General features: G+C 42.1%; 2 protein-coding genes across 5 annotated transcripts; one reads left to right on the forward strand and one right to left on the reverse strand.

Annotated features, from left to right (window-relative positions):
• Positions 1-39,522: 39,522 nt before the first annotated feature.
• On the forward strand, positions 39,523-57,989 carry fxr1 (FMR1 autosomal homolog 1). Of its 3 annotated transcripts, none has more exons than XM_071345392.1 (17): positions 39,523-39,660; positions 41,847-41,899; positions 42,020-42,113; positions 42,212-42,283; positions 42,456-42,604; positions 42,715-42,808; positions 49,362-49,478; positions 49,617-49,787; positions 54,123-54,201; positions 54,300-54,409; positions 54,521-54,613; positions 54,710-54,914; positions 55,123-55,314; positions 55,473-55,673; positions 55,899-55,976; positions 56,435-56,520; positions 57,044-57,989. In XM_071345392.1, exons 1-17 carry the CDS (start codon positions 39,592-39,594, stop codon positions 57,212-57,214), a joined length of 2,034 nt encoding a protein of 677 aa, XP_071201493.1. In that variant the 5' UTR covers positions 39,523-39,591; the 3' UTR covers positions 57,215-57,989. The 3 variants fall into 3 exon arrangements, with proteins under 3 accessions (XP_071201493.1, XP_071201494.1, XP_071201495.1); XM_071345393.1 differs by having other exon boundaries at positions 54,527-54,613; XM_071345394.1 differs by lacking the exon at positions 55,899-55,976 and having other exon boundaries at positions 54,527-54,613.
• Positions 57,990-58,032: 43 nt separating this feature from the next.
• On the reverse strand, positions 58,033-59,990 carry dnajc19 (DnaJ (Hsp40) homolog, subfamily C, member 19). 2 transcript variants are annotated; one of them, XM_071345395.1, is made up of 6 exons: positions 59,767-59,990; positions 59,241-59,292; positions 59,073-59,146; positions 58,443-58,522; positions 58,298-58,368; positions 58,033-58,160 (listed from the first exon to the last, which is right to left on the reverse strand). In XM_071345395.1, exons 1-6 carry the CDS (start codon positions 59,767-59,769, stop codon positions 58,090-58,092), a joined length of 351 nt encoding a protein of 116 aa, XP_071201496.1. In that variant the 5' UTR covers positions 59,770-59,990; the 3' UTR covers positions 58,033-58,089. The 2 variants fall into 2 exon arrangements, with proteins under 2 accessions (XP_071201496.1, XP_071201497.1); XM_071345396.1 differs by having other exon boundaries at positions 59,245-59,292; positions 59,767-59,918.
• Positions 59,991-72,089: the final 12,099 nt, after the last annotated feature.

The following is a 72,089-nucleotide window of genomic DNA, read 5'->3' on the forward strand; positions in this document are numbered from 1 at the left end:
ATCCCTGTTTCGTTCCGTTTAATAAATGGTTTTCAAAGAATCGGCTAAATGAATACACCCCTGATCACGTGTAAACAGTTCACTTTCATAGAAGCCAAGTTGTATTCCTTCATTTGTGGACTTCCTTCGTTTGTGGACTTTTCCAAGCTAAACCATATCATAACCGCCACACACAGCCTACAATTTTGTCACCATATTAGCTAAAGTAACGTCATAGTCAACATAGCTAATAGAACTAACGCGTTAGTAAACCCGCTACAATCATGCAGTAACGTTATAGTGTATAGTCAGTCAGCAGTTTAGCAGTTACACCGGCAGGCCCCGGTGGCAATAAATTAGTCAAACCAAACGCTTACCTTGACTTGGAAGAGTACCACTGTTGTGTTGGATATAGTCAGCTAGCTAACATAGCATTCCTCTGTTTGAGCAGGGTGTTTGAGTAGGCTAAACTAGCTAGCTGCATTTGCTAGCTAAGTAAGTGAAACTGAAAGGGGGAAAAAATTACTCTCTCTCTTGCTTTTCCTTCATTTTTGAATCAATTAATTGGTTAAAAACTGTTCAACTATTGTCTTTCTCTCTCTTTGAGTCAACTACTCAGCACATTTTATGCACTGCAGTGCTAGCTAGCTGTGGCTTATGCTTTCAGTACTAGATTAATTCTCTGATCCTTTGATTGGGTGGACAACATGTCAGTTCATGCTGCAAAAGCTCTGACAGGTTGGAGGACGTCCTTCGGGAGTTGTTATAATTACTGTGTAAGTCTATGAAAGGGGGTGAGAACCATGAGCCTCCTAGGTTTTGTATTGAAGTCAATGTACCCAGAGGAGGACGGAAGCTAGCTGTCCTCCGGCAACACCATGGTGCTACCCTACAGAGTGCTGCTGAGGCTACTGTAAATCTTCATTGCAAAACAGTGTTTTAATCAATTATTTGGTGACATGCAAATATATTTAGTATAGTGTTATCTAAAAAGGATGATTTAAAAAATGTTTTCCAATTTTTATTTTTATGAAATTCACTAAGGAGGATGATCCTCCCCTTCCTCTTCTGAGGAGCCTCCACTGGTGGGCGTATAACGCAAACGTCGAGCAACCGAACGGTTGCGTTTTTCCGAATCTCATCACGGACAACTTTAACATTCTACCTAATTAGCGACTTTGCAACTACTTACTACTTTTTAGCTACTTTGCAACTACTTAGCATATTAGCTAACCCTAACCTTAACCCTTTAAACTAACTCCTAACCTTAACACTGGCCTAGCTAACGTTAGCCACAACAAATTTGAAATTCGTAACATATCATACGTTTTGCAAATTCGTAATGTGTCATACGAAATGGTTGATGGACATCCACAAATTAATACATACAATACGAAACAATCTCATACTAAATGGAGTGCATGGCACTAGATTGACGAGAGCAGCATTTTCTGATTTAAGCTGACCAAGACCACCAACAACAACAACACATAAAACCTCACATAATTATGCCCAAAACAATGACAATTTCTCTCAACCAGTGGCATATGAGCTTTTTAGTTGAGCACTGATGCCGCCCTTCGGTAAGAAGTGCCCACTTTGTCAAAGGCTGGTGCGCAAAATATTTTGCGTGTCCATTCCCAGCACACCTCTCCAGGGTGCTGTTGGAGAGACGCATCTCTGCAGTGCTCCACCAACGTTGCGTAAAAACCCCCAACATAAATCATGTCGCAGATATAGGATATGGTGGAAAGAGTATGTGGCCTTTTCTGTAGCCTACAGGCTGGAAATAAACGGTATGACAATGTAATGAGACTGACACTTTTTACATCATGCAGGTTTCTCCGATCAAATAGCATAACCTAAATAGCACTCATTAAAATACAAAATGATCCGTCATGTTAACAAACAACATATCCTAAAAATATATGGAATGGACAATAACAATATGGAATGGACAATAACAACTGTTGTCCAGGAGTTTCACCCCACTGTCATGATCAGTGGTTTCAAGTTTGTATCCTACATTTTTGGCAGGCTGATCATAGTGAAAAAGAAAATACTTCTGCATTTCCTACTGTGTAAACACATTGCAAATAGGCTTGCGATAACTCCTGGTAAAGTTGGCTAGCTGATATGCAGAGCTTAAATAGCCACATTGATTATTCACAGGAATCAGGACTATTAAAGCCAATGCAATGGCCCTTTTTTTTTCACAAACGGTGGGCCTACCACATGTATGTGCATTCATAAAATGTCATTGCAGGCCGACGTGGTAGGCTACACCCCAGTAAGCACGAGCCAACGTCTTTTATTTGTGTTTTACAAACGGTAGGCTTACCACATAAATGGGCATTCATAACATTTTATTTCAGACAACACTGTAGGCTACACCTCAGTAAGCATGGACTGATGCCGACGTCTTTTGTTGGTGCAGTTCCGGACCGGCCTTAATTTTTGATCCGTTCCGGAACTGTGTTTGGTTCAGATCTTGTCCGGTCTGGACCAGCCTTGATTTGGGCCAAACATAGACGTCTATAAATGACTTATTTTCAACTTTCATTCAGAGCCTGATTTCAACATCCGTAAAAAAAAAAAACTAAATTCAAAGTCTGTAAAATATGTATTTTCATTATCCGGAAATAAGTATTTTTAACTTTCATTCAGAACCAAAAAGAACCAGATAAAAAAATAATAATCTACGTCTGGAAAATACGTATTTTCTCCGTAATCTTGCTTATTGCTTATTCTAGTTTTGCAGAGGGCGGCATTTTCTGGTCTTGCTTATGGCGGCAGAACGGCAAGGACTGGCCCTGATGGAGTGTCTTGAATTTCCGTTCAGAATAATACGAAACGCTCTGAGACCAGTTTGTAGTGTATGCATGACAATGAACTCTTGTTCATCTCCCCACAGAAACTCACAAAGACCTTTTCGTTGCATCACGTTAGTGAACACATTCATAGGCTCTCTGCTAATGTAGTGCCACGGTCCATGGCGGTAATGCATTTCCCCCACCGCTCTCCAAATGTGTACTGTTTGCACAGCCGAAGAGTAAAGGCCCGTCTTGTCTTGCATCAACTGACAAAAACGATCAAAGGTTTTTGGGCTAATTAGTTTGATAGACAGTCAGCTGACATTTCTTCATTGGGCTTGGGCATGCTTATATTTTGCATTTATTCATTGTTCCTCTCAGGTCATTTGATTTACTAAGCATTTTTCTCTGTTTCCCTTGGGAATAAACAGGTTAAGCCTTTTTGTCTGAAGGACCTTAAGTCCTTGGATGAGTCTAAGGCCTTTTCTCATTTGGGTAAAAGTCCGCCCTTAAGAAAAAAGTGCCGTATAACTCCATTACACTGCAGTTAGAGTGCAATATAACTGCAGTATGCTGCAAATACTGCGTCCAAAAAATAATTTTTGTCCTACTAGAGTGCAGTATAACTGAAGTTCAACTGCAGTTATTCTGCAATTACTTCATTCAAAATACCACAGTCGACTGCAATCTTTTTTTGTAAGGGCGTTCTCCACCCTCTCTAAGCTGTGACAAGGAAACTAATAAGTGGTCGAGGAGATGTCAATTCATTAGTAGGCAAACGGAAGAGTGTCCACCCCTCCTCGTTAACTATCCTCGATGAAAGGTGGCTATGTGTATCCTACCTGAGTCCTTCGCCGAAGAGTTTTGTTAAACACTTAATTTCACGGGGTCCTTATTACAGTGTAATTACATGAGTAATTATGCTGTAATATGTATTGAAATTCATTGTAAAAATACATAGTTATATATAACAACATGTAACTGGTGGCAGTCTGTAATTGCAGAAGTATGACAATGAATGCTTTTTACCATGTGTGTTACAAATGTTTCCAATAGCATCCCAAACGTACTTTTGGTCATGTAGTGTATGTGGACACCTGCTTGTCGACGATCTCATTCTAAAATCATGGGCATTACTATGGAGTTGGTCCCCCCTTTGTTGCTGTAACAGCCTCCACTCTTTGGGGAAGGCTTTCCACTAGATGTTGGAACGTTGCTTCAGGGACTTGCTTCCATTCAGCCACAAGAACATTAGTGAGGTCGGGCACTGATGTTGTGCGATTAGGCCTGGCTCACAGATTATCTGGTCTGATGAAACCACAATTGAACTCTTTGGCCTGAATGCCAAGCGTCACAACTGGAGGAAACCTGGCACCATCCCTATGGTGAAGACACGAGGCTGTATTGGCTGCCAAAGGTGGTTCAACAAATTACTGAGTAAAGGGTCTGAATACTTTTGTAAATATTAAAAAATATATATATACATTTGCAAAATTTGAAAAACCTATTTTTGCTGTATCATTATGGGGTATTGTGTGTAGATTGATGAGGAATTTTTTAAAATAAATTTTAGAATAAGGCTGTAACGCAACAAAATGTGGAAAAGTGAAGGGGTCTGAATACTTTCTGAATGCACTGTATGGTGTAGCATTAAGATTTCCCTTCAATGGAACTAAGGGGCCTAGCCTGAACCATGAAAAATAGCCCCAGACCGCTATATTCCTCCTCCACTGTCACGACTTCCGCCGAAGTCGGCCCTTTTCCTTGTTCGGGTGGTGTTCGGCGGTCGACGTCACCGGCTTTCTAGTCACCATCGATCAATTTTTCAGTTTCGTTTTGTTTTGTCTGTATTAATCACACCTGGTTCCAATTCCCCTATCATGTTCCCTATTTAACCCTCTGGCTTTCATTTCTGTTTTGTCCGTGATTGTTTGTGCGTTAGTGGTTGTGGTTTATACATTGTGTTTGTGATTATTTCCATTTGTGGAATTTTTGCCATTAATCGTGAGTAAAACACTGTGGTTTCGCTCAACACCTGTGTCCTGCGCTTGACTCCGATAATTCTCCGCACACAACCTTGACAGAATCACGGACCATCTTCAAATGGAGTCAGCAGGCGCAGCCAGCCCTTCTCTACCAGTAGAGGAGCAGGTTCAACAGCACGCGACCATGTTGCATAGTTTAGGGACAGCCATGGATCGCGTGCTGCAAACTATGGACAGATGGGAGAGAGGAGGTCTCCCAGTAAATCAGACCCCAGCACCGACACCCGCACCTCTTACCTACACCACCGTCCATCCCTCCACCGGTCGGACCCAGTGGGATTCGGCTCTCGCTCCCAGGAGCGTATGATGGAACAGCAGCCGGGTGCCAGGGGTTCCTCCTACAGCTGGAGCTCTACCTGGCATCTGTTCATCCGTCCCCTTCGGGATACGAGAGGGTGGGCGCCCTCATCTCCTGTCTGACTGGTAAAGCCCTGGAGTGGGCCAACGCCATCTGGGGAAGAGAGGGTTCTACCCTGGATAATTATGATGACTTCTCTCGCCGCTTCCGGGCAGTTTTTGATCATCCACCTGAAGGGAGAGCGGCGGGAGAGCGATTGTTCCATCTAAGACAGGGGATGAGGAGCGCACAAGATTTTGCCCTGGACTTCCGTACTCTGGCCGCTGGTGCGGGATGGAATGAGCGGGCCCTGATCGATCATTACAGGTGTAGTCTACGAGAGGACGTTCGTAGGGAGCTAGCCTGCAGGGACACCACTCTCAACCTGGACCAGCTGGTGGATTTATCTATCCGGCTGGATAACCTGTTGGCCTCCCGCGGGCGTCTAGATCGGGGTCCGCCCATTCCATTACCCAGCTCCTTGGATCCAACCCCTATGGAGTTGGGAGGGGCTGCTAGGAGGGAGACCGGAGGGGGATCCACTCCATGTACCAACTGTGGACGCAGAGGGCACACTGCTGTCCGGTGCTGGGGTGTTTCTCCTGGAAGTCGAGGTAGCAGGCGGAGCACTGGTGGGTCGTCTCAGGTGAGTAGGCACATAACTCACCCAGAGCCTTCTGTTGCACACATGTGGTTACCTATAGAATTTCCTGAGTTTTCCTCACATCCCCAGCATAAGGCGCTAGTAGATTCAGGCGCAGCTGGGAATTTTATTGACCGCTCATAGCTTAGGGATCCCTATTATTCCTGTTGATGTTCCCTTCCCTTCCCCTATCTATGCCTTAGATAGTCGTCCTTTGGGGTCGGGGCTGGTTGGGGAGGTCACAGCGCCCATCGCTATGAGAACGCAGGGGGATCACGAGGAGAGAATTAGTCTCTTCTTGATCGACTCTCCTGCGTTTCCTGTTGTGTTGGGTCTTCCCTGGTTGGCCTCTCATGATCCGATTATTTCGTGGCAACAGAGGGCTCTCAAGGGATGGTCCTGTCAGTGTTCAGGGAGGTGTGTAGGTGTTTCCTTAGGTGCCACTACGGTGGAAAGTCCAAACCAGGTTTCCACCATGCACATTCCTCCCGAATATGCCGATTTGGCACTCGCCTTCTGTAAGAAGAGGGCGACTCAATTACCACCCCATCGACCGGGGGATTGTGCGATAGATCTCTTGGTAGACGCTACACTTCCCAGGAGTCACGTATATCCTCTGTCACAGGAGGAGACGGTGGCTATGGAGACATATGTCACCGAATCTCTGGGACAGGGATATATTCGGCCTTCCATCTCACCTGTCTCCTCGAGTTTCTTTTTTGTGAAGAAGAAGGATGGAGGTTTGCGCCCGTGTATTGATTATCGCGGATTGAATAAGATCACGGTAAAATACAGTTACCCGCTACCACTTATAGCCAGTATGACCGAGTCATTACACGGGGCGCGCTTCTTCACAAAATTGGACCTCAGGAGCGCGTACAACCTGGTGCGTATCAAGGGGGGAGATGAGTGGAAGACAGCATTTAGCACCACTTCTGGGCATTATGAGTACCTCGTCATGCCGTATGGGTTAATGAATGCTCCATCAGTCTTCCAATCCTTTGTGGATGAGATCTTCAGGGACCTGCACGGGCAGGGTGTAGTGGTGTATATAGATGACATTCTAATATACTCCGCTACACGTGCCGAGCATGTGTCCCTAGTGCGCAGGGTGCTTGGTCGACTGTTGGAGCATGACCTGTACGTCAAGGCTGAGAAATGTCTGTTCTTCCAACAGTCCATCTCCTTCCTAGGGTACCGCTTTTCAGCGTCAGGGGTAGAGATGGAGAATGACCGCATTTCAGCCGTGCGTAATTGGCCGACTCCAACCACGGTAAAGGAAGTGCAGCGGTTTTTAGGGTTTGCCAACTACTACCGGAGATTTATCCGGGGTTTTGGTCAGGTAGCGGCTCCCATTACCTCACTGCTGAAGGGAGGACCGGTGCGACTGCAGTGGACAGCTGGGGCGGACAGGGCGTTTGGTCACCTGAAGGCTCTGTTTACCTCAGCTCCCGTGCTGGCTCATCCTGATCCTTCCTTAGCATTCATAGTTGAGGTGGACGCGTCCGAGGCAGGGATAGGGGCTGTGCTGTCTCAGCGCTCGGGTACGCCACTAAAACTCCGCCCCTGTGCATTCTTTTCGAAGAAGCTCAGCCCGGCGGAGCGAAACTATGATGTGGGGGACCGGGAGTTGCTGGCTGTTGTCATGGCCCTGAAAGCGTGGAGACATTGGCTTGAGGGGGCTAGACACCCTTTTCTCATTTGGACTGACCACCGCAATCTGGAGTACATCCGGGCGGCGAGGAGAATGAACCCTCGCCAGGCAAGGTGGGCCATGTTTTTTACCCGTTTTGATTTCACCCTTTCCTACAAACCAGGGTCCCAGAACGTTAAGGCAGACGCACTGTCCCGGCTGTATGATACTGAGGAGCGGTCCACAGATCCCTCTCCCATAATTCCAGCCTCTCGCCTGGTGGCACCGGTGGTATGGGAGGTGGACGCGGACATCGAACGGGCGTCACGTTCAGAGCCCATTCCACCTGACTGTCCAGCTGGGCGTATGTACGTTCCGTTTGATGTCCGCGATCGTTTGATCTGTTGGGCTCATACATCACCCTCCTCTGGTCATCCTGGTATCGGTCGGACGGTGCGCTGCCTTGCTGGGAAGTACTGGTGGCCCACTTTAGCTAAGGATGTGCGGGTTTATGTTTCCTCCTGTTCGGTATGTGCACAGTGCAAGGCACCTAGACATCTGCCCAGAGGGAAATTACAACCCCTTCCCGTTCCACAGCGACCGTGGTCACACCTATCGGTCGATTTTGTTACGGATCTTCCCCCGTCGCAGGGTAACACCACGATCCTGGTCGTTGTGGATCGGTTTTCTAAGTCCTGCCGTCTCCTTCCTTTGCCCGGTCTCCCTACGGCTCTACAAACTGCGGAGGCTCTGTTCACCCACGTATTCCGGCACTGCGGGGTGCCTGAGGATATAGTTTCTGATCTGGGTCCCCAATTTACGTCTAGAGTCTGGAGGGCGTTTATGGAACGCCTGGGGATCTCGGTCAGCCTTACCTCAGGTTTCCACCCCGAGAGCAACGGGCAGGTGGAAAGAGTCAACCAGGATGTGGGTAGGTTTCTGAGGTCCTATTGCCAGGACCGGCCAGGGGAGTGGGCGGTTTACATCCCCTGGGCGGAGATGGCCCAAAACTCCCTCCGCGACTCCTCTACCAACCTATCACCGTTTCAGTGTGTGCTAGGTTACCAGCCGGTCCTGGCACCATGGCATCAGAGCCAGATTGAGGCTCCTGCGGTGGATGAATGGTTTCGGCACTCAGAGGAGACTTGGAACGCTGCCCATGTGCGGTTACAACGGGCCATCAGAAGACAAAAGGCGAGTGCCGACCGCCACCGCAGTGAGGCCCCGGTGTATGCACCGGGGGATCGGGTCTGGCTCTCGACCCGAAACCTACCCCTTCACCTGCCCTGCCGGAAGCTGGGTCCGCGGTTTGTGGGGCCATTTAAAGTCCTGAGGAGACTGAACGAGGTTTGTTATAGGTTACAACTCCCCCCTGATTACCGTATTAATCCCTCGTTCCATGTGTCTCTCCTCAGGCGGTGGTGGCTCAGGCGGTGGTGGCTGGTCCGCTCCAGCAGTCTGAGGTGCGGGAGGTCCCTCCGCCCCCTCTTGACATCAAGGGGGTCCCGGCGTATATCGTAAGGGCTATCATGGATTCTAGACGTCGGGCGAGGGGCCTTCAATACCTCGTGGAGTGGGAGGGGTACGGTCCGGAGGAGAGATGCTGGGTACCGGTGGAGGACATTCTAGATCCATCCATGTTACAAGAGTTTCACCGTCTCCACCCGGATCGCCCTGCACCTCGCCCTCCGGGTCGTCCCCGAGGCCGGTGTCGTCGCGCTGCTGGAGCCGCGCGTCAAGGGGAGGGTACTGTCACGACTTCCGCCGAAGTCGGCCCTTCTCCTTGTTCGGGTGGTGTTCGGCGGTCGACGTCACCGGCTTTCTAGTCACCATCGATCCATTTTTCAGTTTCGTTTTGTTTTGTCTGTATTAATCACACCTGGTTCCAATTCCCCTATCATGTTCCCTATTTAACCCTCTGGCTTTCATTTCTGTTTTGTCCGTGATTGTTTGTGCGTTAGTGGTTGTGGTTTATACATTGTGTTTGTGATTATTTCCATTTGTGGAATTTTTGCCATTAATCGTGAGTAAAACACTGTGGTTTCGCTCAACACCTGTGTCCTGCGCTTGACTCCGATAATTCTCCGCACACAACCTTGACATCCACCAATCTTTACAGTTGGCATTATGCATTCGGGCAGGTAGTGTTCTCTTGGCATCTGCAAAACCCAGATTCATCCGTCGAACTGCCAGATGGTGAAGCGTGATTCATCACTCCAGAGAACGCGTTTCCATTGCTCCAGAGTCCAATAGCGGTGAGCTTTACATTGCGCATGGCGGCCGATGCTTGGCATTGCATAGTGGCCTTAGGCTTGTGTGCGGCTCCTCGGCCATGGAAACCCATTTCATGAGGCTTCCGACAAACAGTTATGCTGCTGACGTTGTTTCCAGAGGCATTTTGGAACTCGGTAGTGAGCGTTGCCACCAAGGATAGACTTTGTTTACACGTTATGCGCTTCAGCACTCGGTGGTCCCATTCTGTGAGCTTGTGTGGCCTACCACTTCGTGGCTGAGCCGTTGTTGCTCCTAGACGTTTCGACTTCAATAACAGCTTGGAAAGGTGGCATCCTATGACGGTGCCACTTGAAAGTGACTGAGCTCTTCATTCTACTACCAATGTTTATTTATGGAGATTGCATGACTGTGTGCTCGATTTTATACACCTGACAGCAGCGGGTGTGGCTGAAATTGCCAAATCCACTAATTTAAAGGGGTGTCCACATACCTTTGTATATACTGTATATACACAGTGCATTCTGAAAAAAAATCCACATTTTGTTACATTACAGCCATATTCTAAAATTGATTAAATCGTTATTTTACTGGGGTGTATGCATGGCTGGAGAGGCCTACAAGCCACTGTGTCTCGCACCCACTGTGAAATTTGGTGGCGGATCGGTGATGATCTAGGGGGGCTTCAGCAAGGCTGGAATCGGGCAGATTTGTCTTTGTGAAGGACGCATGAATCAAGCCACATACAAGGTTGTCCTGGAAGAAAACTTGCTTCCTTCTGCTCTGACAATGTTCCCCAACTCTGAGTATTGGTTTTTCCAGCGGGACAATGCTCCATGCCACACAGCCAGGTCAATCAATGTGTGGATGGAGGACCACCAGATCAAGACCCTGTCATGGCCAGCCCAATCTCCAGACCTGAACCCCATTGAAAACCTCTGGAATGTGATCAAGAGGAAGATGGATGGTCACAAGCCATCAAACAAAGCCGAGCTGCTTGAATTTTTGCGCCAGGAGTGGCATAAAGTCACCCAACATCAATGTGAAAGACTCGTGGAGAGCATGCCAAGACGCAGGAAAGCTGTGATTAAAAATCAGGGTTATTCCACCAAATATTGATTTCTGAACTCTTCCTTATTTAAAACATTAGTATTGTGTTGTTTAAAAATGAAAATGAACTTTTTTATTTTCTTGCGTTATTGACCAGTTGTCATTTTCTGCAAATAAATGCTCTAAATTACTATTTTTATTTGGAATTTGGGAGAAAGGTTGTCAGTAGTTTATAGAATAAAACAAAAATTCAAATTTTACCCAAACACATACCTATAAATAGTAAAACCAGAGAAACTGATAGTTTTTCTGTGTACTACTGTGCACAGCAAAAGTGAACAGTGAAGAGGCGACTCCGGGATGCTGGCCTTCTAGGCAGAGTTGCAAAGAAAAAGACATATTTCAGACTGGCCAATAAAAAGAAAAGATTAAGATGGGCAAAAGAACACAGACACTGGCCAGCATCCTGGAATCACCTTGTCACTGTTGACTATTTTTCCAACTGAATTGAAAATAAGAACAATCCTAAATTTATTTTTGATACTGTCGCAAAGTTAACTAAAAAGCAGCATTCCTCAAGAGAGGATGGCTTTCACTTCAGTGATAAATTCATGAACTTCTTTGAGGAAAAGATCATGATCATTAGAAGGCAAATTATGGACTCCTCTTTAAATCTGGGTATTCATCCAAAGCTCAGTTGTGCTGAGTCTGCACAACTCTGATAGGACCTAGGATCAAGGGAGACACTCAACCCTGCTGGTCATCTATGAACATTTGAACATCTTGGCCATGTTCTGTTATAATCTCCACCCAGCACAGCCAGAAGAGGACTGGCCACACCTCATAGCCTGGTTCCTCTCTAGGTTTCTTCCTAGGTTCTGGCCTTTCTAGGGAGTTTTTCCTAGCCACTGTGCTTCTACACCTGCATTGCTTGCTGTATGGGGTTTTAGGCTGGGTTTCTGTACAGCACTTTGTGACATCAGCTGATGTAAGAAGGGCTTTATAAATACATTTGATTGATTGACGTTGAGACTAGTGTTTTGCGGTACAATTTAATGAGCTGCCAGTTGAGGACTTATGAGGCGTCTGTATGTCAAACTAGTCACTAATGTACTTGTCCTCTTGCTCAGTTGTGCACCGGGGCCTCCCACTCGTCTTTCTACTCTGGTTAGAGCCAGTTTGTGCTGTTCTGTGAAGGGAGTAGTACACAGAGTTGTACGATATCTTCAGTTTCTTGGCAATTTCTTGCATGGAATAACCTTAATTTCTCAGAACAAGAATAGACTGACGAGTTTCAGAAGAAAGTTCTTTGTTTCTTGCCATTTTGAGCCTGTAATTGAACCCACAAATGCTGATGCTCCAGATACTCAACTAGTCTAAAGAAGGCCAGTTTATTGCTTCTTTAATCAGAACAACAGTTTTCAGCTGTGCTAACATAATTGAAAAAGTTTTTTTTAATGATCAATTAGCCTTTTAAAATTATAAACTTGGATTAGCTAACACAGTGTGCCATTGGAACACAGTAGTGATGGTTGCTGATAATGGGCCTCTGTACGCCTATGTAGATATTGCATAAAAAATCAGCCGTTTCCAGCTACAATAGTTATTTACAACATTAACAATGTATTGTGTTTCTGATCAAGTTGATGTTATTTTAATGGACAGAAAATGTGCTTTTCTTTCAAAAACAAGGACATTTCTAAGTGACCCCAAACTTTTGAACGGTAGTGTATATATATATATTTTTTTTTTATTAACCTATCCACCACCCCCCTTCTTCGGAGGACAGATATCTTCTTCTTTTTTTCAGCTTTTCTGCTACATATACATACATTATATACATTATACATATACATTATAAATATACATTATACATATACATTTTACATACACATTTTACAGAGCGCAGATATTGGTAATGTGATCAGTCTGCCATTTTGAATATATTTGTGAAAACATGGCTTAGGTTTTTGAGCTGAAATGAGAAAATCAACTCCCGTTTTGGAGTGAAATGTTGGCCATTCACGTCTCCAATGTTTCCGCACTGCAGTATTTGATCACGATACGTTAACACATACATACTGTGCTAAATAACTGATGAAAATATCCACACTGGGGTGTAGGCTAATCAATTAACCCATGCTAATCGAAACCATGCTAAATCAATGGGACAAACAAGCTAATTCGCTAGCTAGCCATGTATATTTTACATTTCATTTTTCGTTTGGTTATTTTATACTAGCTGGCTAGCTGAATGAATATCATTTACACTTTCTAGCTTAGAATTGTGAAGTAAAAAGTTTGCTAAATCTAATTATGTCTGCATTGACTTGACTGGCAGTAGGTTGAGTGAATGCCCAGGGCAGGGGCAACACCTCATTGTTGCTTGTTTGCTGATAATTTCCAGTACAACAATCAACAGGCAACAACATGTATTTTATTTATTTAACTAGGCAAGTCAGTTAAGAACAAATTCTTATTTACAATGACGGTCTACCCCGGCCAAACCTGGACGACGCTGGGCCAAATGTTCGCCGCCCTATGGAACTCCCAATCACGGTCGGATGTGATACAGTCTGGATTCGAACTAGGACTGTAGTGACACCTCTTGCACTGAGATGCAGTGCCTTAGACCGCCACTCAGGAGCCCAACGTGCTGGAAGTGATGATTAAATAAATAGGGAAATTGAGTTTTAAGTTACTGTATTATGCCCTATTATTCATGTCCATGTTACTCATTGCTGATCATTGCTTCAGTGTCTCATACCCCACTCCGTTGCCAGCAACATTGCTCGGCAATATTGCCTGACAAATTGCTAGTGTATCATCAGCTTAACCCTTTTCCTAACCTTAATCTAATTGTCCTAACCTGCTATGTTATGTTAATTCTCTTAACCTGCTGCGTAAATTCTCCTAACCTGCTTCGAAGTCACTTCTGACACTGGCGTCATTAAGTCAAACCATGACGTGTGAGTGGAGAAGGAGTCTCATTCTATGCAAGCACATTTTCGTCCATGTTCCCTCTCCTCACTGCCTCTCCTCGATTACCTTTGACCTTTTTCAAAAGAAGGTTAGAGAGGGTGGAGGAGAGAAATCGCAGGAGTTCAGCAAATCCAATTAAGAAAAGGCCTCAGTGATGACACTAGGCTCTGGCTTAAGGGCAGACCTGACTGCTTTTGATGAAACTGCAGATTTTTTGCATTTGAGAATCATTCATTCCTTTTCTTTGACTCATAGATGGAAAAACCAGTGGTCCTTTTCAAAACGGAACTTCCATTTCTATGAAGTCATTTTTTCATGGGGCAATCAGACAGTTGAACATGCAGAGATGACACGTTTTAAATTAATGTCCAAAAAAAGTATTTCAGTTTAAAATAAAAGTATTACATTGAATTCCTAGAGCATGACAATATGGATGAGGTTGAAAATGAAAAGTAAATGGAAGTGCCTTTAAGTTCTTCGATAATTATGAATTGAAAGCTTTTTAACCCCAGCATATCTACCTCCAGGCAGTTGTTCAATCAAACCCGCACTCCAACAGGCCTTCACAGTTTAGGCCTTTAACTGTAACCAAAGGAAATGTACAGCTCGTACCACCCAATGTTAACTTGACTACAGAGGAGTTTTTCTAAAATAATCATATTTCAATGCAATGCTTGTAAAGCACTCTGAATCTGACCCCATTCCAACACTTATTATTTTTCTAACAAGTTATTATTATCCTCTGCAGAGCTACAAGCGTTCCAGGTTCCATTTCAGATTGATATCTTTCAACCATTGAGCTTTTGCTATTGTCTCTTGCAACAACAGAGGACACGTTGTACAGCAAAAATAAGTTTGAGTCCAGCGACAAATACATTCTAATACACACATTGAAGAAGTCTGAAAATTCCATTACACTTGTGATCGTAAAACGATTTAGGTCAATTTAGTAAACACAGGGTCACAGCTCCTACAACAAAATAGAAATGCAGAGATGAGGGGAGGATTTTCAGGAGAGCGGAATTTCAGAGAGAAATGCTGACTGTGTTAGCTACAGCCCTGCCTTGGCTAAATCCAGTGGAGATAGGAAGACTTTCTAATTTGCTTTCCCTCTATTTTAATAATGGCTGTGCATAAGTAATTTATGAAAGGCCAACCAGGCACTGGGCAACAGAAAATTAAACTAATTTTATCTGAAAGCAGGTGGATGTCTATGTATTATTAACATGTATAGAATTTGCAGTGCATTATGCTATTTCTCCAAGTGATGGAACGTATCCAATAATGTATGAGGGGTTTTTGCTTATGCTCAAATGAAATTCATAGATAAAAGTACTAGCCTTTTGCAATTTTCTGCAAACGTAAACTAATTCTGGGAAACTTCTTATTACAGGTAGCGGTTAGTGGTTAGAGCGTTGGACTAGTAATCGAAAGGTTGTAAGATCGAATCCCTGAGCTGACAAGGTAAAAATCTTTCGTTCTGCCCCTGAACAAGGCATTTAACCCACTGTTCCTAGGCCGTCATTGTAAATAAGAATTTGTTCTTAACTGACTTGCCTAGTTAAATAAAAATGTATTTTTTTTAAACAACAGAGCCAAATTTGGTTTGCATTAAAGTCGGATATATGTCACATTAGGATAATTTCTCACACATTTCATGAGATGCTTTGCTTTCTGTTTAATCATTAGTCCTGCCCCTCCCCCCACTTAATTTCTCTAATTACAGACATAAAACAATTTCTATTCATTTGTCCTATGGTATAGCTTGAATATTTCATATTAAAAGATAACACTGTGTAGAAAAACCAACCCAAGCAATAAGTTATCTTACATGTACAGTGTCTTCAGAAAGTATTCACACCCCTTTACTTTTTCCACATTTTGTTGTTATAGCCAGAATTTAAAATGTACTGAATTTAGATTATGTGTCACTGATCTACATACAATACCTCATAATGACAGGGGAATTTTGTTTGTAGAATTTTTTTAAAATTAACAGCTGAAATGTCTTGAGTCAATAAGTATTCAACCCATTTGTTATGGCAAGCCTAAATAAGGTCAGGAGTAAAACTTTACTTTACAAATCACATAAGTTTCTTGGACTCGTTCCGTGTTTATTAATAGTGGTTAACATGATTTTTGAATAACTACCCCATCTCTGTACCACACATATACAATTATCTGTAAGGTCCCTCAATAGAGTAGTGAATGTCAAGCACAGATTCAACCACAAAGACCAGGGAGGTTTTTCAATATCTAGCAAAGAGGGAAACGAAAGGTAGATCTGTAAAAAAAAAAAAAGCAGACGCTGAATATACTTTTGAGCATGGTGAAGTTATTAATTACACTTTGGATGGTGTATCAATACACCCAGTCACTACAAAGATACAGGCGTCCTTCCTAACTCAGTTGCCGGAGAGGAAGGAAACTGCTCAGTGATTTCACCATGAGGCCAATGGTGATTTTCAAACAGTTACAGAGTTTAATGGTTGTGATATGAGAACGGAGGATGGATCAACAACATTGTATTTACTCCTCAAAGACTAACCTAAATGACGGCAGAGTGAAAAGATGGAAGCCTGAACAGATTAAAATATTCCAAAACATGCATCCTGTTTGCAACAACTCACTTACTGCAAAAAATGTGGCAAAGAAATGAACTTTTGGTCCTGAATACAAAGCATTATGTTTGGGGCAGCTATAAACATACAGCTATAAACATGCAAAATCCTAGAGTCTGCTTCAGTCTGCTTTCCAACCGACACTGAGAGAAGAAATCTCCTTTCAGCCGGACAATAACCTAGAACACAAGGCCAAATCTACACTGGAGTTGCTTACCAAGACCACATTGAATGTTCCTGAGTGGCATAGTTACAGTTTTGACTTAAATCTATGGCAAGACTTGAAAATGGCTGTCTAGCAATGATCAACAATCAACTTGACAGAGCTTGAATAGATTTTGTTAAGAATAAAAGCTCTTAGAGACCCAAAAAGAAACAGCTGTAATCGTCGCCCAAGGGTGCTTCTACAAAGTATTGACTCGGGTGTGAATAGTTATGTGAATGAGATATTTCTGTATTTCATTTTCAAGAAATGTGCAAAAATGTTTAGAAACATGTTTTCACTTTGTCATTATTGGGTGTTGTGTGTAGTTAGGTCAGAAAATATCAATTTAATACATTTTTAATTCAGGCTGTAACACAACAAAATGTGGAATAAGTCAAGGGGTATGAATACTTTCTGAAGGCTTTGTATTTCATTTTAACACAGTTCAGAGATTGGATTAGTTATTAACTGTCGCAAAGAGAAATGACATGAAGGTCAGTCAATATGGAAAATTGAAGAACTTTGAAAGTTTCTCAAGTGTAGTCGCAAAAACCATCAAGCGCTATGATGAAACTGGCTCTCATGAAGACCACCACAGGAAAGGAAGACCTAGAGTTACCTCTGCTGCAGAGAATAAGTTCAATAGTGTTACCAGCCTCAGAAATTGCAGGCCAAATAAATGCTTCACAGAGTACAAGTAACAGACACATCTCAACATCAACTGTTCAGAGGAGACTGTGTAAATCAGGCCTTCATGGTCAAATTGCTGCAAAGAATCCACTACTAAAGGACAACAATAAGAGGAAGAGACTTGCTTGTGCCAAGAAACACAAGCAATGGACATTAGACCGGTGGAAATGTGAGATTTTTGGTTCCAAACACTGTGAGACGCGGTGTGGGTGAACGGATGATCTCCGCATGTGTATTTCCCACCATAAAGCATGGAGGAGGAGGTGTTATGGTGTGGGGGTGCTTTGCTGGTGACACTTTCTGTGATTTATTTAGAATTCAAGGCACATTTAACCAGCATGGCTACCACAGCATTTTGCAGCGATACGCCATCCAATCTGGTTTGGGCTTAGTGAGACTATCATTTATTTTTCAACAGGACAATGACGCAACACACCTCCAGGCTGTGTAAGGGCTATTTTACCAAGGAGAGTGATGGAGTGCTACATCAGATGACCTGGCCTCCACAATCCCCTGACCTCAACCACATTTAGATGGTTTGGGATGAGTCGGACCGCAGAGTGAAGGAAAAGCTTCAACAAGTGCTCAGCATATGTGGGAACTCCTTCAAGGCTGTTAGAAAAGCATTCCAGGTGAAGCTGGTTGAGAGAATGCCAAGAGTGTGCACATTTGAAGAATCTCAAATATAAAATATATTTGGTTTGTTTAACACTTTTTTGGTTACTAAATGATTCCATATGTGTAATTTCATAGTTTGATGTCTTCACTATTATTCTGCAATGTAGAAATTAGTAAAAATAAAGAAAAGCCCTTGAATTAGTTGGTGTTCTAAAACTTTTGACTTGTAGTGTAATATAAACACAGTCTTGGTGCTCCACAACACCAGAGTAATATTACAGTTGTTGCTTACTGAATCTTTTGTTATGACTGCTTGCGCAAAACAATGCACTGAATAATGCTGCTATTTACTCATTATAAATCAAAGTGCAACCATTACTCAGTCACTCTACCATCCAACCACTTCTAATAATAATAATAATAATAATATTTAGCAGATGTTTTTATCCAAAGCAACTTATAGTCATGCGTGCATACACTTTTGTGTTCTGTCTGCAGTCTTAGAGGACATGGTAAGGTTACAGAAGATCATATGATGTGATCTCCTATTCACACCAGTCATTATTCAGATACTAAACCATTATGTTTTTTTCTGTTTGCCCCAGCAAACAGCATACCTAACCTTACCCATAAATATATTTTACATGCATTGTTTAGTCATGTGTTTCAGACTGTCTGCACTGATCCTTGGTAAGGTACTTATGAAACCATTGGTGTTTAAGTATGTTATTTTCTGGCTGGGCACCTCCACTATAGATTCTGGGGTTTCAAAGAGACCTTTGTCCCAGCAAATGGAATGCTAATCCCAATATGATATGTACTGTATGTGTCAACAAAGGAATCCTATAAAGCTGGTAACCCTTTCAAAGAATGACCTTGGTATTTTCTGATAGTATAACATATTCATTTCCTCGTGTCTAAAGTTGCCTCGAGAGACATAACTTGAATATTTTTCAAAGCTTGAATACTTTCCTGGTATGCAGCCACACAGTAGTAGTGATGTTAACACTGCTCTATAGGTATAAGGTATAAAAGAGGAACTTCCTTTATTGTTACAGTTGATTAATTCATTTCACTATGTGAAGAAAATGGTATGAAGAATATTTCTATGTTCTTGGAGAGTTTTTTTTGACCCAAACCATTTTCTTATATTAATAGTTAAGTGTCCATCTGTCACTTGGTCATGATTGTGGAACAGTTTTTTTGGGGGAGGGGGAGAAAAAGCAATAATATAGAATGTATTTGAACCCTGGCCCAAAGTAGATTATAAACATTTATTATGGCTTGTTATCATAATATTCTGTGCAGCATATTGCAAACTTCTGTCAGACAGTTTTAAACATGCTGTTGAAGATCATAGTTAATTCTGCTGATTTATGGTAATGCAGCGGCCATATCACCTACTGCATCAGAAATACTAACAAGCTTAGTATAAGCTTTGGCTGAAATGTTATGAGGTTTGAATTTCTGGAACGACTACGGGCTGTGGAGCAAAATCTCACTTCAGCAGAAATAGAACGATTCCTGTGCTTAAAAATTAGTGCTACTGCATATATTTTTTGCAAGGAAAGGAGGTCTGGTCTTGTGAAAACGCATTGCATGTAGAAATGATGGGGAGCAAACATTTTTCAGAGGAGTAATCAGTTGAGAACTTACTAAATGTATTGTGAAATACTAGGTTCATACTATAAGTAAAAGCTAAAGTTGAGATCATTATTGACTCATCTCTGATTGCAAGATGTTTAACTTTACAAATGCACACCTGTTAATTTGATGTATACTCTGTACTTTAAGTCTCACAAAAATCAGGCATATCTGACATAAGCATGTTATGCTTACATCCTCATCATTTTTCTATGATGCATTACAGGCCGAGGAGGTGTGCTTCTCTTGAACATAATAAATCCTGTTTGTGTCCCTGGGTTGCTCTGGGGTCTTACATTAATCTGACAATCCTTGCCCCAATGGCATTTTCTTCATTTAGAAGAGCAAGCTAATGTGTAACATTTAAGACCACGGAGTGAGAGATGGTCTGAATTGGACAAACAGTAAAGGTGTGCAGCCTTCACTATTGAACAGCTTTTATGTTATAAATGTGTCATTTTTAGGAGTAGAGACTAGAGAGTTGAAGTAGTGGAACACCAACTGATATCCCAGCTCCAAATGTCAGCTGACAACAAATCAGTGCAACTACATGCTCTTCTCAATAAATAATTGGCAGGTTTTTATAGAATAACAACAGAAATACAGCAGCTATAACCATTCTGTATTGGGTTCCCATTTCATCCCCCAAATCCCCCCCCCCCCCCCCCCCCTCATTGAATAAGAATTCCGTCCCTCACAGATTTGGCACTTGTGGCAGGTAACTAGAAAAATGAATTTATGTAAACGCTGTGTTATCAAAATTATACATTTGGAGCTGTTAGCATGGCCTACAAAAAGAGACAAAAAGATGAGGACAGTCTCATCTCATTAAAGAAGCAGAAATAGTGGAATTAGCCTGAATCTAATTACAGGCCACACTATCTAATGTAAAAACATGCCTGTTTTTTCATTCTCATTCATTTTGACTAGTAATTCGTTTTGGCCCCAAAAATGCCATTGAAATAATCATTGAAAGGCAGATGTGATTTGCAGTGCAATTTAATCTTGCTTTAATGAAGAACTAATGGACGCATTGCAAATTACTTTTTTTGCTGTTGAACAGGGAGAAAATCTATTTCCTGCTTTTGAAAAGATCAAGAGTATCTTTGATAATGGCGAGAGCGGCCTAGGCAGCTCTCCTGCATCGAGCCAACAAGCTCTTTTACTCGACTCACAATTCAATAGAAGGGAGGCCACAATTAGCAACAAAGCAGTGAAAATGCATCACTACAGCATAATTGCTCTCCATGGCTAAACCCTCGAGCTACCAACGCCTTGTTAGAGCCAGGGCTAAAGTGTCAGCGTGGAACAATGAACCATGATAAATTACCCTCCCCAAAAAATATGTACTACTAATTTTCAATTATACCTATAATGCATCAAAGATTGGAAGAACATTGGACATGCATTGAGAACAAACAGTAATAGATGTTAAGCCCTCTCTGTTTCTCTCACCTCCTGTTGATGTTTATGTAACAGGAGAGGAACATCTCAAGAGAGAAATAAAAATGCTCATTTTGATCGATAAATGAGAGACTGATGATTTTATATTTATCTCATGGCTGGTGAATTAAGGTTGGTGCCAAAATGATGTCTCTTTGAGTTTATGTTGAATGTCTGAGTGGTTATTAATGACCCAAAAATCCTATTAAGATAGGTCACTAATTTATCAGTTGAAAACAAATCTTATCTTTCATAGCATTACCAATTTTTCTTTAGCCAGATATGGTTTTATACAATGTGGTTTCAAGGAAAGTAGCATGCAGCTATATAAACCACTTATAAGAGAGCACTGTTTCAAACAACCATTACTGGAAGATTATATTTTACTAAATATTTTGACCAAATGAGAGTGATTCAAGCAAAAGGGATGTCAAAACTATGAATGGTCAGACATGGGGAACACACTTGTATCTCTATGTGCATGCATTTTACTAAAATGTGAGAGAGGTTAAAAGCCTAATGGAAGTTGGCTTAACTCCTGGAGACAGCCCTGCTGTATATCTGATTACTGGGCCAGTAATTTTTTTTCTTAAATACGGAAAGATTTTATAGGATGAATGAAATTTGGCTGTCATATTGCAATGATGGTACCACCGGAGATTATGTATTTCGTAATCATTCATCATTTCCACTAGTGTTCAGGCTTAGCATAATGGAATTCGTAAACTGGTTTAAATCTGAAAGTGAGGACAGACTATCAGCTGGGCCCTAAATGGTTATATGGTAATAGCTCTTGAGCCCAGTGGAATATTTTCACAAGCATATGTCTTATTGATTAGATTTTTTTTCTTCTTATTGGGACAGTGTCACAGGGACATATGTGCACCAACATAAATACTGAATATGATAAGTCATAATTCATGTCTGTAATACTTATTTTGTTGGAAAGTTACATGTCTTTATACTATTATGTTTTTCTCACTACATTTTATTGTGGAAACAGAGGACTCAGAATAACTTGAAAAACAAGGTTGTTTTCACAAATAGGATACTCATTTAGGGTTGTTTGCAAATTCTGCAATAATTACAGTGCCTATTCACACCCCTTGACCTTTTCCACATTGTTTTGTTACAGCCTGAATTTAAGATGGATTAAATTGAGATGATCGTGTCATTGGCCTACACACAATACCCCATAATGTCACAGTGGAATTATGTTTTCCAATTGTTTACAAATTAATTAAAAATGAAAAGCTGAATGAAAGTCAATAAGTATCCAACCCCTTTGTCATGGCAAGCCTATATAAGTTCAGGAGTAAAAATGTGCTTAACAAGTCATATAATAAGTTGCATGGATGCATCTGTATGCAATAATAGTGTTTAACATTTTTGAATGACTACTTCATCTCTGTACCCCACACATACTGTAAGGTCCCTCAGTCAAGCAGTGAATTTCAAACACAAGATTCAACAAAGACCAGTGAGGTTTTCAATGTCTCGCAAAGGGCACCTACTGGTAGATGGGTAAAAAAATAAGATATATTTTTATTTTTCTAAAAGACATTGAATATCCTTTTGAGCATGGGGAAGTTATTAATTACACTTTGGATGGTGTATCATTACACCCAGTCACTACAAAGTTACAGGCTTCCTTCCTAACTCAGTTGCCGGACAGGAAGGAAAACACTCTGGGATTTCTAAATGAGGCCAATGGTGACTTTAAAACAGTTACAGAGTTTAATGGCTGTGATAGGAGAAAACTGAGGATGGATCAACAACATTGTAGTTACTCCACTACTAACCTAATTGAGAGTGAAAAGAAGTAAGCCTGTAGGAAAACCTGGTTCAGTCTGCTTTCCACCAGACACTGGGAGATGAATTCACCTTTCAGCAGGACAATAACCTAAAACACAACTCCAAATCTACATTGGAGTTGCTTTCCAAGAAGACAGTGAATGTTGAGTGGCTGAGTTACAGTTTTCTATGGCAAGACCTGAAAATGGTTGTGTAGCAATGATCAACAACCAATTTGACAGAGCTTGAAGAATTTGAAAATAATAATGGGCAAATGTTGCACAATCCAGATGTGGAAAGCTCTTGGAAAAAAGGTGCTTCTACAAAGTATTGACTCGGGGTGTTACTACTTATGCAACGGAGATATTTCTGTATTTCATTTTCAATAAATTAGCACATGTTTTCACTTTGTCGTTATGGGGTATTATGTGTAGATGGGTGAGAAACCCCCCCAGATTTAATCCATTTTAAATTTAGGTTGCAACACCGTAACACAACAAAATGTGGAAAAGTCAAGGGGTATGAATACTTTCTGAAGGCACTGCAATTAAAACATGTCTGGCTATAACTGTAAATATCAAATCAAGTGTTTATGTATCACTCAATATTTTCTACAGAATTTATTTTCAGAAAAATGCAGTATGCATTCTCCTGTATTATTTATTTCAGAAACAGTCTGTGTACAATTAGAATCCATTACAATACTGTCTGTGTGGAAGGACAATGATGTTCCTGGCAGGTATATGGGAGCAGACTGGTAATAAAAAATATTTTATATCGGCCACTAGATGTCACAAAATAGTTTAAAATAAAAGGATCAGATTCAATACATCCACACTGTGAAACATTCACGATGGAAAAGCACATTGTTTATGCACTGGGAGGGAAACACTTTCATTCAAATAAAGTAAAATAGGCCTATTTGCACAGCAAATTTTGGGTGTTTGCATGCTTCAGTTTACTCCACAGATTGATTCACAACAGTCCCAGCCACGACATTGGCCCCAAGCCACATTTATATTTATCTATTTTTTATTGAACGTTTATTTAGCTAGGCAAGTCAGTTCTTATTTACAATGACGGCTTACCAAAAGGCATAAGGTCTCCTGCGGGGACGGGATTAAAAATATAAAACATATATATAGGACAAAATACACATCACGACAAGGGAGACACCACAAGACTACATAAAGGGACTTAAGACAACAAAATAGCATGGCAGCAACATATGACAACACAGCATGGTAGCAACACAACAGGGCAGCAGCACAACATGGTAGCAGCACAAAACATAGTACAAACATTATTGGGCACAGACAACAGCACAAAGGGCAAGAGGGTAGAGACAACAATACATCACGCGAAGCAGCCACAAATGTCAGTAAGAGTGTCTGTGATTGAGATAAAACTGTCCAGTTTGAGTGTTTTTTGCAGCTCGTTCCAGTTGCTAGCTGCAGCGAACTGAAAAGAGGAGCGACCCAGGGATGTGTGTGCTTTGGGGACCTTTAACAGAATGTGACTAGCAGAACGGGTGTCGTATGTGGAGAATAAGGGCTGCAGTAGGTATCTCAGATAGGGGGAAGTGAGGCCTAAGAGGGTTTTATAAATAAGCATCAACCAGTGGGTCTTGTGACAGGTATACAGAGATGGCCAGTTTACAGAGGAGTATAGAGTGCAGTGATGTGTCCTATAAGGAGCATTGGTGGGAAATCTGATGGCCGAATGGTAAAGCACATCTAGACGCTCAAGAGCACCCTTACCTGATGATCTATGAAATATGACTCCGTAATCTAGCATGGATAGGATGGTCATCTGAATCAGGCTTAGTTTGGCAGCTGGGGTTAAAGAGGAACGATTACGGTAGAAGAAACAAAGTCTAGATTTAATCTTAGCATGCAGCTTTGATATGTGCTGAGAGATGGACAGTGTACTGTCTAGCCATACTCCCAAGTACTTGTATGAGGTGACTACCTCAAGCTCTAAACCCTCAGATGTTGTAATCACACCGGTGGGGAGAGGGGCATTCTTCTTACCAAACCCCATTTTGGAGGTGTTCAGAACAAGGTTAACGGCAGAGAAAATTTGTTGGACACTAAGAAAGCTTTGTTGTAGAGAGTTTAACACAAAATCCGGGGAGGGGCCAGCTGAGTTTAAAACTGTATCATCTGCATATAAATGGATGAGAGAGCTTCCTACTGCCTGAGTTATGTTGTTTGTGTAAATTGAGAAGAGCGTGGGGCCTAGGATTAAGCCTTGGGGTACTCCCTTGGTGACAGGCAGTGGCTGAGACAGCAGATGTTCTGACTTTATACACTGCAATGGTGCTGGCTAAAGCTAAAACGGGCGAGTGTAGAGTGTATAGAGATATTGTTATCCACGTTGGCACCAACGATGTTAGGATGAAACAGTCAGAGGTCACCAAGCGTAACATAGCTTCAGCGTGTAAATCAGCTAGAAAGATGTGTCTGCATCGAGTAATTGTCTCTGGCCCCCTCCCAGTTAGGGGGAGTGATGAGCTCTACAGCAGAGTCTCACAACTCAATCGCTGGTTGAAAACTGTTTTCTGCCCCTCCCAAAATATATAATTTGTAGATAATTGGCCCTCTTTCTGGGACTCACCCACAAACAGGACCAAGCCTGGCCTGCTGAGGAGTGACGGACTCCATCCTAGTTGGAGGGGTGCTCTCATCTTATCTACCAACATAGACAGGGCTCTAACTCCTCTAGCTCCACAATGAAATAGGGTGCAGGCCAGGCAGCAGGCTGTTAGCCAGCCTGCCAGCTTAGTGGAGTCTGCCACTAGCATAGTCAGTGTAGTCAGCTCAGCTATCCCCATTGAGACTGTGTCTGTGCCTCGACCTAGGTTGGGCAAAACTAAACATGGCGGTGTTCGCCTTAGTAATCTCACTAGGATAAAGACCTCCTCCATTCCTGCCATTATTGAAAAAGATCGTGATACCTCACATCTCAAAATAGGGCTACTTAATGTTAGATCCCTCACTTCAAAGGCAGTTATAGTCAATGAACTAATCACTGATCATAATCTTGATGTGATTGGCCTGACTGAAACATGGCTTAAGCCTGATGAATTTACTGTGTTAAATGAGGCCTCACCTCCTGGTTACACTAGTGACCATATCCCCCGTGCATCCCGCAAAGGCGGAGGTGTTGCTAACATTTACGATAGCAAATTTCAATTTACAAAAAAAAAATGAGGTTTTCGTCTTTTGAGCTTCTAGTCATGAACTCTATGCAGCCTACTCAATTCCTTTTTTATAGCTACTGTTTACAGGCCTCCTGGGCCATATACAGCGTTCCTCACTGAGTTCCCTGAATTCCTATCGGACCTTGTAGTCATAGCAGATAATATTCAAATTTTTGGTGATTTTAATATTCACATGGAAAAGTCCACAGACCCACTCCAAAAGGCTTTCGGAGCCATCACCGACTCAGTGGGTTTTGTCCAACATGTCTCTGGACCTACTCACTGCCACACTCATACTCTGGACCTAGTTTTGTCCCATGGAATAAATGTTGTAGATCTTAATGTTTTTCCTCATAATCCTGGACTATCGGACCACCATTTTATTACGTTTGCAATCGCAACAAATAATCTGCTCAGACCCCAACCAAGGAGCATCAAATGTCGTGCTATAAATTCTCAGACAACACAAAGATTCCTTGATGCCCTTCCAGACTCCTTCTGCCTACCCAAGGACGTCAGAGGACAAAAATCATTTAACCACCTAACTGAGGAACTCAATTTAACCTTGCGCAATACCCTAGATGCAGTTGCACCCCTAAAAACTAAAAACATTTGTCATAAGAAACTAGCTCCCTGGTATACAGAAAATACCCAAGCTCTGAAGCAAGCTTCCTGAAAATTGGAACGTAAATGGCGCCACACCAAACTGGAAGTCTTCCGACTAGCTTGGAAAGACAGTACCGTGCAGTATCGAAGAGCCCTCACTGCTGCTCGATCATCCTATTTTTCCAACTTAATTGAGGAAAATAAAAGAACAATCCAAAATTTATTTTTGATACTGTTGCAAAGCTAACTAAAAATCAGCATTCCCCAAGTGAGGATGGCTTTCACTTCAGCAGTAATAAATTCATGAACTTCTTTGAGGAAAAGATCATGATCATTAGAAAGCAAATTACGGACTCCTCTTTAAATCTGCGTATTCCTCCAAAGCTCAGCTGTCCTGTGTCTGCACAACTCTCCCAGGACCTAGGATCAAGAGAGACACTTAAGTGTTTTAGTACTATATCTCTTGACACAATGATGAAAATAACCTTGACCTCTAAACCTTCAAGCTTCATACTGGACCCTATTCCAACTAAACTACTTAAAGAGCTGCTTCATGTGCTTGGCCCTCCTATGTTGAACATAATGAACGGCTCTCTATCCACCGGATGTGTACCAAACTCACTAAAAGTGGCAGTAATAAAGCCTCTCTTGAAAAAGCCAAACCTTGACCTAGAATATATAAAAAACTATCGGCCTATATCGAATCTTCCATTCCTCTCAAAAATTGTAGAAAAAGCTGTTGCGCAGCAAATCACTGACTTCCTGAAGACAAACAATGTATACGAAATGCTTCAGTCTGGTTTTAGACCCCATCATAGCACTGAGACTGCACTTGTGAAGGTGGTAAATTACCTTTTAATGGCGTCAGACCGAGGCTCTGCATCTGTCCTCGTGCTACTAGACCTTAGTGCTGCCTTTGATACCATCGATCACCACATTCTTTTGGAGAGATTGGAAACCCAAATTGGTCTACACGGACAAGTTCTGGCCTGGTTTAGATCTTATCTGTCGGAAAGATATCAGTTTGTCTCTGTGAATGGTTTGTCCTCTGACAAATCAACTGTACATTTCGGTGTTCCTCAAGGTTCCGTTTTAGGACCACTATTGTTTTCACTATATATTTTACCTCTTGGGGATGTCATTCGAAAACATAATGTTAACTGCTATGCAGATGACACACAGCTGTACATTTCAATGAAACATGGTGAAGCCCCAAAATTGCTTGTGTCAGTGATGCTTGTTCTAGGTCCCAAGAAACAAAGAGATCTTTCTGTTAAATCTGACAATTAATCTTGATGGTTGTAACGTCGTCTCAAATAAAACTGTGAAGGACCTCGGCGTTACTCTGGACCCTGATCTCTCTTTTGACGAACATATCAAGACTGTTTCAAGGATAACTTTTTTCCATCTACGTAACATTGCAAAAATCAGACATTTTCTGTCCAAAAATGATGCAGAAAAATGTATCCATGCTTTTGTACTTCTAGGTTAGACTACTGCAATGCTCTACTTTCCGGCTACCCGGATAAAGCACCAAATAAACTTCAGTTAGTGCTAAATACGGCTGCTAGAATCCTGACTAGAACCTAAAAATTTGATCATATTACTCCAGTGCTACACTGGCTTCCTGTTAAGGCAAGGGCTGATTTCAAGGTTTTACTGTTAACCTACAAAGCGTTACATGGACTTGCTCCTACCTATCTTTCCAAGTTGGTCCTGCCGTACATACCTACACGTACGCTATGGTCACAAGACGCAGGCCTCCTAATTGTCCCTAGAATTTCTAAGCAAACAGCTGGAGGTAGGGCTTTCTCCTATAGAGCTGCATTTTTATGGAATGGTCTGCCTACCCATGTGAGAGACGCAGACTCAGTCTCAACCTTTAAGTCTTTATTGAAGACTCATCTCTTCAGTAGGTCCTATGATTGAGTGTAGTCTGGCCCAGGAGTGTGAAGGTGAACGGAAAGGCACTGGAGCAACGAACCGCCCTTGCTGTCTCTGCCTGGCTGGTTCCCCTCTCTCCACTGGGATTCTCTGCCTCTAACCCTATTACAGGGGCTGAGTCACTGGCTTACTGGTGCTCTTTCATGCCGTCCCTAGGAGGGGTGTGTCACTTGAGTGGGTTGAGTCACTGACGTGATCTTCCTGTCTGGGTTGGCGCCCCCCCTTGGGTTGTGCCGTGGCGGAGATCTTTGTGGGCTATACTCGGCCTTGTCTCAGGATGGTAAGTTGATGGTTGAAGATATCCCTCTAGTGGTGTGGGGGCTGTGCCTTGGCAAAGTGGGTGGGGTTATATCCTTCCTGTTTGGCCTTGTCCGGGGGTATCATCGGATGGGTCCACAGTGTCTCCTGACCTCTCCTGTCTCAGCCTCTAATATTTATGCTGCATTAGTTTATGTGTCGGGGGGCTAGGGTCAGTTTGTTATATCTGGAGTACTTCTCCTGTCTTATCCGGTGTCCTGTGTGAATTTAACTATGCTCTCTCTAATTCTCTATTTCTCTCTTTTTTCTCTCTCTCTCGGAGGACCTGAGCCCTAGGACCATGTCTCAGGACGACCTGACATGATGACTCCTTGCTGTCCCCAGTCCACCTGGCCGTGCTGCTGCTCCAGTTTCAACTGTTCTCCCTGCGGCTATGGAACCCTGACCTGTTCACCGGACGTGCTAGTGTGACAGGTTAAAGGAAATACTAATAGCCTGTTATACATTAAAAAGTATTAGTAAATTCATAGTATGTGAGGATCTTAAAACATCTAAGGTTAAGAAGATCATGCATTCAGTATTAGTTGATAGATTGATAACATTTATATAATTCTGTTAAAATCCGTCAAGCATACAAAGGGTACGAATTGTGAGAGGAATGTGTAAACGTTATGTTGATTCCTTTATGTTGTCGTGGATAAAAGTGTTAATCTGTGATCTACTAAATGCTCTTAATCTATGAGCCTGAGATCGATTGCTCTGGTCTCCACTCAAGTTCACGGAGAATTCGCGGTCTTTTTCTCATTGCACTAAACGTTCAATGAGTAAACATTCCGTATCACTATCGTGATTCTTTCTCCCCTTTTTCAGGGGTGTAACATTTTTGGAGGCTCCGCTGAGATTGCTGCTCAGATGTCCAGTTTTCACATCCTGGTTGCTGAATTCCGAGCCAGCTAAATCCCCACATAATAACTCAGGCAGGCTGCAGTGAGGAAAGTGTTGCTGTTCGAGGAGAGCTGGAAGTTGGTGGTTAAGTACGTGTCAACTGAGGCCATTGATCGACCATCAGAGACAGTAAGGACCATCTAATTCAGAGTCAACTCCTGCACAGTAAAAGTTCCTCCTGTTCTGTCAAGATGACAACCGCCTTGGAAGAACTACAGGAAGAGGTAGTAGGAGAATTGCGCACCCTGACTAAAGACAAGTTACTAGAGATATCTGATTTCCTTGACATATCAGGCGAACAGAGAAGAGATGTTCAAGACAAATCCCGCATATCACTGATGACTCACATTATGATGTTCCTTGAAAGAGAGGAAATTGCAGAGTTAGAAGATGGCGGCATGTCAGAATTGTTGCTACTTAAAGACAAAATGACAGATATGATCAGTGGCATAGATAACAAAACATGGCAAACTGACCATGATATTGAAACAGCCGGAATACATCACAGAATAGAAGAACTGAGAACTGTAACCCCACAACAAAGGGTGGGAACTGAGCAGATTACTGCAGCCAAAGCCAGTGATTCCCTGCGTCAGCCCCAACCCCATGCCAATCTTCATGGGAGCGTGCCGCTCTCACCCAATGCACAGCCCAGCTCATACTGGCGCAAAGAGTTTAAAATTTCTGGTCAGATAGGTGAACCGGGCCAGAAAGATAAACTGATTTTTTCCAGCCTTGCCCATCAGATCGAGAATGGACTTAACAGAGGCTATCCTGAGGTAGAAATAGTAGATGCAGTAGTCAGGGCTATTTCTCCAGGCTCACAGCTACGCAGTTACTTGGAAGGTAAACCCCAGCTAACTCTTACCACACTTAGATGTATCCTGCGTTCCCACTTCCAAGAGAAGAGTGCAACAGAGCTTTACAAACAGCTAGCTTCAGAAGCACAGCATAGCAAAGAGACCCCTCAAAGCTTCCTGATGCGCGTCTTAGATTTGAGGCAAAAAGTACTGTTTGCATCCCAGGAGTCAGAATCGGGGCTTAAGTATGACCCTGCTCTAGTCCAGCGCATGTGTTTACACACAGTCCTTACAGGTCTCCAGAGTGACAGTATCAGGATAGACATGCAGCCTCTCCTGCTAGATAGCGAAACATCAGATGAGGTTTTGCTAGAGAAGCTTAACATTGCTTGTGCTAATGAGATAGAAAGACGAAACAAAAAGCGGTTTCATACCCCACAGCCTGCTACAACTGTAAGTGTAGTCCAGTTTGAAGATACGCCATCCACAAAGTGTCCTGTGAAGGAAGCCGACGTTAAGATACCCGCAGAACTGTTAACAGAGTTAGCTGAACTTAAGACAGGTGTAGCTTCTCTAAAAGGTCTCAGTGCAGAGATTGCTCAGATTAAGGAGACATTACAGCAGCCTATGTTTCGGTCACCGCCTTGTGCCTATGCCCCACCTCCAGTTAGGAGGCCAGATTGGGGCCCCCAGCCACCTGTTTCCCAGCAGCAGTATTACAGCAACTACAGTCAGTCCCAAGCACCTGACCCTGTGCAGCATCAATATGCACCTAACCGGTATGCCAACCGCTCTGCTCAAGCTCCAAGGAGGTGTTTTGTCTGCCAGCAGGCCAGAACAGATGCACGCTGCACCCACTGCTTCCGATGTGGGAGTGGAGAACATTTTCAAGCTGGATGTAAAATCCGGGGAGTCAGACCATCAAGGGAGGCCCATTTAAACGGGGAAAGGTTACCGCTGAGGGACGAGTGTTAACCGTAGCTACCAAAAAGTCCCAGAAATGTGCAAATTGTGCCAGAGAAGATTCATTTGAGAACCTGAAACAATGTTCATCATGTAAAGAGACACTGTACTGTTCCAAAGTATGTCAAAACCAACATTGGATTAAACATAAGGAAAAATGCACTCACCTGAAAATTAACTCTACCAGTGAAAGGTTTTCCTGCACAGAGGAAAATGCCCACTCCTTACCATCCCTAGCTCAAGGTCGCTACCCCCGTACGGTCACCTCGCTAGTCGGCAGACAGTGCCTTATTGAGTGTCACCTGAATCGCCACCACCTCCAAGCTCTATGGGACACAGGCTCTCAGGTATCGGTCATTGATGAACGATGGAAAGAGGAATCTCTCCCAAACGCAAGGCTGAGAGATGTTTCAGAAATCCTGGACTCACCTGCTGATCTAAGGTTGACTGCAGCAAATGGGACTGAAATGCCGTACCTGGGATGGATTGAAACAACATTTCGGCTAGCCTCTGAAACTGACGAAACAAAGGAACTGATCATCCCAGTGCTGGTAATGAAAGGCTGTCACCTATCTCATCCCATCATAGGTTTCAATGTTATCGAGCACATCCTGACAATGACCGAAAAGACTAAACGATACAGTACAGTAAAAACAGCTTTCCCAAGCCTCAAAAGAAACAAGGTGAGTGCTTTTATACAGGCTGTTAGCGCAGAACAGACAGATGAATACGCAGTGAAAACCAAGAAAGAGAAGGTTGCTATCCCAAAACACAGTAGCATTCAGATTGAGTGCCGTGTAGCTTCCCAGCCTTTCAAAGAGGACATGACAATGCTTTTCCAGCCAGACCTGAACCCGCAGTGGCCAGACGACCTTGAGTTCTTTGACACACTAGTCAGAGTCAGGAAAGGTGCTTTTCCAGTTATCAGGCTTGATGTCTCTAACCCTACTGACCACGACATTGCCCTGCTAGGACGCACAATAATCGGTACAGTACAAACCATTATGACTGTGTTACCTGCCCAAGTCTTTGAAAAAACTGTCACCCCAGCCACAGTGAATCACACCAGCGTTCGAACCCCATGTACTGCTACTGAACAGTGGGATCCACCAGTAGGCTTAACTCACCTAACCGAAGAGCAGAGAGAGGTTGTTAGGCAAATGCTTAGAGAAGAGTGTCACTCCTTCTCCAGATCAGACAATGACATTGGCTGCATTGAACGATTGAAAATGACTATTTCTCTAAAGGACTCTGAACCAGTCAAGCGCACATACATGTCAGTGCCCAGGCCACTGTATCAGGAGATGAAGGGTTACCTTTATGACCTCATAGCCCAGGGCTGGGTTAGGAAGTCAAACTCTTCATATTCTTCACCTGTCGTGTGTGTTCGTAAGAAGGATGGGACCCTCCGATTGTGTATAGATTACAGAGACCTGAACAGAAAGACACATCCCGACCGCCAGCCCATCCCTCGGGTCCAAGACATCATGGACAGTTTAGGTGGTAATTCCTGGTTCTCCCTCTTAGATCAGGGAAAAGCTTATCACCAGGGGTTCATCTCTGAAGAAAGCAGACCACTGACAGCATTTGTGACCCCGTGGGGACTCTATGAGTGGATACGGATGCCATTCGGCCTCATGAACGCTCCTGCAGCTTTTCAGCGGTGTATGGAGGAGTGTTTGGAAGGGCTCCGGGATGACATCTGCATTCCTTATCTGGACGACACGCTTGTTTTCAGTAAAACTTTCGACAGCCATGTGAATGATGTGCGAAAAGTTTTGCAGCGTCTCAGAGAGTATGGCATTAAACTCAAACCAAGTAAGTGTGATCTCTTTAAACCCCAGGTCCGTTATTTGGGCAGAGTAGTGTCTGCAGAGGGCAGCCGAGTTGACCCAGCCGATTTTGAAGCAGTAAGAGCATTGAAAGAAATCAGACCAGGGACTGTGGGCCAGCTCAGACAAATGCTGGGTTTACTCACTTACTACAGACAGTACATCAAAGACTTTTCTAGGAGGGCCAGCTGCCTGTATGACCTCCTGAAAGCAGATTCAGAGAAATTACCTGACCACCCACGGAAAAGAAAAACAAAGAAAATAAGTCATGTGGTGCCCTCAAACAAGCCAATCCTGTGGACTGACCAGCATCAACAGGCACTTGAACAGCTGATTGAGTGTTTGCTTCACCCACCAGTCTTAGGTTTCCCTGATTTCACTCAGCCATTTGTTGTACACACTGATGCGTCACACCAAGGCTTGGGAGCAGTTCTTTACCAAAAGCAAGATGGGAAGCTTAGGGTCATTGCTTATGGCTCTCGAACCTTAACAGCAGCTGAGAAGAACTATCACTACCACTCGGGCAAGCTAGAATTTCTAGCTCTAAAATGGGCAATCACTGATAAGTTCCATGATTATTTGTACTATGCTCCGTCCTTCACTGTATACAGCGATAACAACCCGCTCAGCTACATTCTGTCTACTGCGAAACTGAACGCAACCACTTCCAGGTGGGTTTCAGAATTGGCTGATTTCCACTTTACAATAAAGTACAGGCCAGGCAGAGAGAACGGTGATGCAGATGCGTTGTCAAGGATGCCACTGGATGTAGAGTCACTGATGAGAGAATGTTCTGAGGAGCTTCCACCAGACACCATTGCCGCCACGATACAAGCAGTTGAGGTACAGAAAGAGGCTGTTGTACCTTGGTCACTTTCAGCTGCAGCTATGTCAGTGTCAGCTGAAGGTGAGACAACCACTGCAACAACCAGCTCGATCCCAAAAGATGGGATAAGAGAAGCACAAGAATCTGATCCGGTCATCCGTACTGTGCTCAATTTCAAACTGTCGGGTTTCAAACCGCCAGTTAAAGAGCAAAAGGAATTCAGTCCAAAGACAAAATGCCTATTCAGAGAATGGGACAAATTGACAATAGACAGTGATGGCATTCTGTACAGAATCACTACAGCCCGCAAGCAGTTAGTTCTACCAGAGCAGTACAAAGGTAAAGTGATGGAAGAGTTGCACAATAACATGGGACACCAAGGTACTGACCGCACTGTATCACTAGTACGTGACCGCTTCTTCTGGCCATATATGCAATCTGACATCGAGCACTATGTGACTAAAACTTGTAGCTGTGTCAAGCAGAAAAAGCCAGCTCATGAAACAAGAGCTCCTCTGACAAACATTGTGACAACACAGCCATTTGAACTGGTATGTATAGACTTCCTTCATCTCGACAGATGCAAAGGGGGATATGAGTACATCCTCGTGATTGTTGATCATTTTACACGTTTCACTCAAGCCTACGCCACCACATCAAAGTCAGGTAAAACTGCTGCAAATCTCATCTTCAATGACTTTGCCCTGAAGTTTGGGTTCCCGTCCCGCATCCACCATGACCAAGGGGGAGAATTTGAAAATCAGTTGTTCCATCAGTTAAAGAAACTCAGTGGCATGGCGGGGTCCAGAACAACACCCTACCACCCGATGGGGAACGGTCAAGTGGAACGCATGAACAGAACATTGTTGCAAATGTTAAAGACACTAACTGAGACACAAAAGTCAAATTGGAAGGAGTCTCTGAACAAACTGGTTTATGCCTATAACTGCACCCGTTGCGAAGTGACTGGCTATTCACCATTTTATCTTCTGTTTGGGAGATCACCCAGGCTTCCAGTTGATATGCTCTTTGGATTGTGCACAGAGGCAGGTTCCAGTAACCATCGAGACTACGTGGAGAACTGGAAACGAGGGATGGAAGAAGCATACGCCATTGCAAATGAAAATGCTCAGAAAGCTGCTGAAAGAAGTAAGAAGTACTATGACACTAAAGTTAGGAGTTCAGTGCTACAGCCTGGTGAGCGAGTTCTGATTAAAAACCTGACACCAAGAGGAGGACCAGGCAAACTCCGTAACTATTGGGAAGATACAATTCACACAGTAGTGAGACAAATGGGTTCAGACCTGCCGATTTATGAATTGAGACCAGAAAAGGGTAGGGGACGCTCCAGGGTCCTGCACAGAAACCTGCTCATGTCCTGTGACCACTTACCTTTTGAGACGCAACCAGAAATGACCAAAGATGACAAAAGTCAGAAAAAAAGGAGACATCAGCCTGCATCACATCCTCTAGATTCTGATGAAGACAGCGGGGATGAATATGACCTTCATGAGCCGCTACAGGTTCCCACATCTCCTACAGTACCTGAGGAGAGGAATGCTGAACCAGCGAGAGGGTGGGAACACAGGCCCCCACCAGTGAAACAGACAGTTGCGGTGCCAGTCCCTGATACGCTACCAGCACAGCCTCTTGTTGAAAAGCGGCTGGAGGAGACAACAACAGTTCAAGACCTGCCTGCTGAGGAGATGAACTTGCCTGCTGAAAATGTGCGTGATGATCGTCCACCAAGTGCCTTTCCTTCATTAACTGATGCTGCTGAACCTGAGGAACCAGCCTACCAGCTGCCACAAAGAGAGAGACACCCTCCAAGTCGTATCACCTATGATCAGCTTGGTATCCCTTCCTGCTACAGTATCCAGCCACAGCCACAGTTGTTCCCTGTCTACTCTGCACCAGGACTGGTTCCATGGCTGCCATTACTACAGCAATGTTACTTTCAGCCACCTTACATGTATGGGCTTCAGCAAACATGAGGCTACAGAGTTGACATGTTTGACCATGGACTACTGACTGATTTCACAGACTGTCACGAGACAATTTGCAGACTATGCATTTAGATCATTAAAATTGATGGACTGTTGATCAATAGTATGAGAAAGGACTGTTTATGTTATACAGCTGGTCAACAGATATGGACTGTGAATAACTTGTTAGTTATATTTGAACTGTGACCCTTGACCTCTGCTCAAGTACTACCTTACAGAAGAGGATTTTCTAGGTCCAGTGCATACAGACTGTTGAAGAAGACAATGTTGGTAATGTTGGGACAACATTTATTTTGTCGGGGAGAGTGTGACAGGTTAAAGGAAATACTAATAGCCTGTTATACATTAAAAAGTATTAGTAAATTCATAGTATGTGAGGATCTTAAAACATCTAAGGTTAAGAAGATCATGCATTCAGTATTAGTTGATAGATTGATAACATTTATATAATTCTGTTAAAATCCGTCAAGCATACAAAGGGTACGAATTGTGAGAGGAATGTGTAAACGTTATGTTGATTCCTTTATGTTGTCGTGGATAAAAGTGTTAATCTGTGATCTACTAAATGCTCTTAATCTATGAGCCTGAGATCGATTGCTCTGGTCTCCACTCAAGTTCACGGAGAATTCGCGGTCTTTTTCTCATTGCACTAAACGTTCAATGAGTAAACATTCCGTATCACTATCGTGATTCTTTCTCCCCTTTTTCAGGGGTGTAACACTACCTGTCCCAGACCTGCTGTTTTCAACTCTCTAGAGACCGCAGGAGCGGTAGAGATACTCTTAATGATCGGCTATGAAAAGCCAACTGACATTTACTCCTGAGGTGCTGCACCCTCGACAACTACTGTGATTATTATTATTTGACCATGCTGGTCATTTATGAACATTTGAACATCTTGGCCATGTTCTGTTATAATCTCCACCCGGCACAGCCAGAGAGGACTGCCCCCCCCCTCATAGCCTGGTTCCTCTCTAGGTTTCTTCCTAGGTTTTGGCCTTTCTAGGGAGTTTTTCCTAGCCACCGTGCTTCTACACCGGCATTGCTTGCTGTTTGGGGTTTTAGGCTGGGTTTCTGTACAGCACTTTGAGATATCAGCTGATGTACGAAGGGCTATATAAATAAATTTGATTTGAAATTTGATTTGCACTCTTTGAGAGAGGTAATTAGAAAACCAGCCAAAGACCCCTCAAAGAATTGTCTACCGTATCAAAGGCTTTTGCCAAGTCAATAAAAATAGCAGCACAACATTGCTTAGAATCAAAGGCAATAGAGACATCATTTAGGACCTTTAAAGTTGCAGTGACACATCCATAACCTGAGCGGAACCAGATTGCATACCAGAGAGAATACTATAGACATCAAGAAAGCCGGTCAGTTGATTACTGACAAGTTTTTCCAACACTATTGATAAACAGGGCAAAATAGAAATTTGCCTATAACAGTTAGGACCAGCTTGAAAGCTTGACCAGCTTTCTAGGGAGTTTTTCCTAGCCACCGTGCTTCTACACCTGCATTGCTTGCTGTTTGGGGTTTTAGGCTGGGTGTCTGTACAGCACTTCGAGATATTAGCTGATGTACGAAGGGCTATATAAAATAAACTTGATTTGATTTGATTTGATCAACCCCTTTAAAGGACGCACCGTGGCTGCCTTCCAAGCAATGGGAACCTCCCCAGAGAGGAGAGACAGGTTAAAAATGTCAGAGATCGGCTTGGCGATGATAGCGGCAGCAACCTTAAAGTAGAAAGGGTCTAAACCATCAGACCCAGATGGTTTTTTGGGGTCAAGTTTAAGGAGCTCCTTTAGCACTTCGGACTCAGTGACTGCCTGCGGGGAGAAACTTTGTAGCGCGGTAGGGGGAAAAGAGGGAGGAGCATCGGGGCTAGTCTCTTTAGGAGGGGTGGGAGATGAGGAAATGTTGGATGGGCAAGGAGGCATGGCTGAGTCAAATAGGAATCCTAACTTAATGAAGTGGTGACTAAAGAGCTCAGCCATGTGCTCCTTGTCAGTAACAACCACATAATCAACATTAAGGAACATGGGCAGCTGTGAGAAGGAGGGTTTCTTCTCCAGGTCTTTAATCGTTTTCCAGAACTTCTTGGGGTTAGACCCACAGAGAGAGAGAACTACCTCTTAAAGTAACTAACTTTGCCTTCCGGATAGCCTGAGTGCACTTATTTTTCATTTGCCTGAACGAGAGCCAGTTAGCCTGAGTATGCGTGTGCCGAGCCTTTCGCCAAATGGAATTCTTGAGGTGGAGTAACTTTGCCAGATCACGGTTGAACCAGGGGCTGAACCTGTTTTTAATTCTCATTTTCTTTATGGGGGAGTGTTTGTTTACAATACCACTGAAAATATCAAAAAATAAGGTCCAAGCGTCTTCGACAGAGGGGATCAAGCTGATTCTATACCAATTTACAGAGGCCAGTTCATGAAGGAAGGCTTGCTCATTAAAGTATTTTAGCAAGCGTGACAAATCAGGACAGGTCGTTTCACTGAGCAGCCATTGCGAACACAGGCTGTTAAACAGTGATCACTAAGGTCATTACAGAAAACACCAGATTGATACCTATCAGGACTGTTTGTGAGGCTAACATCAAGGAGAGTAGCCTTTTCTGGGTGTTTGGAGTCATACCTTGTGTGATTGGTAATAATCTGAGTGAGATTTAGGGAGTCCCATTGCTTTAGGACTTGGTCAGGTGGTTTATGCATGTCCCAATTTAGGTCACGTAGCAGGACAAATACAGATTTAGTGTAAGGGGCCAGGAGAGAGCTTAGGGCATTTAGGGTGCTGATTGGGGACGATAACAACCAGCAACAGTCAACAAAGAGCTATTTGAAAGTTTAATGCTTAAAACCAGCAAATCGATTTTCTTGTCACCCATCTACGCACAATACCCCATAATGACAAAGTGAAAAGATGTTTTTAGAAATGTTGGCAAATTTGTTGAAAATGTAATAAATAAATAGACTGTATCTCATTTACATGCGTATTCACACCCCTGAGTCAATACATGTTAGAATCACCCTGGGCAGCTATTACAGCTGTGAGTCATTCTGGGTAAATCTCTAAGAGCTTTGCACACCTGTATTGTACAATATTTGCACATTATTCTTTGAAAAATTCTTCAAGCTCTGTCAAGTTGCTTGTTGATATTTGCCATATTTCTAAAATGCACTCGCTCAGGTGATTTACAGTGTGCAAAAATCAATGATAGGCCTTTTTGATTTCCCCATTTTACAATGTAGCCAACCTAAATCATAGATTATATGTTGTGCAACACTGTGAAGTGTCACATTATTTACCCCATGTTTTCATTTAGCTAACTAAATCTGTTAAATGTAGGCCTATGTTATGGACAGCAATGTTGTATTCCTGGAGTATGGATTATGTGCACATTGAATTTGGCCTATCAATTTGCAAGTGCACTTCTAGACCTGTACCATTTGTAAACTTCTAGAACTCCTCCCCGGCATGCATTGCATGCCCAACATGGATGAACTGACGGTGGAGGTCCGTGGCTCCAACGGAGCATATTATAAGGTAAATCAATTCTTAACATTCATGTAAACTGACCATAATCATGTTTTATAAAACATGACTCACACATCTGTTCCCCAACTATTGTCAACAAACGTAAGCTAGCTACATACACGAAGCTAGATATGTGTTTTCAACATGTCTGACGTTGGTAGTTAGCTAGCTATTACGAAACGTTAGCTAGATACGCTATCTTGATGGCCAAATATTATAGCTATTTGGCCTCTTGTCCTTTTTTGTTGTTGCAACAACGTTTATTCACGTCCTGTTTGTCTTAACTAATATCGTAATCATGTAACGTTTTCTTGGACGAAAACGCTGAGGAATGTTTCTAACTTAATGAACAGCTAGTCAGGCGGGTTGTCTATTGTTAGCATCAACCAGCTAGCTAGGTACTAGCTAGTTAACTTGGCTAGCTGAACTAACGGGTTCGATTGCTCTTTTGACTTTGCTCGTCTTGAATCAGAATTGATCTGGGTAACTTTATGACCTGCTAGACTATCTAAAAGTGTATGTGCTAACCATATGTGTTAATCATAAAACAATTTTAAAGTAAAACGTTTGTTAAATTCATATTTTAATCATAGCCAGCTCACTGTTTTCATTTGCTCATTGAAGTCTGAATATGGAAACTTATAGCTAGCTGAAATGTTGTGTATAGAGGGACTTGCCCGTTTAAGAACATACATTTGGTGAAAATGTTTGCACTCGTTGTGGATGTTGTTAGACTTTTGCAGGAAGTTGGATATGTGAACAACACATTATCCTGAAGTTATTCCATGAATGCCCAGTCTCAGGCCCACTGATCTATGCCGTGTCAGCTGCTCTGTCCTCAGCTCAGCTGTCGTCAGATTCACAAGATACTTTAGGCACCAGGTCTATTTTTGTATTCACTGAATCAAAGATCCACATAGTGAAGGGATATCACAGTGCCCTGGTCGAGCTCTTGAATTCTTGAAACTGATTGAGTTCTTGACTAGAATAGACCTAAACATACCCTAGCTAAGCCAACAAGCTACAGTGCTGTGAAAAGTATTTGCCCCCTTTCTGATTTTTGCGTATTTTTATACTGTATGTAATCAGATCTTCAACCAAAACCTAATATTAGATCAAGGGAACCTGAGTTTACAAATAACACAACAAATTGATACAGGGTAGTCTAGTGGTTAAAGCATTGGGCTAGTAACCGAAAGGTTGCAAGTTCGAATCCTCCAGCTGACAAGGTACAAATCTGTCTTTCTGCCCATGAACAAGGCAGTTAACCCACTGTTCCTAGGCCGTCATTGAAAATAAGAATTTGTTCTTAACTGACTTGCCTAGTTAAACAAAGGTAAAATAAATGTAATTAACAAAGTTGTGCAACACCCAATTCCCCTGTGTGAAAAAGTAGTTGCCCCCTTACACTCAGTAATTGGTTGTGCCACCTTTAGCTGCAATGATTGCAACCAAATGCTTCCTGTAGTTGTTGATCAGTCTCTCACATCGCTGTAGAGGAATTGTGGCCCACTCTTGCATGCAGAACTGCTTTAACTCGGTGACATTTGTGGGTTTTCAAGCATGAACTGCTTGTTTCAAATCCTGCCACATCTCAATTGGGATTAGGTCTGGACTTTGACTAGGCCATTCCAATTTATTGCTTTTTAGCCAATTTCATGTAGATTTGATTGTGTGTTTTGGATCATTGTGTTGTTGCATGACCCAGCTGCGCTTCATCTCACAGATGGATGGCCTGACGTTCTCCTGTAAAATTCTGATACAGAGCAGAATTCATGGTTCCTTTTATTAAGGCAAATCATCCAGGTCCTGAGGCAGCAAAGCATCCCCAAACCATCACACTATCACCACAATGCTTGACCTTTGGTATTAGGTTCTTCCTGTGGAATATAGTATTTGATTTTCACCAGGCATAATGGGACCCATCTCATCCCAAAAAATTACTGAAGTTTGCCAAAAAAGCACCTGGATTATCATCAAGACTCTTGGAAGAATGTTCTATGGACAGATGAGTCAAAAGTATACCCTTTTGGACGGCTGTTTTGGTTCTGAAAAGATCTGAAAACATTCAGTATCAAAATATGCAAAAGTAGATCAAATTAGAAAGGGGGCAAATACTTTTTCGCAGCACTGTATATATAATCTAGGGCTAGGGGAGCACTTCTGAATTTAAAGTACTGCTGTCCTTTCTCTAGGGATTTGTCAAAGATGTCCATGACGATTCACTCGCTATTGCCTTTGAGAACAAGTAAGTGTGGTATTCATCAGTTCTTGTCGGGTTGTAGTTTGTCATATCTATGTTGGAGTGATAGTGGTATTAGTTTGGGCATAACTTTGATACTGATCTAAATGCTTGTTGTTAATAAAGTTGGCAACCAGAGAGACAAGTTCCCTTTAGTGATGTTCGGATGCCATCTCCAGCTGATGGTAAACAGGACATCGGGGAGGGAGAAGAGGTGGAGGTGAGAACTGGCTCTCTATCTTCATAGAAATTTAACAGACACAGTTTCCTTAGGATGTCTTATTTTGAATTATCTCCCCTTGTTTCTCTCTGTACCAGATCTTCTCCCGGGCCAATGAGCAGGAGCCATGTGGCTGGTGGCTTGCCAAAGTGCGCATGATGAAGGGAGATGTGAGTAGTTAACTGTGGTTACAATTTCACTGGTCCCACAATGTAATTTGAGAGTGGTTTCATCAAGGAGATGTTTATTTGATGTTTGTCCTCTGGTTTCCTCATCCTGATATGTTATGTTTGTCACTTTCATGCAAGTCAATATGTAACCTGTATTGTGTTTACTATGTAGTTCTATGTGATCGAGTATGCTGCCTGTGATGCCACATACAATGAAATAGTCACATTTGAACGTCTTCGGCCTGTAAATATCAACAAGGCGGTGTCAAAGAGCTCCTTCTTCAAGTGCACAGTCCCAGTTCCTGATGATCTGAAAGCAGCGTATGTACCTTGTTTAAAAGTAGTTTCTGATTGTGATAGACTGGTTTTTTGTTGGATGTTATTTACATGCATTATAATTTAGAATCTGATTATAGTTCCTTCTACTTCAGGTGCGAAAGTGAACAAGCGCATAAAGATTTCAAAAAGGCAGTGGGAGCTTGTCGGATTGTCTACTGTACAGAAACAAGTAGCTTGGTTGTACTGGTAAGTATGTATACATCTTTCTGACACTCTTTCTTCAGTTCCAGCAGATTTGAGTATACCAATGAAATAGGGCTGGGAATTGCCAGGGACCTCACGATATGATATCATGATACTTAGGTGCCGATACGATATGTATTGGGATTCTCACAATTCTATATGCATTTCGATACTGTGATTTTATTGCGATTTGATGCTCCAAACATATTGCTCACTGTACAGTTGAAGTCGGAAGTTTACATACACCTTAGCCAAATACATTTCAACTCAGTTTTTCACAATTCCTGACATTTAATCCTAGTAAGAATTCCCTGTCTTAGGTCAGTTAGGATCACCACTTTATTTTAAGTGAAATGTCACTTGTCAGAATAATGTGAAATGTCAGAATAATAGTGGAGAGAATTAATTATTTCAGCTTTTATTTCTTTCATCATATTCCCAGTGGGTCAGAAGTTTACATACACTCAACTAGTATTTGGTAGCATTGCCTTTAAATTGTTTAATTTGTGTTAAATGTTTCGGGTAACCTTCCACAAGCTTCCCACAATAAGTTGGGTGAATTTTGGCCTATTCCTCCTGACAGAGCTGGTGTAACTGAGTCAGGTGTGGCCTCCTTGCTCGCACATGCTTTTTCAGTTCTGCCCACACATTTTCTATAGGGTTGAGGTCAGGGCTTTGTGATGGCCACTCCAATACCTTGACTTTGTTGTCCTTAAGCCATTTTGCCACAACTTTGTATGTATGTTTGGGGTCATTGTCCATTAGGAAGACCCTTTTATATTTTTTTATTTAACCAGGTAGGCCAGTTGAGAACAAGTTCTCATTTACAACTGCGACCTAGCCAAGATAAAGCAAAGCTGTGCGACAAAAACAACACAGAGTTATACATAAACAAACGTACAGTCAATAACACAAAAGAAAAGAAAAATCTATGTACAGTGTGTGCAAATGTAGAAGAGTAGGGAGGTAGGCAATAAATAGTCCCTAGAAGCGAAAAATAATTACACTTTAGCATTAATACAGGAGTGATAGATGTGCAGATGATGATGTGCAAGTAGAGATACTGGGGAGCAAGAGGGTAAGTAATAATATGGGGAGGAGATAGTCGGGTGTGCTATTTAGAGATTGGCTGTGTACAGGTACAGTGATCGGTAAGCTGCTCAGACAGCTGATGCTTAAAGTAAGAGAGGGAGATATAATACTCCAGCTTCAGAGATTTTTGCAATTTGTTCCAGTCATTGGCAGCAGAGAACTGGAAGAAAAGGCGGCCAAAGGGAGTGTTGGCTTTGGGGATGACTAGTGCAATATACCTGCTGGGTTTGGCGACGGATATGTAGTGAGGGCCAGCCAACGAGAGCATACAGGTCGCAGTGGGGGTAGTATATGTGGCTTTGGTGATAAAACGGATGGCACTGTGATAGACTACATCCATTTTGCCGAGCAGAGTGTTGGGGGCTGTTTTGTAAATGACATCGCCGAAGTCAAGGATCGGTAGGATTGTCAGTTTTACGAGGGTATGTTTGGCGGCATGAGTGAAAGAGGCTTTGTTGCAAAATAGGAAGCCAATTCTAGATTTAATTTTGGATTGGAGATGCTTAATGTGAGTCTGGAAGTAGAGTTTACAGTTGTAACCCTCTCACCAGGCTCGAATTTGACTCTCACGATATTAACTTACTTAGAGTATCTCAACAGCATGGTATGTTAGGTGAGAAGGACATCTCCAATAATAATTCATATTGTAAACTGTCTAGGGTGATGACAATAGGGTATTAACTTCAGATTAAATGATTATAGGTTTCTGTTATTGTATCAGGATAGGCTATCCCATGCATTAAATTGAAACAGTAAATGACTCCACCAAGGCAACATATATAAGGTTCAATATGTGTATTACATTTTCATAGCACAAAATAAAAAGAAATAAAAATAAACCCCAATGAGTCATGCACAACCCATGTCCAAATTACTTAAAGCTTGCTTAATAACCCGTTGGCGTGCGTTGGATCAAAAAAAAAAAATGGCGCCACACATAAAGTCCAGAAACACCTCACGTTGTGGTTACTCACTACTTGTAGATATTCCTTCAGCGAAGTATGGCAGTTCCTTGCAGGTTTCCTCACAAGATCCACAGCAAGCACCGCTATCAATGCAGACAGTACTCCTTAGCCGTAACCGATATCCCATGGGAACATGAACTCGTTAAGCTTTCCCAAGCAATTCTCTCTCGGTGTTACACGATGCTAGGCTAACCTCAAGGCTGGCAAATACCTCCACGATGAGACGGTAGCTTCAGTCTTTACTAAGTCTTAACAAAATTATAACTCTCTTATAAAATAAAATCGGTATTTCCCTTCATGTCTTAGTAGGTATGGGTTTTTGTTCTAGTTTTGTTGTCTTCTTTTAATTTTCTTCACCAACGGTCCTAATGTAAAAATCCATCCTTTTCTCAACGTCTCTCCCTCTCATTTTTTCCTTTCCCAGACCTCCCGTTAACCAGGTCAACTCCCATTGGCCACAGCTTAACTTCTTTTGGATCACCTCTTCAACAGCCAGTAAAACTGCAGGGCGCCAAATTCAAATACAGAAATACTCATTATAGAAATGCAGAAAACAAAACATATTTTACATAGGTTTAAAGATGAACTTCTTGTGAATCCAACCACGGTGTCAGATTTTTAAAATGCTTTACGGCGAAAGCATACCTTACAATTATTTGAGAACATAGCCCAGCAGACAAATCATTACAAACAGTAACCAGCCAAGTAGAAGAGTTACACAAGTCAGAAAGAGAGATAAAATGAATCCCTTACCTTTGATGGTCTTCATATAATTGCACTCAGAAGAAATTCATTTACTCAATAAATGTTCCTTTTGTTCGATAAAGTCTCTCTTTATATCCAAAAAACTCAGTTTTGTTCACGCGTTTTCTTCAGTAATCCGCAGACAAAAAATCCAAATTGTATCTGTAAGGTTCATAGAAACATGTCAAACAATGTTTATATTCAATCCTCAGGTTGTTTTTAGCCTAAATAATCGATAATAACGTCGTCAATATAAAAGGTAAACATGAAAGGCAGTCTCTCGGTCGTGCGCATGAAAAAGCTCTGTGACACAGCAGGGTCCACTCATTCAGACTGCTCTTACTCCCTCATTATTCAGAATACAAGCCTGAAACAATTTCTAAAGACTGTTGCCATCTAGTGGAAGGCATAGGAACTGCAATTTGAGTCCTAAGTCAATGGATACTGTAGTGGCATTGAATAGAAAACTACAAAACCAAAAGAAATCCTACTTCCTGAATGGATTTTTCTCAGGTTTTCGCCAAATCAGTTCTGTTATACTCAGACACTATTTTAACAGTTTTGGAAACTTTAGAGTGTTTTCTATCCAAATCTACCAGTTATATGCATATCATATCTAATGGGCCCGAGAAGCAGGCAGTTCATCCAAAATTCCGAATGCTCCCCCCTACCCTAGAGAAGTTAATCCAGCCACCGTGTCAGATTTCAAAAAGGCTTTACGGCAAAAGCAAACCATGCGATTATCTGAGGACAGCGCCCCGCATACCAACACATAAAAAACATATTTCAACCAGGCAGGTGCGACAAAAGTCAGAAATAACTATATAATTCATGCCTTACCTTTGAAGATCTTCGTCTGTTGGCGATCCAAAATGTCCTAGAAACATCACAAATGGTCCTTTTGTTCGATAAATTAATTCTTTTATATCCCCAAAATGTCAATTTATTTGGCGCGTTTGATTCAGAAATACACCGGTTCCAACTCGCCTACAAAGTATCTAATAAGTTACCTGTAAACTTGGTCCAAACATTTCAAACAACTTTCCTAATCCAACCTTAGATATCCTAAAACGTAAATAATCTATCAAATTTAAGACGGAATATACTGTGTTCAATAGCGGATAAAAACAACGTGGAGCGAGCTCCAGTTTACGCTTGCCACACAGTCCACTTGGCTTGACACTCACAATGAACAGCCCTACTTCTTCATTTCTCAAAAGAAAAACATCAACCAATTTCTAAAGACTGTTGACATCTAGTGGAAGCCATAGGAACTGCAACCAGGTTCATCATAAATATAGTTTCCCATAGAAAAACAATTGAAAACACAGTGACCTCAACAACAAAAAAATTCTGGATGGTTTGTCCTCGGGGTTTCGCCTGACAAATAAGTTCTGTTATACTCACAGACATAATTTTAACAGTTTTAGAAAACACTAAAGTTTCTATCTAAATCTACCAATTATATGCATATCCTAGCTTCTGGGCCTGAGAAACAGGCAGTTTACTTTGGGCACGCTTTTCATCCGGACGTGAAAATACTGCCCCCTATCCCAATGAAGTTAAGCATGTCCCAGTTTAGGTCACCTAACAGTACAAACTCTGAAGATTGATGGAGGGGTGATCAATTCACATATGGTGTCCAGGGCACAACTGGGGGCCGAGGGGGGTCTATAACAAGCGGCAACGGTGACATACTTGTTTCTGGAAAGGTGGATTTTTAAAAGTAGAAGCTCGAATTGTTTGGGCACAGACCTTGATAGTATGACAGAACTCTGCAGGCTATCTCTGCAGAAGATTGCAACTCCGCCCCTTTTGGCAGTTCTGTCTTGTCGGAAAATGTTATTGTTAAGGATGGATATTTCTGGAATTTTGGTGGCCTTCCTAAGCCAGGATTCAGACACGGCTAGGACATCCGGGTTGGCGGAGTGTGCTAAAGCAGTGAATAAAACAAACTTAGGGAGGAGGCTTCTAATGTTAACATGCATGAAACCAAGCCTTTTACAGTTACAGAAGTCAACAAATGAGATCGCCTGGGGAATGGTAGTGATGCTGGGGGCTGCAGGGCCTGGGTTAACCTCTACATCACCAGAGGAACAAAGGAGGAGTAGGATAAGAGTACGGCTAAAGGCTAAAAGAACTGGTCATCTAGTGCGTTCGGAACAGAGAGTAAAAGGAGCAGGTTTCTGGGCGCAGAAGAATAGATTCAAGGCATGATGTACAGACAAGGGTATGGTAGGATGTGAGTACAGTGGAAGTAAGCCTAGGTATTGAGTGACGATGAGAGGTTTTGTCTCTAGAGGCACCATTTAAGCCAGGTGCGGTCAACGCATGTGGGGGTGGACCATAAGGGCTAGCTAAGGCATATTAAGCAGGGCTGGAGGCTCTACAGTGAAATAAGACGGATTACTAACCAAAACAGCAATAGACAAGGCATATTGACATTAGGGAGAGGCATGTGTAGCCGAGTGATCATAGGGTCCAGTGAGTAGCATTTTCCTCCCTCATGAAGCCATCTATTTTGTGAAGTGCACCAGTCCCTCCTGCAGCAAAGCACCCCCACGCTTCATGGTTGGGATGGTGTTCTTCGGCTTGCAAGCCTCCCCCTTTTTCCTCCAAACATAACGATGGTCATTATGGCCGAACAGTTCTATTTTTGTTTCATCAGACCAGAGTACATTTCTCCAAAAAGTACGATCTTTGTTCCCATGTGCAGTTGCAAACCATAGTCTGTCTTTTTATGGCGGTTTTGGAGCAGTGGCTTCTTCCTTGCTGAGCGATATGTCGATATTGGACTCGTTTTACTGTGGATATAGATACTTTTGTACCTGTTTCCTCCAGCATCTTCACAAGGTCCTTTGCTGTTGTTCTGTGATTGATTTAAACTTTTCGTACCAAAGTACGTTCATCTCTAGGAGACAGAACGCGTCTCCAACCTGAGCGATATGACGTCTGCGTGGTCCCATGGTGTTTATACTTGCGTACTATTGTTTGTACAGATGAACGTGGTACCTTCAGGCGTTTGGAAATTGCTCCCAAGGATGAACCAGACTTGTGGAGGTCTACAATTGTTTTTCTGAGGTCTTGGCTGATTTCTTTTGATTTTCCCATGATGTCAAGCAAAGAGGCATTGAGTTTGAAGGTAGGCCTTGAAATACATCCACAGGTACACCTCCAATTGACTCAGGCTAATTGACATCATTTATCAGAAGCTTCTAAAGCCATGACATTTTCTGGAATTTTCCAAGCTGTTTAAAGGCACAGTCAACCTAGTGTATGTAAACTTATGACCCACTGGAATTGTGATAGATTAATTCACTTAAAATTCACTGTGTCTGTAAACAATTGTTGGAAAAATTACTTGTCAAAACTATAGTTTGTTAACAAGAAGTTTGTGGAGTGGTTGAAAACGAGTTTTAATGACTCCAACCTAAGTGTATGTAAACTTCCGACTTCAACTGTATGTCTGCTGCAGAGGGATGAGAGAACTAGTTTGGATCAGTTATGGAAATAAGTCCTGAAAACAAATTGGGTCCCTATTTAAAAAGAAGATGGAGAACAAGCTATGAAATAAAAATACTGGAGTTTTGGTGCAGGCACAGCCAACTAGCGCCAAAATAATATTGTGATATTGTCAAAACGATACAATATATCGTCAAAAATAATATCCCGATATGTAACTATAAAAAAAAAAATCCCTTTCAATTAATGCGTTTTGACCATTTATTTACGTTTATATTCTTGTTTCCTTGCAGTCCATAAATGAAGCCACAGTTAAGCGAGTGTCTTTGCTCAGTGACATGCACCTGAGGAGCATTCGTACTAAGCTCATGCTCATGTCCCGAAATGAGGAGGCCACTAAACATCTGGAGGTAAGGGCGATTTTCATTATTGCATCCTGGCATAAAAACACATGAATTCATGCGCATGACAGAATTAAATTGGATAATAGTCAAATGAATGGCATCTGTGAATGCAAGATGTTTCACTCAAAATGATCTCCTCTCAAGAGTACAAAGCAACTGGCGTCTGGTTTCCAAGAGGAGTTTACAGTCAGGGTGGACCTCATGGGCCTTGCCATTGGAAGCCATGGAAGCAACATTCAACAAGCCAGAAAAGTGCCTGGAGTCACTGCTATTGAGCTGGATGAGGGGAGCGGGACGTTCAGAATTTACGGAGAGGTGTGCTAATGCTTTTGCTGCTTCAAGACCTTATGAGTGAACTATAGACATGTACACTACCGTTCAAACGTTTGGAGTCACTTAGAAATGTCCTTGTTTTTGAAAGAAAAGCAAAAGAAAAATGCCCCTCTAGTTTGAGAAACAGACGCCCCACAAGTCCTCAACTGGCAGCGTCATTAAATAGTACCCGCAAAACACCAGTCTCAACGTCAATAGTGAAGAGGCGACTTTGGGATGCTGGCCTTCTAGGCAAATCCATATCTCAGACTGGCCAATAAAAAGAAAAGATTAAGATGGGCAAAAGAACACAGACACTGGACAGAGGAACTCTGCCTAGAAGGCCAGCATCCCGGAGTCGCCTCTTCACTGTTGACGCTGAGACTGGTGTTTTGCGGGTACTCTTTAATGAAGCTGCCAGTTGAGGACTTGTAAGGCGTCTGTTTCTCAAACTAGATGTAAACTAATGTACTTGTCCTCTTGCTCAGTTGTGCACCGGGCCTCCCACTCCTCTTTCTATTCTGGTTAGAGACCATTTGCACTGTTCTGTGAAGGGAGTAGTACACAGCGTTGTACGAGATCTTCAGTTTCTTGGCAATTTCTCGCACGGAATAGCCTTCATTTCTTAGAGCAAGAATAGACTGACGAGTTTCAGAAGAAAGTTCTCTGTTTCTGGCCATTTTGAGTCTGTAATCGAACCCACAAATGCTGATGATCCAGATACCTAACTAGTCTAAATTGGGACAGTTTATTGCTTCTTTAATCAGGAACACATTTTTCAGCTGTGCTAACATAATTGCAAAAGGGTTTTCTAATGATCAATTATCCTTTTTAAAATGATCAACTTGGATTAGCTAACACCATGTGCCATTGGAACACAGGCGTGATGGTGGCTGATAATGGGCCTCTGTACGCCTATGTAGATATTTCAGTAAAAAATCAGCCGTTTCCAGCTACAATATTAATTTACAACATTGTCTACACTGTATTTCTGATCAATTTGATGTTATTTTAATGTACAGAACAAATTGCTTTTCTTTCAAAAACAAGGACATTTCTAAGTAGAGGTCGACCGATTATGATTTTTCAATACCGATACCGATTATTGGAGGACAAAAAAAGCCGATGCCGATTTATAAAAAAAAATATATATATATATATCATACACACACACACATTTTTGTAATAATGACAATTGCAACAATACTGAATGAACAATGAACACTTTTATTTTAACTTAATATAATACATAAATACACACACACACAGCTCTGAAGTGACAATGATACTGAAGAGTCTGCTTAGGAGACAAATACTCTCAACTGTTTGAATAAAAATAGAGTTTAAGTTACCTGTGATGAATGTTGAAAACAAAAACTTTAATTTCTATATGCAGGAAATCCTTTTTTAATAATGGGCATGGTAAGAATTGACAACCAATGTGCGAGTCATAATTCCCATGACACCTTCTAGCAAAATCTGAAAAGCGGTTCCTTAATTTATTCCATAGGATATTTTTAGATTCACTTAAAATAAGGTCTGTGTTTCGTGTAGGCTTACATCACCGTGCCAATTTTATAACTGTGTAGATATCCATAGGACAAGGTCTCTGATCAATATTGGCTAAATATAAGCGAAGATAAACTTTTTTGTAGAGTGGATTTATGAAAATATGTTGACAAACGTTACCTTATCCTAGTGAGATTTACACGGGTATCAAAACGTCGAGGCGGTTTAAGCCTGCACGAAACACAGACCTTATTTGAAGTAGATCAAGACATTCTCTATGGAAGACATGAACGGTAAAATAACGAAGGAACCCCTTTCAAATTCAGCCGCAAGTTATTACAGGAATTATAACATGTCGACTATTTCTCTCTAAACCATATACCTTTGACTAATCCGGAAACTATCACCTCGAAAACAAAACGTTTATTCCGTTCCGTATTTTATCTAACGGGTGGCATCCATGAGTCTAAATATTCCTGTTAAATTGCACAACCTTCAATGCTGTCATAATTATGTAAAATTCTGGCAAATTATTTCGCAAAGAGCCAGGCGGCCCAAACTGTTGCATATACCCTGACTCTGCGTGCAATGAACGCAAGAGAAATTATACAATTTCACCTGGTTAATATTGCTAACCTGGATTTCTTTTAGCTAAATATGCAGGTTTAAAAAGATATACTTGTGTATTGATTTTAAGAAAGGCATTGATGTTTATGGTTAAGTACACATTGGAGCAATGACAGTGATTGTTTTTTATAAGATAAATTTAATGCTAGCTAGCAACTTACCTTAGCTTACTGCATTCGCTAACAGGCAGGCTCCTCGTGGAGTGCAATGTAATCAGGTGTTAGAGCATTGGACTAGTTAACTGTAAGGTAGCAAGATTGAATCCCCCGAGCTGACAAGGTTAAATATCTGTCGTTCTGCCCCTGAACGAGGCAGAACGTTCCTAGGCCGTCATTGAAATTAAGAATGTGTTCTTAACTGACTTGCCTAGTTAAATAAAGATTAAATAAAGGTGTAAAAAAATATATATATATTAAAATCGGCAAATCGGCGCCCAAAAATACTGATTACCGATTGTTATGAAAACTTGAAATCGGCACCGATTAATCGGCCATTCCGATTAATCGGTCGACCTCTATTTCTAAGTGACCACAAACCTTTTGAACGGTAGTCTGTATGACAGAACTATAGACGTGTATGATGTGTGTGAACTATAGATGTGTGTGAACTATAGACGTGTATGATGTGTGTGAACTATAGACGTATGATGTGTATGATGTGTGTGAACTATGGAAGTGTATCATGTGAACTATAGACGTGTATCATGTGTGTGAACTATAGACGTAGTTCACACATGATACACGTCTATAGTTCACACACATGATACACGTCTATAGTTCACACACATGATACACGTGTGAACTATGGACGTGTGTGCGTGTGAACTATAGGCGTGAACTATGGACGTGTGTGCGTGTGAACTATGGACGTGTGTGCGTGTGAACTATGGACGTGTGTGCGTGTGAACTATGGACGTGTGTGCGTGTGAACTATGGACGTGCGTGCGTGTGAACTATGGACGTGCGTGCGTGTGAACTATGGACGTGCGTGCGTGTGAACTATGGACGTGCGTGCGTGTGAACTATGGACGTGCGTGCGTGTGAACTATGGACGTGCGTGCGTGTGAACTATGGACGTGCGTGCGTGTGAACTATGGACGTGCGTGCGTGTGAACTATGGACGTGCGTGCGAACTATGGACGTGCGTGCGAACTACGGACGTGCGTGCGTGTGAACTACGGACGTGCGTGCGTGTGAACTACGGACGTGCGTGCGTGTGAACTACGGACGTGCGTGCGTGCGAACTACGGACGTGCGTACGTGTGAACTACGGACGTGCGTGCGTGTGAACTACGGACGTGCGTGCGTGTGAACTACGGACGTGCGTGCGTGTGAACTACGGACGTGCGTGCGTGTGAACTACGGACGGGCGTGCGTGCGTGAACTACGGACGGGCGTGCGTGCGTGTGAACTACGGACGGGCGTGCGTGCGTGTGAACTACGGACGGGCGTGCGTGCGTGTGAACTACGGACGGACGTGCGTGCGTGTGAACTACGGACGGGCGTGCGTGCGTGTGAACTACGGACGGGCGTGCGTGCGTGCGCGTGAACTACGGACGTGCGGCGCGTGCGGGACGTGCGTGCGCGTGAACTACGGACGTGCGTGCGCGTGAACTGCGGACGTGCGTGCGCGTGAACTGCGGACGTGCGTGCGCGTGAACTACGGACGTGCGTGCGTGTGAACTACGGACGTGCGTGCGTGTGAACTACGGACGGACGTGCGTGCGTGCGCGTGAACTACGGACGTGCGTGCGTGCGCGTGAACTACGGACGTGCGTGCGTGCGCGTGAACTGCGGACGCGTGCGTGCGCGTGAACTGCGGACGCGTGCGTGCGCGTGAACTGCGGACGCGTCTGTGCGTGCGGGTGAACTACGGACGCGTCTGTGCGTGCGGGTGAACTACGGACGCGTCTGTGCGTGCGGGTGAACTACGGACGCGTCTGTGCGTGCGGGTGAACTACGGACGCGTCTGTGCGTGCGGGTGAACTACGGATGTGCGTGCGGGTGTGCGCGCGAACTACGGACACGTGTGTGCGCGTGAACTACGGACGTGTGCGCGTGAACTACGGACGTGTGTGTGTGTGTGAACTACGGACGTGTGTGTGTGTGCGCGTGAACTACGGATGGTGTGTGTGAGTGAACTATAGACGTGTATTTACCACCAGGACCTTTTTAAGAAAAACTACCTTTTGTATTCTTCAAGAATGAGGAGGCAGTTAAGAAGGCAAGGAATTATCTGGAATTTCTTGAAGATTCTGTTCAGATCCCCAGGACCTTGGTCGGTATGTATGGAGATGGATTTGATCATTATAAAATTCAAGACATCTGTGATGGTGTGTTCTTTGTGGCAGTTCACACAAGTTCTTTGTGGCTTTTTCAGGCAAGGTAATTGGCAAGAATGGGAAAGTCATTCAGGAGATCGTTGACAAGTCTGGAGTGGTGAGAGTTAGGATTGAAGGGGACAAGGATGGCACACAGCCACGGCAAGAAGTAAGCCCTTAGTTTTGTGCTACTTTCTAGCTCACTTAGTAGAAGAAGAGATCAATATTGTCATAGAAACACTCTTCACCCATAATAACATAATTTATTTGTGATGCGCTGACACAGGGAATGGTCCCGTTTACATTTGTCGGCACTAAGGAGAATATTGGGAATGTCCAGGTACTTCTGGAGTACCACATTGCCTACCTGAACGTAAGCAGTGATCTACAGTAACAAATTCCTAATGGTTTGAGTCAGAGCTGTAGGAAGAGTTTTTTTCGTGACATGTTTGCCTGTCGTCGACTGCAGGAAGTCGAGCAGCTGCGTATGGAGAGACTTCAGATAGACGAGCAGCTGAGGCAGATTGGGATGGGCCACAGGCCTTCATCTGGCCGCCCAGCAGACAAGGGCTACACCACAGACGACAGTGTGGCTGCTACCGCCGTGCACACCAGCCGCTCCTACACCGGCAGAGGCCGCGGACGCAGGGGCCCCAACTACACCTCCGGCTATGGTGAGTGTCATGTTTACAATGATACTGAAGACATTTTGTAGATTCTCCCATTACAAGCCAGTCTTCCACACCTATCAGGTGGTCAATCGAAAGTTAAGACAGTCTAGAGAGGGGAATATTGATATTGGGATATAATGCTATAGCTCAACAGAATGTGATAGAAAAGTCATCAGCCATGTGGTATTAAAAAGCTATGTTTGACTTTCAGGCACAAACTCTGAGCAATCCAATGCCTCTGAGACTGACTCTGAGCGGAAGGATGAGCTGAGTGACTGGTCCCTGGCGGGAGAAGAACCGGAGAGGGGGACTCGACCACAGAGAGACAGCAGGAGGAGAGCTGGTCCAGGGAGAGGTAGAGGGCCTAGGGGCCGTGGAGCAGGGAGAGGAGCCCCCAACACCGGTACAGCTGCAGACACAATTGATGGGTCATACACATGCTGATGACATCAGACAAATAATTTGTTATCCCTTATGTTTATCATGAATGATCACATGAAGGTTTGAATTGTTCCTCAAACTATAGGTATTAAATATTAAGCCATTTTGCTTACTCTGTAGCTCTGAAGGATCCTTATGGCAACCCATACAGTGTGCTTGACAACACAGAGACAGACCAGACGGCCGACACTGATGCAAGCGACTCCAACCTCAACACAAACCGTCGCCGCCGCTCCCGCCGCCGCCGGACTGATGAGGACACAACAGTGATTGATGGCATGAGTGAATCGGATAACACTTCCCTCAGTGAGAATGGCCTTGGTAAGTCCCTTCGTAAAATAAACAAGCCCTGGGAGCCAATGGGATTCAACAACAAACACTCTCATAAGCATTAGAAAATACAATAATTTCATGTTACAGAAGATGGGAGGCAATTACCTCCGTGACAGACCAAAAAAGGATAGAATCACAAATTGACACCAATCCCAAGTCTATCCTTATGCAATACTCTCACTGAGGGCTCTGCACAAATTCTCCCCCACATAGATGACTCAAAAGATAAACCACAACGGCGTAACCGTAGCAGCAGACGCAGTGTCCGCCCACCAGAGGAAAGGCAACCAGGTAACCGGTGGTGAACGGCCTGTTTGTTTGTTTACCAAAGCCAGCATGACTGAGTGTGCTTAACACTTTCCCTCGCTAGCAGTAAAGTGATTCATCCAGTAACCATCGACTTGCTCTGGGAAGCCTCTTCAATTTCTCTATCTGGAGCTGAGGGAGAAACTTAGGAAAGGCATGCCATCAAGAAGACCCATTTGTTTTTAATGTTACCACTCCAATTCACTAACATGTCAGCTACTGGTTGACAACCGTTTGAAGGTTGTGAAAATTCATTGAGTTTTCCTTGCTGTAATACTAGTTGCCTGTATTTCTCACTTGCACTCCTAAGACTACCTTTTTAGTTATTTTTAACTGCATTCAGTCTGTTTTTTTTGTTTAATTAGCTATGATGACATCCGATTTAAGTTCTAGTTCAATAAATTAACAATGTAAAAGTGGTTCTAACATTCTTTGTTTTGCAGTTACTGTGGCCGATTACATATCCCGTGCTGAATCACAAAGCAGACAGACTAACCAAAAGGAACTGAAAAATAACAAAAAAGAACTGGTGAGTGGAAAACAATGCTACAAATCAGACTTCAGGGCCTGTATGTATCAAGCGTCTCAGAATAGGAGTGCGGATCTAGGATCAGACCCCCCCGGTTCTTACTTGGGGCTCCCGAGTGGCGCTGCTTCTCAGTGCTATAGACGTCATTACAGACCCTGGTTCGATTCCAGGCTGTATCACAACCGACTAACTGGGAGTCCCATAGGGCAGCGCACAATTGGCCCAGTGTCGTTAGGGTTTGACATCATGAATTTGTTCTTAACTGACTTGCCTGGTTAAAATAAATTACTCATTGTGATTTAAAAGGTTAAACTGATCCTAAATCAGCACTACTACTATGAGATACTTGTTACGTACAGGTCGGTCCCAGGCCAGAGAAAGAACCATGGTAATGTACGGAACCCTGCCAATGAGTTCAGAGACCAGGCTGGTTTTCAATTCCCAGAATTGTATCAACACAGGAATGTGAAGTGTATGTCTTTGGTCAAGCTTCTGTAACTGTTTCTACCTGTGTGTCTGGTAGGGGCAGGTTGAGTGTATCGCGGAGCACAGCCTATCTGCAGAAGCAAATACAAGCAACGGCCCCAGCAATGGAAGAGGTGACGAACCAGGCAGGGCTTCCACAGAACGGGTTGCCAAAGTCGCTTACCAAGGGAATGGTGACCAGCAGCCTGTCCTGAACGGGGTTTCCTAATCTACGAATCCACTCAAACTCATTAATTGTAATACATTTTTACAATAGTTATTGTACAAGCTTGCCAAAGATAGTCATGGACTTCCAGATTCTCTACTGCACTTTTCAGTTCCCTCAACATGGAACACAGAGAGATTTAGCACTGAACCGAGACATAAGAGTATGTTTCAAGTACATGATCTGATGTTGTGCCTTGAGAATAGATTCAACATAGTTAGTTGCCTGGCTGTAGTAAATGTTTTGTCAGTGATGGCAAAGATAGGAAGAATCCAGTTATCCTAATATTTGTTGAGTTAGCTGCTTTTTGTTACATTTTAATATGCAACCACTTCTTCATATGAGGAAATGCAGTCTGGAAGAGAAAGTTTTGCACTGAATTGTAATTTATTTTCCATAAGAATAACATTAGTCTGGAAACTGGTCTGTTAATGTTCTTGTCAATTATTTTTTTTTAAACCTGAATGACACTCCACATAGTAGTGAACCTGTATGCTGGAATGCACCCACCAGAGGCTGGAATGATGGTGGCAGTAACTGGTCTCATGAAGGAGCTTTATTTGGTTTATTAAGTGTACAGTATTTAAAAAGCTGTTATTCCTAACACTGGCTGAAGACCGTATTTTCATGCAGGTGACAATTTGGACTACTGAAAGAGACGTTGGTTTGGTAAACTACAATTCTGTTTTTTTATGCTCATTCTGGTTTGATGTGCAATATGTTTTGTATGCCGGTAGTTCTTAAATAAAACCCGATCTTCCATTTAGATCCAAAACCACCTTTGTCCTGAGAACATGAGTAATGTAGAGAGGAAGACTGAGTTTGATCTCTTACATTATTTATTTGGGCACAATAAGAAAAACCAAGTGCAATGTGATCTATTTCTTTAGTTGTCCATCAAGTAAATCCTTTGCTTCATTTATTTTAGCAGCAAGATATGGTGATCCACCTGCAATAGAACAAAATGTGCATTTTTAGAGTACAGTGTGATCCAATTAATTTTTACAAGCTCAATGGCTCTAAATAAAAGCAAATATTTATTTGGAAAGAAATGTCATGACCACACATTGTACTAGTTCCTCAAACCTCTATCGGGGTGATTAAGAATCATCAGTTTTCTGTGGGCTTCTCTGATCTTGGTCTTGTTAGCTGTGGGACTGGGGACAACAATATGATACATTAGTGCAATAAAGTCAAGCATTTGCTTATCACACAGTGAAATGTACAGTACCTGACTCCTAGAACGAGCGACGCCTCTCTCTTGTTCATTTTGGGATCAAATCCACCTCTGTAGTATCCACCACCAAAAGCCTGCAACAATTGTATCACAGATGCAGTGGTGTAAGTCGTTTTTGTTGGCTCTTATTTTTGACAACTTTCAATTTACTACATTCCTAAAGAACTGTAGTTTTTACTCCATATAAAAGTACTCGTTACATTTTGAATGCTTAGCAGGACAGGAAAATGGTCAAATTCACAAACTTATCAAGAGAACCACCCTGGTCATCCATTCTGCCTCTGATCTGGCAGACTCACTAAACACAAATGCTTCATTTGTAAATTATGTTGGAGATTGGCTATCCGTAAAAAATAAAATAAAAAAAAAGGTCCCATATGGTTTGCTTATTAAGGAATTTGAAATTATTTAGTTTTACTTTTGATACTTAAGTACATTTCAAACCTAATGTTTTATTAGGTGACTTTTACTTGAGTCATTTTTTATTTAAGTTATCTTTACTTTTACTAAACTATGACAATTAGGTACTTGTTCCACCACAGCACCAATGTGAGTTCAGTCAGACTAATGCCATTCATTGTGTCTTGTAGAGGCCAACACGTGTGAAAGCCCATACAATCTTACCGATTTGGGAAAACTCTGCATAGCTTGCTTCATTTGGGGTTCCATGTGTTTCATGGCCTGCATGGCATAGCGACCTGAATCAAGGAGGATCTGCATTTCAGTGTCACAAATTCCATCAAATCGTTTCTTCAACTCTGCATATTCTGTACCTTATAATGATAAACTGACCTACAAATCCAGCTGCTGCTAGGGTGAGCCCCAATGCCACCATGGAACTGGCCTGTGAATCGATTATGGATGTTCATTAGTAGAGGAAGATATCTCAACCTTTTCATATAAAGCCTACAAGACATGTTTATAATCAAAGTCAGCTAGTGCAGTGGTCACATCTCAGATATGTGTTCAAATCCTGTGTGATCTGTAGGTCATGTACCTTACTGGTTTCCACATGATGGCGCTGCAGCAGTCATGCTGCTATTTGTTTCTAGCTGTAACGTTAACGATTTATGCTTCAGAGGTCTAGGGTGAGTAATGTTAGCTAGCCACCAACTGTATGGCTGTTAGTCGTAGCTACACACACTCTATCAGCTTGCTCACTTTCACTAGTATGCTGCTACAGCTAGCTACAGTTGCTAGTTAGCTAACTGGCTGGCTAGCCAGCTTTACTAACGAAATGCTTCTGCTCTTGTCTAAACACTACAATGCAGTAAGCTATCCTTTCACGGTAGCATCGATATAATAAATTCTAACTCACCATGTTTTATTGCTAAGATCCGCCTCTATCAAAGACTTGCAACATAACTTTTTATACACTTGTCTACGATGAACAAAGTCACAGATGACCCCTCATGTTTTGATCCGTGACTTCTCTGTTGTATATTTCTGGCCTGACAGAAATTAAAGGCACATGTCGTAACGACTAAAGTCAATTGCTCAGCACTGTCGCAAAATGTAAGGGTCCCAATTCTATAGAAATGTATGCCTAGTCCCTAGGTACTTCTTGCCTAGTAATTTAGTGTCCTATAAAATATGTTGCCTATCTGGTCCAGCATCTCTGGACCTGAAAATGCTCATGCATTAATAAAAGAGAATTGTGCAAATACAGTGTTTTTCAGAACACATTATTAAGGTAATGTATAAACTACAGTAAACTGATATAAAATACTTATAAATCAGCCTTTTTACCTATTCCCCAGATGTAATACTATTGTTTAGATACTTTTTGTCCAGAGACCTGCTTGTTTGAACTGCTACATATATATATATATATATATATTTTTTTATCCAATGGAACAGCGGTGCATGTCTAATACATACATGTCCAGTACAAACAAGCAGTATTGTACAGCAGTGGGAATGTAATGCCAAATAGTCACATGTTAGTCACTCAAATTACAAGATGCACTCATTCATACACTATACAGTACATTTGGAAAGTATTCAGACCCTTTCTCCACATTGTGTTATGTTACAGCCTTATTCTAAAATGGATTACATTAAAAATGTTCCTCATCAATCTACACACAATACCCCATAATGACAAAGCGAACAATGGTTTTAAGAAATCTTAGCAAATTTATTGCAAATAAAAAACAGAAATTCCTTTTTAACATAAGTATTCAGACCCTTGGCTATGAGACTCGAAGTTTCCATTGATCATCCTTGAGATGTATCTACAACTTTATTGGAGTCCACCTGTGGTAAATTTAATTGATTGGACATGATTTGGAAATGCACACAGCTGTCTATATAAGGTCCCACAGTTGAAAGTGAATGTCAGAGCAAAAACCAAGCAATTAGGTCGAAGGAATTGTCCATAGAGCTCCGAGACAGGATTGTGTTGAGAAACAGATCTGCGGAAGGGTACCAAAAGATGTCTGCAGCATTGAAGTTCCACAAGAACACAGTGCCCTCCATCATTCTTAAATGGAAGAAGTTTGGAACCCCCAAGACTCTTCCTAGAGCTGGCCGCCTGGCCAAACTGAGCAATCAGGGGAGAAGGGCCTTGGTCAGGGAGGTGACCAAGAACCCGATGGTCACTCTGACAGAGCTCCAGAGTTCCTCTGTGGAGATCGGAGAATCTTCCAGAAGGACAATCGTCTCTGCAGCACTCCACCAACCAGGCCTTTATGGTAGAATGGCCAGACGGAAGCCACTCCTCAGTAAAAGGCACATGACAGCCCGCTTGGAGTTTGCCAAGAGGCACCTAAAGTACTCTCAGACCATGTGAAACAAGATTCTCGTGTCTGATGAAACCAAGATGGAACTCTTTGGCCTGAATGCCAAGTGTCACGTCTGGGGGAAACCTGGCACCATCTGTACGGTGAAGCATGGTGGTAGCAGCATCATGCAGTGGGGATGTTTTTCAGCGGCAGGTACTGGGAGACTAGTCAGGATCATGGGAAAGATGAACGGAGCAAAGTACAGAGAGATCCTTGATAACCTGCTACAGAGCGCTCAGGACCTGAGACTGGGGCAAAGGTTCACCTTCGAGCAGGACAACAACCCTAAGCAAGCCAAGACAATGCCTGGGTGGCTTCGAGACAAGTCTTTGAATATCCTTGAGTGGCCCAGCCAGAGCCCGGACTTGAACCTGATCGAACATATCTGGAGAGACCTGAAAATAGCTGTGCAGCGATGCTCCCCATCTAACCTGACAGAGGTTGAGAGGATTTACAGAGAAGAATGGGAGAAAGTCCCGAAATACAGGTGTGCCAAGCTTGTAGTGTCATACCCAAGAAGACTCAAGGCTGTAATCGCTGGCAAAGGTGCTTCAACAAAGTACTGAGTAAAGGGTCTGATTACTTATGTAAATGTGATATTTCAGTTTTTTATTTTTAATACATTTGCAAAAAATTGTAGAAACCTGTTTTTGATTTGTCATTATGGGGTATTGTATGTAGATTGATGAGGGGAAAAAACGATGTAATCCATTTTTTAATAAGGCTGAAGCTCAACAAAATGTGGGAAAATTCTAGGGGTCTGAATACTTTCCGAATGCACTGTATATACAAAAGTATGTGGACAACCCATCAACTTAGTCGATTCAGCTATTTCAGCCACACCCGATGCTGACAGGCGTATAAAATCGAGCACACAGCCATGCAATCTTCAAAGACAAACATTGGCAGTAGAATGGCCTTACTAAAAAGCTGCCCCCTTTCCAACAAGTCAGTTCCTCAAATTTCTGCCCTGCTAGAGCTGCCCCAGTCAACTTTAAGTGCTGTTATTGTGAAGTGGAAACATCTAGGAGCAACAATTGCTCAGCTGCAAAGTGGTAAGCCACACAAGCTCATAGAACAGGACCGCCGAGTGCTGAAGTGCATAGCGCGTAAAAATCGTCTGTCCTCAGTTGCAACACTCACTACCGAGTACCAAAATGCCTCTGGAAGCAACATCAGCACAATAACTATTCGTCGGGAGCTTAATGAAATGGGTTTCCATGGCCGAGCTGCCGCACACAAGCCTAAGATCACCATGTGCAATGCCAAGCTTTGGTTGGAGTTGTGTTAAGCTCACGTTCATTGGACTCTGGAGCAGTGGAAATGCATTCCCTGGAGTGATGAATCATGCTTCACAATCTGGCAGTCCGACGGACAAATCTGGGTTTGGCAGATGCCAGGAGAAAGCTACCTGCCCCAATGCATAGTGCCAACTGTACAGTTTGGTGGAGGAGGAATGATGGTCTGGGGCTGTTTTTCATGGTAAGGGCCTTTCCTGTTTCAGCATGACAATGCCCCCGTGTACAAAGTGAGGTCCATACAGAAAGGGTTTGTCGATATTGGTGTGGAAGACCTTTACTGGCCTGCACAAAGCCCTGATCTCAACCCCATCGAACACCTTTGGGATAAGTTGGAACACCGACTGCGAGCCAGGCCTATTCACCCAACATCAGTGCCCGACCTCACTAATGCTCTTGTGGCTGAATGGAAGCAAGTCCCCTCAGTAATGTTCCAACATCTAGTGGAAAGCCTTTCCAGAAGAGTGGAGGCTGTTATAGCTGCGAAGGGGGGTCTCCATATTAATGCCCATGATTTTGAAATTAGATGTTCGACGAGCAGGTGTCCACATACTTTTGGTAATGTAGTGTAACTAGAAAGAACATAATTGATCTTACCTTACATGGTCAGTTCCCAAGGATTGCTATAATATAGGACTGAACAGGACTTTAACCGAACATCTGCTCTGAGCAATTTAAAATAGAATAGAACATGGTTATCTCTCTTCCCATTGGAATGAAGCACACTGGAGCAACACAATGAGATGTTGAAGGTCCTAATTATTGCCCCTATCATTTGCATAATTACAATGTTTTCCAAGGCAAGGGCAGTATAGAAATTTCAAACTGTAGTGGACCTGCAGCAGTCAGTGAAAGTCAGGTTTAATGATGAATCTGTCCTCCATCAGGCAGGCACACTGGCTGGAGGGCTGGAGTTTCAATAGGATTTAAAAAGCCAACTGTGTGGATAAATTAGAGTTTTGCCCCAAAATCATATGGAATTACAGTGCTGGGTGCATGTGGTGAGCCTACACACAAAAAGCCCAGAGGAAGCAGCTATTTCTGTTGGTTTTATTAAACCAACCAAGCAATTTAATTCTTTTGTTCAGGGGAGTTCTACTTCATTGATTAACAAAAGCAGGGATATAATTTTTTCAGCCTTTTTGAAAAGCCTGAAATGTCAAGCCTTTTAAAGCAGATTATTCTGCCTCTGTGCGGTGAATGCTGCCAGAGTAACCTTTTGTCTACAATTAAATATTCCAGCATAAATATAAAAGAAAATCAGAGATGGGGAAGATTGACTCACGAGAGATTGGAGAGGTAGATCCTCACACTGATAGTGCAAACAGCTTGCTTCTAATTAAATATGCCACAGAGTCTCAAAGCATTTGCTTTCAGCCGCAGAGAGAGGAAGCTGCCTAAGAATGAGGGGGAGAAATATATCACATCATCTGTCTGTCCACAGCCTTCCTCTGGGCATCTGAAAGGTATTTCATTTTTTTGTTTTTGTAATTATTTGTTTCCCTTTTTTGTAGGAAGTATCTAAAGGCAACACCTTCAGGGATATGCATAAATAGAGAAACACAATAAAAGTTCTCAGATTGTTTATGATTCAGACTCAGATGATTAAGCATGACAATGTGGCACTTCAGGGACATGGGGCATTTATTTTACATTTATGGAATTGGGTGCATTCTCCCCATGTCTGTGATGCAGAGAGGGGGTATATTCAAAGCCGTTATACTATGCAACGTTTAATTTAGTAGTGTTCAGTTTCAGTTGTAGACTTTATGTAGTGGTTCATTTAATTGATGTGTGATTGCATCTAAAGGAAAGAGGTTATATAGAAAGAATATGTGATATTGTATATTGTATAACTAGGGGTCATTCCTTATACCTTTAACAGACATATTACTACATTTGTTGGTGAAATAATGTATAGATAGTCTGGAGTAAAGATAGATGTGATGTAGATTCTTGTTATATGTGTTTGCTTACTTACTCGTAAGAGAGTATTGATACTGTGACTTTGATCTGATAACAGCAGTGTTGATCATATTCAACTCTGCTTTACATGTTAATATGATATTTTCTCACGCAGATATTTAGCCAAGTTTAGGAAACAGTACTTTGTGAATGGTTTACTAGAATTGGATCCTATCAACTTCATCAAGTCATCAAGTGTTTTGAAGAGGCAAACACATAGCAAATTCTGTCATAGCAACATTTGTGAGCACATATTAAATAATAGGTTCTAAATAAGTCAAAGATAGAATGATTATTTGGAAGAAACTTTTTTGTTGTTGAGCAGAGCATAGCTGTTTTGATAAGTTGCTAATGTCAGCTTATTAAAAGTGTAAGTGTGTTATCCTAGTAGTATGTTGTTGGTAATGATTTCATTACATTACAGGTTCATAACAGTTATGTTGATCATCATACATCACACATATATCTTCATGGAGGATGTCAGTTTACACATTTGAATGTTTGCTTGCTGCAAAAAAATATGACAAAGTATTTTCCTTTAAGTATGCTATGTGTATAGGAGAACAAACTGCCAGATAATGGGGGAATATATGGTCCCCTAAGATGTTTTCAGTGGGTGACTGAAGGATTTCAATGAATGCAGATTACTTCAACTGTTGGCTTTGTTGTCTCTCAGATCTCACTACCTGTACATATTAAAGAAGTAGTAGAGAGGGCTGTGGACTGATAATGTTTTGCATGAGAAATGGGGCACTTTTTTAAAAGTGATTCATTCAATGCATTTGAATGTGTCTGAAACATCCAGACAAAACAGAGGCCCCAACATATGTCCCCTCACCATGACCCCATCCCACTTACCCCATACCTGCAATAAGGTCTTATCAGAAAATTGGGCAAGTCAAGAGTCTGTTGATTAACCCTGACAGACCTAATGATTGTGGGTCAGGGTTTCAGCTTGTGAGATAATAAAAAAACAACCACTAGTGTCAAATAATAGATGCACTGACAGGCAAATTGTGCTCTGTCATTTGCGTTTTAGGATGATAGTGGATTCTGAACTGACCAGCTCTGACTGGTAATGGCGTTGGCTGCAGCTTTTTCCCACGTCTGAAGTGAACGGATATGGCATGAGGGACGAACCTCATCGCTTTCCCAGACCACAAGTAAATCTTGCATTATGCTGAATTTTAGCTTCCAAAAGGATTGCAAGGTTTGCAAAAAGGAAACAAGAATTATTCAATCAAATTGGCACCTCCACATCCAGATTCTACTAGTGCTGCATAATGCAATCCAGTAATCCCTTTATCAAATGCTGAGATGAAATGGTCTTATTGGAAAAGGAGTTAAATATATTTAAGGTCATTCTATCACTAGTTTATTTTTCAAAATTGCCCACTCTCTTTTTATCTTCAGAGACAATAATTACTTCTAGTTCAACACACTATGGCTGATGAATGTTCAGAGAATCCACAGGAAGAAATCTTTGCAATAATCAGCACTACAGTTTTCTCTCCCTTTTAACATTTCTATAAATTTGAACATACATGGCTGTCTGAGGATATGCAATGTTAATGTCTAGGTGATGATGGCAATATGTCAGCAAAATATGGTAACCTACTTGAACTGTAATTGTTGCCGCATCAGCATCTTACATATCTTAGGCTACAGTGCGTTGTGGGCTTAGCTATAATGCAGTTTTTCCAATACATTTTGGGAAGGCATTTCTTTCCTCCTTTTACATTTTTTTATTTTCAGTAATCATCATATTTCATGTCATTTTTCTAGGTCATAATAGGAAGAATGCTGGGTGAATACTAAACAGAGCTTATATACTGTACATGTAGGCATCCTTTGCTGACTGTTCACATTGCCCACTGCTGAAACATCATCAGCAGCTGACTGATGCCAAATATCAGCATTCAATTTATCAATAACCCACTAGGCCTAATGGTTTATAAGTCTATTAGTCTGTATAAATCAGAGTGTTTCTGCTACATGTATAGTGCTTTCAGAAAGTATTCATACCCCTTGACTTATTCCACATTTTGTTGTGTTACAACTTAAATTCTAAATAGATTAAATATAACTTTTGTTACACCCATTTACACACAATACCCCATAATGATGAAGGAGAAACATGTTTTTAGACATGAAATACAGAAATATCTTATTTAAATCAGTATTCGGCAGTATGGGGCGGCAGGGTAGCCTAGTGGTTAGAGCGTTGGACTAGTAACCGAAAGGTTGCAAGTTCAAATCCCCGAGCTGACAAGGTACAAATCTGTCGTTCTGCCCCTGAACAGGCAGTTAACCCACTGTTCCTAGGCCGTCATTGAAAATAAGAATTTGTTCTTAACTGACTTGCCTAGTTAAATAAAGGTAAAATAAAAAAAAATAAAAAAAATTCACACCCCTGAGTCAATACTTTGTAGAAGCACGTTTGGCAGTGGTTACAGCTATAAGTCTTTCTGGGTCTCTAAGAGCTTTCCACAACTAAATTGTGCAACATTTGCCTATTAATCATTTCAAAATTCTTCAAGCTCTGTCAAATTGGTTGTTGATTATTGCTAGACAACCATTTTCAGGTCTTGCCATAGATTTTCAAGCAGATTGAAGTCAAAACTGTATCTCGGCCACTCAGTAACATTCACTGTCTTCTTGGTAAGCAGCTCCAGAGTATATTTGGCCTTATGTTTTGGGTTATTGTCCTGCTGAAAGGTGAATTAATCTCCCAGTGTATAGTGGAAAGCAAACTAAAACAGGTTTTCCTCTAGGATTTTGCCTGTGCTTAGTGCCATTCCGTTTCTTTTTTTATCCTGAAAAACTCCCCAGTTACAAGCAAACCCATAACATGATGCCTTGTTGCAAACAGGATGCATGTTAAGGAATATTTGTATTCTGTACAGGCTTCCTTCTTTTCACTCTGTCAATTAGGTTAGTATTGTGGAGTAACTACAATGTTGTTGATCCATCCTCAGTTTTCTCCTATCACATCCATTCAACTCTGTAACTCTTTTAAAGTCACCATTGGCCTCATGGTGAAATCCCTGAGCAGTTTCCTTCCTGAACACAAATGCTTCGTTTGTAAATTATGTCTGAGTGTTGGAATATGCCCCTGGCTATCTGTAAATTCAAATAACAAGAAAATCATGCTGTCTAGTTTGTTTAATTTAAGGAATTTGAAATTATTTATACATTTACTTTTGATAGTTAAGTATATTTTAACAATTACATTTACTTTTGATACTGAAGTATATTTAAAACCAAACATTTTTAGACTTTTACTCAAGTAGTATTTTACTGGGTGACTTTCACTTTTACTTGAGTCATTTTCTATCAAGTTATCTTTACTTACTCAAGTATGACAATTGGGTACTTTTTCCAGCACTATATATTTATTTATACTTTACAGGCTTCCTTCTTTTCACTCCATCAATTAGGTTAGTACTGTGGAGTAACTACAATGTTGTTGATCCATCCTCAGTTTTCTCCTATAACAACCATTAAACTCTGTAACTGTTTTAAAATCCCCATTAGGCTCAAGGTGAAATCCCTCTGGGGCAAATGAGTTTGGAAGGACACCTGTATCTTTGTAGTGACTGGATGTATTGATACACCACCCAAAGCCAAATAAATAACAAAGAGATATTCAGCATCTGCTTTTTCTATATTTTACACATCTACCAGTAGGTGCACTTCTTTGCGAGGCACTGAACAACTTCCCTGGTCTTTGTGGTTGAGTCTGTGCTTGAAATTCACTACTTGATTGAGGGACCTTACAAATAATTGTATGTGAAGGGTACAGAGATGGGGTAGTAATTCAAAAATCATGTTAACCACTATTATTGAACACAGAATGAGTCCATGCAATTTAATATGCAATTTGTTAAGAAATGTTTTACTCCTGAATTTATTTAGGCTTGCCATAACAAAGGTGTTGAATATTTATTGATCATTTTTTAATTCATTTTAAACATTTTCGAAAAAACATAATTCCACTTTGACATGATGGGTTTTTCTGCGTAAGCCAGTGACAAAAATAATCTAAATTTAATCATTTTTAAATTCAGTCTGCAACACAACAAAATGTGGAAATGTCAAGGGGTGTGAATAATTTCTGAAGGCACTGTAAAGTGATACTACAGTCGTATGAAAAAGTTTGGGCACCCCTGACAATTTCCATTTACAAATAATTGGGTGTTTGGATCAGCAATTTCATTTTGATCTATCAAATAACTGCTGGACACAGTAATATTTCAGTAGTGAAATTAGGTTTATTGGATTAACAGAAAATGTGCAATATGCATCAAAACAAAATTAGACAGGTGCATAAATTTGGGCACCCCAATAGAAAAATCACATCAATATTTAGTAGAGCCTCCTTTGGCTAAAATAACAGCCTCTAGACGCTTCCCATAGCCTCTAATGAGTGTCTGGATTCTGGATGAAGGTATTTTGGACCATTCCTCCTTACAAAACATCTCCAGTTCAGTTAGGTTTGATGGTTGCCGAGCATGGACAGCCGCTTCAAATCATCCCACAGATTCTCAATGATATTCAGGTCTGGGGACTGGGATGGCCATTCCAGAACATTGTACTTGTTCCTCTGCATAAATGCCCGGGTAGACTTTGAGAAGTGTTTTGGGTCGTTGTCTTGTTGAAATATCCAGCGCCGGCGTAACTTCAACTTTGTGACTGATTCTTCAACATTATTCCCAAGAATCTGCTGATATTGAGTGGACTCCATGCGACCCTCAACTTTAACAAGATTCCCAGTACCGGCACTGGCCACACAGCCCCACAGCATGATGGAACCCCCACCAGATTTTACTGTGGGTAGCAAGTGTTTTTCTTGGAACGCTGTGTTCTTTTGCCGCCATGCATAACGTCCCTTGTTATGACCAAATAACTCAATCTTTGTTTCATCCACAGCACCTTATTCCAAAATGAAGCTGGCTTGTCCAAATGTGCGTTTGCATACCTCAAGCGACTCTGTTTGTGGTGTGTGCAGAAAAGGCTTCTTCCGCATCACTCTCCCATACAGCTTCTCCTTGTGCAAAGTGCGCTGAATTGTTGAACGATGAACAGTGACACCATCTGCAGCAAGATGATGTTGTAGGTCTTTGGAGGTGGTCTGTGGGCTGTTTTTGACCGTTCTCACCATCCTTCGCCTTTGCCTCTCCGATATTTTACTTGGCCTGCCACTTCTGGCCTTAACAAGAACTGTGCCTGTGGTCTTCCATTTCCTCACTATGTTCCGCACAGTGGACACTGACAGCTTAAATCTCTGCGATAGCTTTTGTAGCCTTCCTCTAAACCATAATGTTGAACAATCTTTGTTTTCAGGTCATTTGAGAGTTGTTTTAAGGACCCCATGTTGCCACTCTCTAGAGGAGAGTCAAAGAGAGCAACAACTTGCAATTGGCCACCTTAAATACCTTTTCTCATGATTGGATGCACTTGTCTATGAAGTTCAAGGCTTAATGAGCTCACCAAACCAATTGTGTGTTCCAATTAATCAGTGCTAAGTAGTTACAGGTATTCAAATCAACAGAATGACAAGGGTGCCCACATTTTTGCATAGCCTATTTTTCACATCTGATTTAATTTCATACAACTTAATATTGCTACACTAAAAATCTTTGTCTGGACAATACCCCAATACTCAGCTTTTATTAGAAAATGAATGGCATGCCACTGTGATCATTTTCTGTGACGACAGAGTAAATTATTATGCAGCCTCAGAGGGGTGACCAAACTTTTTCATACTACTGTATATGGTTATTCAGATTCATCAGGGAATAGAAGATAATGCATGTTTAGCCTAGATGTATTGCAATGTTATCAATCAATAGTATTGATTAAAAACTAGCGAGCCCAGGTATTACAAATTCAATTAAACCTGGCGACTATTGACAGTGCTCACAAGACTTAGGCAAAATTATTTATTGATGGTACAAAACGTAATTCCTATGCACAGGATAGTAATGTTATGCACTTGAAACCAATCATAAATTGATCATACAACATTTTGCCTATACATTTCAGCAGTTTTTCAATCTAATAGAGTTGATCTTTAACACACCCTTGTGCTTCTGTCAGCTCCCTGGACACAACTACTCATGCAAGGGTTTTTCTTTATTATTACTATTTTCTACATCGTAGAATAATAGTGAAGACATCAAAACTGTGAAATAACACATATGGAATCATGTAGTAACCAAAAAAGTTTTAAACAAATAGAAATATATTTTATATTTGAAATTCTTCAAAGTAGCCACCCTTTGCCTTGATGACAGCTGTGCAGACTCTTGGCATTCTCTCAACCAGCTTCATGAGGAATAATTTTCCAACAGTCTTGAAGGAGTTCCCACATATGCAGAGCAATTAATTGGTGGCTGCTTTTCCACTCTGCAGCCCAACTTATCCCAAACCATCTCAATTGGGTTGAGGTTGGGTGATTTTGCAGGCCAGGTCATCTGATGCACCACTCCATCACTCTCCTTCTTGGTCAAATAGCCCTTAAACAGCCTGGAGGTGTGTTTTGGGTCATTGCCGTGTTGAAAAACTGATATGATAGTCCCACTAAGTGCAAATGATAGTCCCACTAAGTGCAAACCAGATGGGATGGCGTATTGCTGCAGAATGTTGTGGTAGCCATGCTGGTTAAGTGTGCCTTAAGTGTCACCAGCAAAGCACCCCCACACCACCTCCTCCTCTATGCTTCAAGGTGGGAACGACACATGCGGAGATGATCCGTTCACCTACATCTACTCTTCGTCTTCACCTGCTCTGCAGTTGGAACCAGAAATCTAAAATTTGAAATTATCAGATCAAAGGACAGATTTCCACCGATATAATGTCCATTGCTCGTGTTTCTTGGCCCAAGCAAGTCTCTTCTTCTTATTGATGTCCTTTAGACTAGTGGTTTCTTTGCAGCATTTCAACCATGAAGGACTGATTCACGCAGTCTACTATGAACAGTTGATGTTAAGATGTGTCTGTTACTTGAACTCTGTGAAGCATTTATTTGGGCTGCAATCTGAGGTGCAGTTAACTCTAATAAGCGTATCCTCTGCCTTTCCTGTGGCGGTCCTCATGACAACCAGTTTCATCATAGCGCTTGATGGTTTTTGCGACTGCACTTGAAGAAACTTTCTTGAAAAAGTTCTTGAAATGTTCCGTGTTGACTGACCTTCTTGTCTTAAAGTAATGATGGACTGTTATTTCTCTTTGCTTATTTGAGCTGTTCTTGCCATAATATGGATATGGTATTTTACCAAATAGGGCTATCTTCTGTATACCAACCCTACCTGGTCACAACACAACTGATCGGCTCAAATGCATTAAGAAGGAAAGAAATTCCACAAATTAACTTTTAACAAGGCACACCTGTTAATTGAAATGCATTCCAGGTGACTACCTCATGAAGCTGGTTAAGAGAATGCCAAAAGTGTGCAAAGCTGTCATCAAGGCAAAGGGTGGCTACTTTGAAGAATGTCAAATATAAAATATTTTTTGATTTGTTTAACACTTTTTTGGTTACTTTTTTGGTTACTACATGATTCCATATGTGTTTTTTCATAGTTTTG

This window comes from Salvelinus alpinus, chromosome 16 (assembly GCF_045679555.1).
Source record: "Salvelinus alpinus chromosome 16, SLU_Salpinus.1, whole genome shotgun sequence".
NCBI classification, from domain to species: Eukaryota; Metazoa; Chordata; class Actinopteri; order Salmoniformes; family Salmonidae; genus Salvelinus; species Salvelinus alpinus.

What these genes read in the sequence shown, in the direction of transcription:
- dnajc19 (XM_071345395.1), bottom strand. An exon ending in TCGCTCGTTCTAGGAGTCAG is followed by an intron (nt 58,369 to 58,442) that starts GTACTGTACATT and finishes TGTTGTCCCCAG; the next exon opens with TCCCACAGCTAACAAGACCA. An exon ending in TCTTAATCACCCCGATAGAG is followed by an intron (nt 58,161 to 58,297) that starts GTTTGAGGAACT and finishes GTTCTATTGCAG; the next exon opens with GTGGATCACCATATCTTGCT.
- fxr1 (XM_071345392.1), top strand. Translation starts at nt 39,592, where the DNA reads ATGCATTGCATGCCCAACATGGATGAACTGACGGTGGAGGTCCGTGGC. An exon ending in CCAACGGAGCATATTATAAG is followed by an intron (nt 39,661 to 41,846) that starts GTAAATCAATTC and finishes TCCTTTCTCTAG; the next exon opens with GGATTTGTCAAAGATGTCCA. An exon ending in GCACACAGCCACGGCAAGAA is followed by an intron (nt 54,410 to 54,520) that starts GTAAGCCCTTAG and finishes TGTGATGCGCTG; the next exon opens with ACACAGGGAATGGTCCCGTT.